The sequence below is a fragment of the Babylonia areolata genome, chromosome 18 (assembly GCF_041734735.1).
Source record: "Babylonia areolata isolate BAREFJ2019XMU chromosome 18, ASM4173473v1, whole genome shotgun sequence".
NCBI classification, from domain to species: Eukaryota; Metazoa; Mollusca; class Gastropoda; order Neogastropoda; family Buccinidae; genus Babylonia; species Babylonia areolata.
Window position 1 is genome coordinate 25465642 of NC_134893.1, and position 58226 is coordinate 25523867.

Consider the following 58226-nt stretch of genomic DNA (forward strand, 5'->3'; position numbering starts at 1 on the left):
TAAAAGAAAAACGGTTTGAGTCAGCAATGTCATACCAGTTCAAGTTAAGTGTTTGGTTGTGTAGAATTAATTGTTTTGTAATGAATCAAACGCCACACACAGCCTTCAGTCAACAACGTAATCAAATCAAAGAGCACATAGGGTCTTTGATTAAATCTCAGACTAACTTTCAGTTCCGATTTATGACTTCGCGATTAACTGACCTCATTAAACTTGACAGTTTCATTATTTTTATTGTGCTGTTTACTCTGTACCACTTTCAATGAGTGAGCACAAAAAGAAAGAAAAAAAACTACAAAATTAACGTACTAGTGTTGTGAACTCATTCCGCACTATTTACAAATGGTGTTCGTTGACGTGTTCTGTGGGGATAACATACATTACATGTGAACACAGCCGAAAAACAAAAAGAAATAGCTCGCACGTGTGATCTTTTTGTTTGTTTGTTTGTTTTTATGTGGAATGCATAGGCTATGTCCTTGTGTACCCGTGTACCCTGTGTGTGTGTGTGTGTGTGTGTGTGTGTGTGTGTGTGTGTGTGTGTGTGCGTGTGTGTGCGTGTGTGTCTGTGTTCTTGCGCATATACAGGTTTTGTGCTGCAAACGAGAATCATCCGCCTTCTCATCAGTCAAGTGTTACCGAAAGATGCTGGTGTCGAAGACAAAGCCCAGACAGCGGATGACCTTGTCGTAGGGTTCCCTGAAGGCGGAGTTGTCTTTGGCATCCTGGTCCTGACCCTGATCCTGACCTTGGCCTTGACCCTGTTCGTGCTGCACAGGCCGTATCCTGACCGTCACCTTGTCCCCCTCCTGCCTGATCTCTAGCCTGGATGTATCTTGTCCTGCTAGTATGCCGTCTAGGGACTTCAGCTGGTAGGTGTCCAGTAAAGCCACGTTCACAGCTCTGCCAGATCAGAAGAGACAACGATGGAAAGGAGGGGAGATGGAGGGATTGAGAGAAGGGTGAGGGAGCTTCAGAGGGAGGAATGAAAAGGGGATGAGAGAGAGAGAGAGAAAGAGAGAGAGAGGCTGATCTTGACGCTTATACTGACACTGACATTAAATCATTTTAATGACTTAGGCCAACAGTACTGATCATGAAAAGTGCACACAGAGAGAGGGTGGTGGGAGGGGGGTGGAGGGCGGGAAAGACAGTGAGGAAGGAGTGGTGAGTGAATGAGGGGGAGAGAGAGAGAAGAGGTGAAAGGGATCTGGGAAGGAATAGATAGAGCGACTGGCCGATTGTTTGATCGACCGACTGATAATTAATGCGCTAACAGAATGGAGATTTTAGGCCAAAGCCTAGACTAATAATCTGTCGCGTTTGTTGTTTTTTTCCACGCGCACGTAGCAAACAATTCAGTACAATAACCGAAAAGCGAAACCAAAAAGGCATAATCAGATTGGAAAATAGTTAAGAAAGAGAGGGTGGGGGAAGGTTTGATATCAATATTGGCAAAGACGGTGATGATTCTGTTTCTATGAAAGAAGCAGACTAACTGCAACAACAAAATACAGCTTTTCAGTTTCAGTTTCAAGGAGGTGTCAAAGCGTGCCGATTAATCCATAAAAGCAACACCACATCTGCCATAAAAAGAAGAAGAAAGAAAAGAAGAAGAAGCGGAATCCTTATCTTCGAATAAACCCAACGCACTGTTCAGGTCTTGAGAGCCCAACGCAGGTTTGTTTAAAACATTCACGTAAAACTGAATAAGATAATTAAACAAAATAAACAAATACGTAAATAAATCAAAATATAAAACATTCAGGGATACGTACAAGGTACATGACTGAAATGAAACAAGAAAAAAAGGCCACGTTAAGCAAACCCGCGTGCACCAACACACGCGTGCATACACACACAAGCGTGCAAATGCACGCGCACACACACACACACACACACACACACACACACACACACACACACACACACACACACACAAGTTTCAAGTTTCAAGTTTTAATTATCCTTTCACTCCTATTGGAGTATGGAGGATTACTGCAAAATACTCTTTTCGTGCCCATAACAAACATTTCCAAATACACAACAATGGCACATAAAAGTTGAGAAAACACAAATTTCTTTTAACTCCAAAAGTATAACTAGGCAACATTTGCAAATCTAATCATCTTACTTACAGCTAAAATGACTTTTTTGCCTCCTTTGAGCATATTACAAAAATTAAAAACCGATTTCGGAGACAAATATTTTTTAGGAACATATCTATTTCGTAACTGATCATAATTGGGACATTCCATTATAAAATGAAACTCATCACCAATCACAGACATGTTACAAACCTTACAAAACCGTAACTCTCGTGGTATGCCTTTGTGTCTCCCTGTTTCTATTTCCAGCTTATGATTACTACTTCGAAATCTGAAGAAGCTGATAACATAATTATCAGGCATTTGACTTATATATTTTTCTCTACCAAATCCACTTTTGAAATTTCTATAAAACAAACATTTACTACTCGCTTCTAGAGCATGTCTCCATAGATTTTGAAAACTATCTCTCAAGGCAATGTTGACATTCTTGCAGAAAGATTCCCTCTCCAAGAAGAATTGAGCATCCCAAACACAGTCATACCCTGCTTCTATTAAAATTTGTCTGATACAACTCATCCATTTTGAAGAATAAATACCATTTCGATATAAGTCAAGTAATATCAAATATATTTTCCCAGAATATTTTTCTGTGTTTGATATTACTAAGCTGGTCTAAAATCGAACTAATCTCATTTTCACTAACACACTAATTGGATAAATACCAGTTTCTCCATAAACAATTTGGGTCATAGTATTTCTGTTCAGTTTGAACAAGCGTTTCAAAAATTTCAATTCTAATTTTTCAAGTATATCTACATTTTCATAACCCCATATTTCTGCACCATACGTTGAATTAAAGAACACACACAAAGAGCTCACACACACACACACACACACACACACACACACACACACACACACACACACACACACACACACACACACACACAATACAGCAACCAATAGAAAGAAAAATGAGAATATTCAAAGCTCTGAGATAGAGGACACTAAATGTATGATGGTGATAATGACTACAAGCACCAGGGTTATGAGGAAGGACAACCGCTAGAACAAGAAAAAGAAGAGGAAAATAAACAGAATGATGCTGTGCTTACAATGAGGTTGCTCATTTCTACTCTAGCTATGGTGGATCGACGATAATAATTACCAGAATACCCGATACCTTATTTATGTAGCATATAGTACCCATTCTGAAAACACCATCCAAGAAATGTACTTTACGTAGACTATCCCTAACTTTGAATGAATAAGGATAAGCAGATAACACACACACACACACACACACACACACACACACATATATATATATATATATATATATATATATATATATATATATATATATATATATATATATATATATATATGAGTAAAAGACGACACGAATAAAAGGATGCGACAAGTAGTATACTTAATATTCCAAGCAGGTGCATTTTTACATGCGTTTGATAATTCACTGAGCTGGTCGAAACCTTTCTCTTTGGAGAAAAGGTATCAAAACGTTTACATAAGTTTAATAATGAATAAGGGAGTAAGACTAACAGTAATGAAGAAATAAGACACCCAAAAAATCATACAAGCAAACGATTGAAGACGAAAGCAATGTCACAACATCTAAAAAATGTTCCACATTCTTTGCTCTTTCGTGCCTTGTTCTCATCGTGACCAGTTTCCGACTTAAACACCTTTTCCAAATCATATGATGAAATGACTTCCTTAAAAGGTGTTCGGCACCTGCAGATTCATGGGGACTGTCATTTGAGGAAAGTGGTGGCGGCCTCTACTCAGGAAGACACACTCTGACTCTGCCACTAAGTAAATACTGTCGCCCGTAGGAACTGCCCTGTGTACGCCAAACCAGAACAGGCACAACTCCACATCACCGAAGTGAGTCGGCAGCAGTGGGGAGTCTCTTCTGGTGTTTGGCGTCATAGTGAACTGACACTGGATAGAAATCTGAGGATTGCTGGTGCTGGTATTGCTTGTCTGTACGATTTTTCAGAATGAGCAGCGTGGGAGGAATACTACTGAAATACCTCGGACAATGGGGCAACTAAAAGATTTTTTTTTTTAAAGAAAGGAAGTGTCACATCAGCTGGCTGGTATTCTGTGACACAAGTGTATAGTCCATGACACAGGTGATGGACTGTACACATACAGACCCATACTTACCGCAGGTCGCCTACGTAGTGTGTCTGCCAGGCCAGTCTAACCCGTGATCTGCTGAGTATGTGAATCAGGCTGGTCATTCCGTACATCCCTTGGGCGACTTCAAACGCCGTGTTCCCGTTACCTGGGGGTAAAAAAAAAAAAGCACACTTTGTTCAAGAGTTCACAGCCTTCAACAATCAGCAGTCATGACTCACATGGCTTGGTACGTACTGGGAAGGAAAAATTCACTTTACTGAAGATTAATAACGTTTGTAAGAGTATGCTAGAGCCTAGACCTCACAGAAAACAACAAAACGTCTACCAGACATAGTCGTTTAGCACCCTCATCTGTGGCTGGGGTGCGTGGACAACCTACCCTAGAGCAAAACAGCATGCTGAAGTCCTTGCATCGTTAATGTTTTCTGAGTACACCATGGCGATACAAGCTGGCTCCAGAGCACTGAGGCACCGAAAAGGGGCCAGGTCCACACGTCTGATGCCAATCCTCAGCCAGCAACAGCAGACCGTATCAGGAAGATGGAGAAGGGAAGGAACCCTAAAGTGTTTATTTACAGTTCACAAGACTGGGTTTCATGCTGTCGGGCGTCAATATCTCCGCTACAGAGGTGTGAGCAGAAGAGATCTGATCTCTGCTTTCCTGTCACGAACATAAGCAAGCTGGAATGCATCGCCGAGGGTTGTGTTTGTTGTGAAAGAAGGGGTCAAGCGAGCCGAACAGAAGCAGATCACACAGCTTGCCGAGCAAAGACGGCGTAGGATGACATATGTTAATGCCAAAAGTTCACAAGGCAATTTTTTGTTGTTGTTGTTGTTGTTGTTATTCAGTGTTCAGATAAACCACAAACAAAACTAGACAGAGGATAATGATTTTTTTTAAAGAAAAAGAAAAACGTGCTCTTTGCAGACGACGTTCAACGTTCTTTGAAACATGGCCTCCTGAAAATACAGTAGTGCACTTGAAACCTGTGTCACAACGTTTGAGTTTATTGTAAGGAGAGATCACAGAAGAAAGAGCACACCAGTCATAAACCTCAAGCAATGGGCCCCAGAAACTGCAACTGCAATGGACTTTTTGTTGTCCCATCAAGACCTGCTAAAACTCTGTCCAGGTAGGTCATGAGATCCCTATTACTTTAGATCATGCATAACAAGTTCTACCTGGACCCCTAGAAACCAAAGCTATAAGATCCTCATGTACCCTGTCATTTCAGTTTACTTTTAAATTTCCAAAGGGACCTACAATCAATTCAGAAAACCCCTACAACCCTAGTAGTTTCAGCAGATTTTTAAAAATTGAACATGGAGGCCATAGAAAATCAAGACAAAGGATTCCTGGGACTATTATTTAGATTTCAGTGGACACCTTAAAGTTCTACCGGTGTCCTAATATTCATGCCATGCGATCCTGGAACATCTGTACTTTGGTAGACCATGTAGAGTCAAACTTGGACACTGAGGTACAAGATCCATGTAATTTTATTAGACCCTTTACAGTCTAAACGGAACCCTAAAACTGAAACCAACTGAGTGGTGTCTGTCGGTAACTAGAAATATTTACTTGCCATCTGAAATTCAGTACAAATAGATATATCTACTGGGCGAATATTATTCATGAATAATTTTTCACGTTTTCGATCTGAAGGTGATCAGTTAAGAGCCTAAGTTAAGAGGTGTTTTTGAATATCTCGATAATGAATGTTACATGTTTTTATGTCTAAACTAATATACAGGAACAGACGGGTTTGTTGGTGTTCTGATTGTTGTGAAGTGTTCGGGCGTTGTCTCCCATCATTAGCCCTGAAACTGGCAGTACAAACAGATGGCATTTAAGCAATAGATAAAATAACGAAATGCAGATCCTGGGAATCTCTACGATCTTCATACTTCATTGGGACGCAAGACTTACCCAGGATCAGAACTGATTTGCCTTCATAGTCGCTGGGGTCAACGCTCATGTTTTCATAGCCGACAGCGTGTTCTATTCCGTCTATGTTGTCTGGAATGTTGGGCTTCCATCTGCCTGTTGCCAGCACCAATGCTCTGCAACAAGAGGATGTACACGAGCTGCAACAACAGCAAGAACGCGACAAGCGACATTGTTACTTCCAACAACATTGACAGCCATTAGCAGTTGTATTTCTCAAGTATTTATGAAATTAATCAATAACAGTTATGATGATATGAAGCCGTTGCTTCGTCCGCTACAACTTCTGTCACAACCGATGCTGTCAGGTTCTGAACCTGGTTTCGTCGTGGGGGCGCTGCACTGCTGAACGCATCACCAACATTCTCCATTTCTGGCGGTCGAAGGATATGACCCGAGTTACGGCATGGATCCTCTCTATCTACTCGGTGATGTTGTTAATCCACTTCTTTCGCTGTCTGCCTCGTTCCCTTTTCCCCTCACTGTTCCCTGAAGGATGGCCCTGGACAGCATCCAGATCCTGTCACGTGGCATTGACTTCTCATTTTCCTTTTTTTTCACTGTGGTCAGTGGGTCTTCATACCGACCAATATGCTGTCTAATAGTTTTTTTTTTTACTTCATCATTTGTTATGTGTTCCTTGTCGAAGATGTCGAGGAGTCTCCTGAAGCATCTCATTTTCGCTGCATGGATCCTTCTCTCGAGTCCTGCTGTAAGAGTCCAGGACATGTATGCACACAAGAAAATAGGGAGAACAAGAGCATGAAGGAGCTTCAGCTTTGTTCTGAGATTGATGTTCTTGTCTTTCCATATGATCCAACCGATTCTGTTTTTACTCTCTTTTTTTCACTACTATGACTTATTAGTAGTAGTAGCAGCAGTAGCAATGTAAACACACACACACACACATACACGCACGCACGCACACACGCACGCACGCACACACACACACACACACACACACACACACACACACACACACACACAAACACAAACACACTGACCTGCACGTGTGCATGTTCCCATGCTGATCGTGGAACGCATGCAGAAGGCCATCAGGAGCCGAGTGGTTGCGGACAGTGTGGATGTCGCTCACTTCGGTGTTGAACTGGACCTTGATGCCCAGCTTCTGATGGTAGTCATGCATGTAGTCCACAAGGCGGTCTGCATGAGGGAACATCTCTTGAGAATACTTTCTGCAATAGGAAATGGACAAATCTGACACCTTAGAAGGCGGGCATTATCAATGAAGACAGGTAAGGTGGTACCTTTGTGCTGTACAAATGGCAGAATCGGTGACGATGCAAAGCGTAAAGATACACGATATGGAGAAGTAACCACCAGCAAAAGATCCCCCGTGGACCTCCATGGCCCCCTTCAATGATGTCTGCCAGGATGAGCTTACGAATCCGGCACCAGCTACGAGAAGACAATGTTTCACACAGGTTGCCAGTAGAAGAGGAGATTGGTACTCTTACAAATACATGAAGTTTCTCCTTAAGACGGGTTAATCTCATTTCATATTGTTTATGGCACAGCTGACTGCGAAGGTCATATCAGGATTGACAGCGGGGTAGATTGGAAATATCCTAAGAAAGATCCGTATGGATGTTCGATTCATGAATTTTGAGATGAAACGTTGTTGTCTTCAGGTTAACGTCTTTCCACTTGAAGTGATATTACAGAGATGAAACGTACTTAATGAATTAGTTAGTCACTGGCATGTAGGGCAGCAACGAAGAATCGCCAAGCCAATCCTGCAAAGCGCTTCCTATCAGCTAGCACACAGGTAAATTAAGAGAAATGTAGCATGAAAATTTATCAAAGGGGAAGTTCCCAATCCGCTCGTGTGGGTTACATTCATTTAACATATTCATACAACAATAGCAGAGGAAACCTCCAAATACAAAGCAAGACTTATGAACTCTTCTGCCCTAATTCTGGTTTCAGTTTGATTTGTATAGGTAGGTTTTCATAACCACCGCACCCTAGCACACACACACACACACACACACACACACACACACACACACACACACACACTTCTTTTTTTTAATTTACAATAAACTAATCCATACTCACGTAAATAGCAATGACTCATCATCAGACAAGAGAGAGTTCCAGTCATGGCGCATATTGAATTCCTTATTTGTCTGGCCAGTATGACGTTTGTTAATGCTGATCAGTGTTCGGTGGCGAGGGTAGTCCTTGAAAAAATGACCTGAGGACAATACAGAAAGAGAGCACACACACACGCGCATATACACACACGCGCGCACGCGCAAGCGTTTCGGTAGTTATTTCTATAACTACTCTCAGGTATGCTTACACAACAGAATGACAGGGGTGAGAAAGTGAAAGGGGTCACATGGAGAGAGAAAAAAGATGAACGTGGTGAAAATAAAATGAAAACTAAACCGTTCCATAATAGGTGCATAATATATAGGCAACCCAGTTCATATGAATTCTGACGTTGGATGCATTAGTGATTAGCTGCTGTGTGACTTAGGCATAAGGAATAGGTGTGAATTGTACGAAAAAGTTATCTGAACATGGGTTTGGGCGTGCATTGAAGTATCATGATCTAGTGACGAAGACATTTTGTGAACAAATTTCCATCAGCGATTGACAGACTGTGGTGACAAAGAAGAGTGGGAAAGGTAAATCCAATTAAGTTAAAAGTTGATATACATTATAAGAATGAACATTTCAACCAAACCCTGAACAGTAAAACAACACCTTATTGTTTGATAAGAACAGACAATGTGATGGGGGTAAAAGAATAAGAGAACTTTCGTTTCCAAAGAGACTTACCGGGAATATTGGAACGTTCGAAAATCATGTAATCCCTGTTGGCTTTCTGCAAGAAGTGCCCCAGTTGCAATCCCGACGGCCCAGCCCCTATGATACAGTAGTCATGGTAGCGGCCCGGGTTCAGGGCAGAAGTCGTGGAGGTCAAGGTTAGTGCAAATAGAAGGGCGCAGATCATGGGCATGGTCAAGGTTAAGCGAGAGCTGTTGGTTCGTGTCATCGTTGTTGTTTTTAGCCTGCAAATGTTAAGAAAGAAAGAAAGATACAAAGAAAAGGGGAAAAAAGAATTCGAAAGGAGAAATGAAAATAAAGAATCGATCTGCTCCGTTACAAATGTGAGTCAATGAAATCTGAAAAAAAAATGTTGCGGGGTGACCATATATATTTCAGCATATCTGCTGGTAAAAAAGGAGCAGACGCCTGATCTTCGAATATACCCAACGCCCCGAGAGTCTGACATAGATTTGTGTAAAACATTAGCATGAAATGTTGGTGAAAACAATTACAATAAAACAGGTATAGCATAGGGCACATCGACTGAAAACAAGAACCCGCCCGCACCTACACACGCGCTCACGCTGATATCATGACGTTGACATCATGCCAGAGGCAGACAGACCGAAAGACAGAAAGAAAGAACCTTCCCTGTAATTTGTTTAGTCATTGCTCATCATCATGGAAAAACCACGACTGAAAATATTTCAAAAACATGTAGGGAAGAGGACAGAATTTTTTTATGAATTATTTTATGAAAGAAAATGATAAAATACAATACAGGAAAATGCAATACAATACAAAACATGCACTGCAGTGGCTCAAAACATGAAAAAAATATTAAAGACGTCATACTAACGGAAGCAGCATGATTTTATCTGGTGCCCTAATACTCTTTTTGTTTATACACGTACAAAAGATCAAATCCGCACGTTAAAGATCCTGCACAAAACTGAGCAAACCACGCATGCACACCTCTGAAAAAAGAAGTATGGCTGTCTAATAAGTGGGATAAAAATGGTCATATGTAAAATCTCACTTGTATATGTGATATGTGTAAAAGTGGTGGATGTAACCCATTAGTGTAGAAGAAAAGTATGACATACTCAACAACGGCAAAGTTCCTTCGATTGTCAAACCCTTCCAGTGTCGATCCTTTTATAGGCACCATGTCAACTTTACTGCGCATGTCGCTCATTGTGGGCGGAACCAAACTGTCGTCACATATTTTCCACAAGCACTCTCATTACCAAGTGACTGTGTGACCCCCTAACCCCTCACCTCCTCACCTCCTCACGCCCTCTCTCTCTCTCTCTCTCTCTCTCTCTCTCTCTGTCCCCATAAACCTTTCCCAGTTCGCTTCCTTGTGCATAGGTGGGTCCGACATTTTCTTCAGTTTCAGTTTCAGTAGCTCAAGGAGGCGTCACTGCGTTCGGACAAATCCATATACGCTACACCACATCTGCCAAGCAGATGCCATTTTCTTCGTGTTGCTGGCATTTAATGTCTGGAATGAGTTAAGTGTTGGACTTCGTTGGACTGAAGTTGTGGTTCAATGGATATGTTTTGTTATCATATCTTCCACACCCTAAAAGGAGCAAAAACATTACATTTCTTTTCTTCTTTTTTTTATCTTTGTGTTATCTTACATACTTTGGTGTACACGGAAGTGTATGTGATTGGATGGAATGAAAAAAGTGGGATTTGTTACAGTGTAGTGACATTTGTGTAATGTAGTATATGATGTTGTCTTGTTGACGTGTGTGTGTGTGCGTGTGTGTGTGTGTGTGTGTGTGTGTGTGTGTGTGTGCCTGTCTGTCTGTGTGTCTGTCTGTGTGAAGTTCAGTACTGACAAATTTACATTTCTGATAGCAATCTACATAACTTATTTCAGATTGCTGAACTTCATGAGCGCAGACCCTGGCTCGACTGACTAATTGTGTTGTGGTTGTCATTCTTGCTAATGCTTGTTGCAGTTGGGAAGCAAACATTGTAATTCTTAATATCCATGTTGATTTTAGTGCGATTTTCTTTCTTTCTTTGTTTATATGGTTTGTTGTTGGTTTGGGGGGTTTTTTGCACATTTTGCATTCCCATATGCCTGGTGTTCGCTGCCGAATGAAGTGAGAACCTGAGCTGGCTACTAACAAGTACCTCACTCCACTCAGTTCTTTGTTTATTTCTTCTTCTTCTTCTTCTTCTTCTTCTTCTTCTTCTTTCTTATATATATATATATATATATATATATATATATATATATATATAACACTGGACATTGTGACGCATGTATGCCAAAGAACCAATGACTATGCCAAGGCCCGCTCCACCTCCACCTCCCCAACCCCCTCCGAGTCATCTGCTTATGTTCTTATCCAAACTCATGCCGAAAAACCCAAAAGCTGTAATATCATTTGCAAAGCAATTCAAGCTGGAAAAAGAAAATATTTGTAATACTTCTGCTTCGTTACAAAAAGAAAATGTCTGCTGAAAACCTGCCATTGATTAAGCTGGCCTTTCACAAGTGTTGATATCATTGTGGCCAAATAATCTATCAGCTGCTGCCAAAATGTACAAAACACTTTAATTAACTCTCTCCATACGAACGGCGAAAGAGACGACGTTAACAGCGTTTCAGCCCAATTACCATCATCAAAATATTGCAAGCGGAAGGCTCTTATACTGAAGAGGTGAATGTTGACAAAGAATACCACAATTCTGACGACGGAAGCTAAAGGATGGGTCATTCAGACACCCACTGGACATCCGAGGGGTCTGTGTAGAGGAGAAGAGGACTGGCCGTACTGAGTGAGTTAAGTGTATTATGTATCATTAATGTTGCACAACCGTCGCAAGAGGACAAGACTACATTCATCTCTTTCATTCTTTCTTTCCTCTTTTTAATAATTTTTTTTTTTAATCTTTACCTAATTGGTTCATCGGTCCTTTACTAGTTCACGTTTTAGTTTTCAGTTGTATGTACATGCTTGCAGTTTTATGCATTCCTATGCTAGCGGCATGCAGGGATTCACATCTCTCTGTCTGTGCCTGTCTCTGTCTCTATCTCTGTCTCTCTCCATAAGAATTGATTTTGGAACACCACTCAGGTCAAAAAACTAGAAACACTACCAGAATTTGTAGAACTTTATTTTTCATGCAGTGAACAGAAGGAAACGTCTTACTGATGGCATTTGATATGTTTATGATTCAAATATTGCTGCTACGTCCATCCCATTTCCCGACCTCCTACCCCACCCCCCCAGGCCCCCTACCCCCGGCAAACCTTCTACGCTGCCTTCCTCAGGCAGAAATGAATCACCCCCCAATGAGAAATGACTCCCACATGTAGGGGTCGAGGTCTGTTGTTTACAATGGCAGACTATGTCGGGGTTTCATTCGTTCCAGTATGTATGAAACATATTTTTTCAAGCTAATTATTTCGTAAGTTTCATGAACAACAGAAACAGTGTCTTTCTGACTTCATCAGTCATTACACTCTTTCAAGAACTCACCGCTCTTTCTCTAATTTTTACCTCCTGAAATCCCTCGTGTCAATACAAGAACGTATGGTGAACGCTCTTTCGTCTTTGCTGCTCGTTTGTCCGTTCAACTGGCTCTGTCTCTACTTTTCGCTCTTCACCGAGTGAACTCATCTTTTCACACAACCTTTCATTCTTGGTTTCCTACTTTTCCAAATCCGCCCCATGCCTCCCAACTCACTTAGCATGTACAAGGAGAGAGAGAGAGAGAGAGAGAGAGAGAGAGAGAGAGATGTCATGAGTGGCTTATGTGATTTGTACCCTTTTCTTTCATGTATTCATGTAAAGCGCCATGAGTTCTAAACGCGCTAGACGAATATACACGATAATAATAATTATTATTATTTTCGCTGTTGTTGTTGTTGCTGTTGCTGCTGTTGTTGTTATTTGTCTTTTTTCAGTGAACAAAAATCTTCGCCAGCCGCAAAACATTAGACATGTGACATATGGAGAGGTGTAGTCCACTCTGAAATTTAGCCTGTTTAAAAGTTAATCATTGCTGTGTTTCATTTTCCTTTCATCTGCGATTTTACGTTTTCTTTTGATATTCAATCAGCAAACCCCATGTTGAATAGTCGCAACCGCTTGTAGGTATGTATACCACTGCGTGTTTGATGTTGTTTAAAGTTTCCTTCAAAGAGGGTCAAATAAAAGAGCCACTCGCTCGCGCACATGTAGGCTTATGTGCAGTGTGTGTGTGTGTGTGTGTGTGTGTGTGTGTGTGTGTGTTTTGGTGTGTTTCGGTGTGTTAGTGTGTTGTGTTGTATGTGCATTGGTGTGAATTGGTGTTTAGAAAGGCAAAGTTTGTCGGAGTTTCATGCATTCCATTTCAAAGTGACAAGGGGAACGGATTGTTTATGTTTTTGCCACATATGCCGGCTTTGACCCGGCAATTATTTTCGCAACAATCACGGTCTTAGCAAAGACAGTAATAATATCAATATTAATATGATTTTTTTATGATATTGATAATGATAATAGATTGTCATGGCGCAAACTCCCCAAACAATGGGATATAAGCACCTCATAGAAAACTATACACATACAATAGTGCATAATAACATACCTCTACACATGTAGGACCTACGTGTTTGTGCGTGCGTGCGTGTGTGTGTGTGTGTGTGTGTGTGTGTTACTTTGTTACTGAACTCGGAACATGATTCAGCAAATGTGATGATGTTGCTGTCAAGTCATGTGTACTCAACGTGTTCTTGATTTGTATTTGAACGCCAATTCATATCAGAAGCGCATTCCAGAGGTTTCTGGTTCTTTCGCAAAGCTTTCATATTTTATTTTCCGTCTTATAAGTTAAGCTTTTTGCATTTCTATTAATGTAGGCCTAACCTATGTAAAAGACATTTGTTGTCGCTTTTATCAACACATGTGTAAGGTTCCGCAGCACTTCATCAACCCTCTTCCTGTAATTTCATAAGATCCAGGAACAATATATACCTTCCTACCTACCACCATTGCCATGTTTTACATAACCGGTTCAGTGGAAACACAATGTAATAATAATAATAATAATATAGTAGCCTATTTACATGGCACAAACTCATGATATAGGCCTATAGGTGTAATGGGCTCAAAGCGCCTCACATGAAACTACAGATAAGCCTACAATAGTGCATAATAACATACCTCTGCAAATGAAAAAAACCACGTGTATAAATTATGTGTATCTGTACACCAGGAACAATACTACAAATTGCAGATACGCACGCACGTACGCATATATATATATATATATATATATATATATATATATTTCTGGAGAAAAAAAAACGGAAATAAATCTAAGTTAACATTCTACAATAATGTTTCTAAAAAATACAGACTTGAACCGTATCTGATCTACTCAGTCAAAAAAAACTGGGCATAGAACCGCCATGTGCAGACTTCGCAAAAACGCACATGATCTCCAAATAGAAAGAGACAGATACACAAGTACTGAAAAAACATGCAAGAAAATACAAAACATGTGGTGTATTAGTATTAGAAGAGAATATCATTTTCTAAACAAATGCATAAGATATGAACACTTGTCTGAAGTTTCTTAACAGATATAAAGTCTGAATTTACAAATTTTAATGATACTGATACAGTCAGTCAATGGTGTAATTACGACCCCGTACAACCCCGACTAGCAAAATTCCTATCTGAATGTTTCAAAGAACATGTCACGTTTTAATTAGAACACTAACACCTTACATTTAATTTAGTTCTTTCTTTTTTCCTTTTTTTTTTTTTTTTTTTTTTTTTAAATAAATATGATTCTGATTCTGATACTGATTCACACACATGCAGACACGCGCGAGCGCGGCTAATATCACCTATAGTGAAAAGATGTTAAACTAAAAAACGAATGAACATTTGACTACAAGTTTCCAGAAAAAACCATTTTACTAATGATGTCATCAGACGTAATCACATAATCTATGACGTGTCTGCTGAATGATTCCAGACTTCAGACGGGGGCAGGATAACTGATTTCATATCAGGATTTAGAAAAAAAAAATCTTGTGAACAGTTTTCCTGCCACCGTCATAGGCATACAAATCGAGTTTTAAGTAGAAGGTAAGCAGTACTTTAAAACATATCCTTTGCACATACCCAGCTCAGTACTTTAAAACATATCCATTGCACATACCCAGCTCAGTTCTCTCTCTCTCTCTTCTTCTTCTTCTTTCCCTTGACTACCGCCTTCATCATTGTGAAGATTCTGTAGACTATAAGGGGGGGTTGCGTGTTTTTGAGGTTTCCTGAGGCAGAGGTGGATGGGGGGGGGGAGGTATGGGGGTGGGGGGGAGGTGATCAGATTCGGGATTTGAAGCCTTCCAGGGTTGGGCTGAGGGCAATCTCAGCAGGAAGACTGTTCCAGTTTGTTACGGTTCGGGGAAAGAAAGATTTTTGTATGTACAGCGTCCTGCAGTTGGAGAGATGGTACGCTGCTGGATGCGATCCTCGGGTCCCCGTGGATGCTGAAGGATTTTGAGAATGCTTGTGGCATGTGTTGATGATAAGACTGCCGCTGTGGAACTTATAAAAGTTAACCAGTCTTGCCTTTCTCCTTCGCTCTTTGAGAGGGGACCACTGAAGAATCTCCATCATGTCTTGCACACTGGATGTTTTCCTGTGTCGATGGGTCGCCCAGCGAGCAGCCCGACGTTGTACTGCCTCAAGTTTCTTATTGCCCTTCTCTGTATAGGGGTCCCACACAGAGCTGGCATACTCCAGGGTTGGGCGGACCAGTGTTCGGAAGGCTTGCTGTTTGATGCGCTGGGAGCCTACTTTCAGGTTCCGTCTGAGTAGGCCTAAGGTCTTGTTGGCTCGGTTGGAGACATTGGAGATGTGGGGGGCCCATCTAAGATCAGAAGTGATGGTGATGCCGAGGTATTTTGATTTGCTGACTACATCAAGGGTGTGGCCATGAAAGGTGTACTCTGATGGTAGGGGGTCTCTCTTCCGGCTCACTCGCAGTGTCTGACATTTGTCTGGGTGGTAGCTCTCTCTCTCTCTCTCTCTCTCTCTCTCCCTCCGAGGTGGATAGTTACTTTTTTTCTGCAAAGTCATGGCGCATATGTATCGTCAAAGTTGAATGTTAATCAGGTAATTAGTTACTGTCATCCTTTGTTCTGAGATTTCTTTTCTGATTTTTTTTTATTTTACGGTTTTCTTGATCTTGGAATGATGAATGTGAAATATGTAATTTGGTACTGTCATCCTTTGTTCCGATATTTCTTTTCTGCTTCGTTTTTTACGGTTTTGTTGATATTTGATAAGATGTGTTGTTGCACACGCAAAATTGCTGACGCACTTACAAAGTCATAGGGTTCTTTCTGTCGCGCGTGCGCGCGTTCTCTTGCAAATTAAATCTTACACATTATGAACATCACTGTATCCAAAGATAATCATATTGATGATGAATCAGTATTAATCAAACCGTTATGCTCTCTCTCTCTCTCTCTCTCTCTCTCTCTGTATATGTATATATATATATATATATATATTGTGTGTGTGTGTGTGTGTGTGTGTGTGTGTGTGTGTGTGTGTGTGTGTGATATGACTTATGCATGACATGGGTTTTTTTGGTTTTGTGTGTACGTGCGTGTGCTCTTATTTTCTGATTTTCTTGATTTTATTGTTTTGCTTTGTTTTGTTTTTCCTTTTTACCCAGAAGGCTGGATGTAAAACATAGTAATGCTTATTCCACTACGCTCTTGAAACAAGATTTGTTTCGTTTCCTCCCTCTCTTTCTGTCTGTGTGTGTGTGTGTGTGTGTGTGTGTGTGTGTGTGTGCAATAAAACGTTTTCGTACTTAAGAACTTTTGTGAAATGTATCAAAGATAGAAACATGTGCATATGTATATATACGTATGTGTGTGTGTGTGTGTAATTATGTTTGTGTGTGTGTGTGTGTGTGTGTATGTATACCTATCTTTCTTCCTACATACCTATCTAAGTATCTACGTGTTTTGGGGTGTGTTTCTTTTCTCTTTTCATTCTCTCCAAGGCACACACGTGCCCAACCCTGATGTACGAAACAGGCCGAAGAGCGCGTCTGTCATACGTGCTGCGCACGAAGAGGTTGGACTGGTACGGACGGTTGCCTGACAGCAGGGAGGGCTTTGAGGAGCCCCCCACCTTGCCCGACGACACTTGGGAGCCAGCATGGTTCCAGGTCCAAAACCTCCTCCTCTGCTCTCAGCCTCCCTCCAACGTTTTGGTGGAAAAAGTCGTTCGCAGAGATGACGTGGATGTGAACAACTATCAAAGCAAAGGGAATGTTTATACAGCCGTCAGAAAGAAGTCGAGGCTTGAAGACAAAGGTGGAAACACTACCATTAACGATGATTGTGGTCGGGACCGGGAAATTACGATCGGTGGTGACAGTGTCTGCAACCAAAGCATGCGGAAGGAGAGGGAGACGAGAAAGTTATCTGTATGTAGGCCTAAAAACGAAGAGGTCAAGGCGGAATGGACTCACAGCAGTGCAGTCAAGTATGAAATCGATGCCATAACCATTGATCAGGGATGTCCAAGTGATGGACTTGGTCGTGTGCCCCAGGTAGCAACTTCTATGGCGGTGATCAGAAGAATGGAACTCGACATTGGTAAGTTTGATCAGGCTCGGGGGGAAGCTTTCCGGTTAAGTGTACGAAATCTGTTACGTTCTCGGTGCCATTTATCATTATGGTATTGAATTATTCAAAATATTGAGACATGTGTTTGGGCTAATATAAAAAATTAAAAAAAATTAAAAAATAGCGCCACTGAATCTGATCGTGGGATTTTTTGTGCATTTGACAGTGTGTGTGATATAGAACCAATTGAAAACCATTTAACTTGAAGAAGAATAGATCTGCATGCTAGAGTGTATCACTGTCTGCAGCGACCGTTGTGATTAATGATAGTGTGTGTGTGTGTGTGTGCGTGTGTGTGTGTGTGCGTGCATCTCTAGATACAACGACCTGAAAATGCAACATAATTCATTGTACTTGACACATATCCCCATTTGGGGAAGCAACAGCCGTTCAACGTATAAAAACAGAAAATAACTGATCCCTGCCTGCTTCATGGGATTCGTGTTTTACTTTCGGTCATTGTTTCATTTCAGAGCCTTGAAATTGAAACCCAGTCTGGGTGAACACGTGAGTTTTCTAACATAAACTTTCTGTGAAAAGTACATTTCTTATGTTACAACTCCCTATGAAAAGTACATTTTTATCAAAACACACAAACACACTTGAGTAGTGCATATTTGTGTGTGTGTGTGCGTGTGTGTGTTTGTTCATTTTGATTCTGTTTCAGCTTCAACATTGTGATTTAAATGCCCCCCTCCTGGTCTTTCAGATGGATTCTTCACATTTTTATTTTCCAATCGTTGGAAAGAAGGGTATCTCCTACGGGTGCTGAAAGGAAATCTTTTGGATACACTGATGGACGTTTTGACTCAAATGGAGAAATATCAGGATGTCGTCTGCTATTCCACAATGGCCTACATCTACCAGCACAGACCTCTGGTGCCTTGCAACAAGATGTCTTCACACGCAGTAAGAGAGGGTAGAAGTTATTGCGAGAGTTAAATTTCCCATCCACAGCGTGCGTTCTCAATATTTTACACCTACTTTTATGAAGTTTAAAAGTAAAACAGAAGAATTTGCAAAGGTTTCTGACGTCATATATTGTTTATTACCTGCCTTGACGTTACAATTAGGATCGATAATGAAACACTGTTTGAAAAGAAATGTTTTAGCAAGTTTGTAATTTTTTTTTAAGTTATGTAAGAGGAATTTATATGATGGATGGGAGTGAGTTCGAAAACTGGAGAATTTAGTATTGAAAACAAAGGCAGATGATGCTTTGGAGTTTAAAATATTTTTTGTTTGTGTATCCTCATGTTCTGTTGTGTTTGCAGGGCAGAACTGAGATGGTTCAGGACAAAGTCCTTGTGGAGCTGGACTACTTTCATCCACAACAACGGCCTGAGAGTATCGAACTGCAGTTAGAAGCAGTGGATTCTTTAGAAGCACTATCGCAAGGTCAAGATATGGTGGATCCATCCGTGCCACAAACAGAATGTCAGTCTCCAGGGGATTCATCAGAACCACCACTGGAAGATCAGAACACGGGGGATTCATTAGAGCCACCACTGCCTTGTCAGAACGCGGGGGATTCATCAGAACCACCATTGGAAGATCAGAACACAGGGAATTCATCAGAACCACCACTGGAAGATCAGAACACGGGGGATTCATTAGAGCCACCACTGCCAGGTCAGAACGCGGGGGATTCATCAGAACCACCATTGGAAGATCAGAACACAGGGAATTCATCAGAACCACCACTGCAAGGTCAAAACACAGGGGATTTATCAGAACCACCACTGCAAGATGAGAATACAGGGGATTCATCAGAACCACCACTGAAAAGTCAAAGCGCGGATTCATCAGTCCCATCACTGCAAAGTCAAAACATGGGGGATTCATCACAGGAAGGTCAAAACATGGTGGAGTCATCAAAACCATCACTGCAAGGACAATGTAGTGCAGGTATGTGTTTTTGCTGGAGAGTCGAAGTTTACCAACGCTCAAATCTTACATTACTGCAAAGTCAACGTTGTTCTTGTACGTGGTATTGCTGGAAAGGGTCAGTTCACTGATGCTCAACTCATATATTACTGCACAGTCAACGTAGTTCAGGTACGTGTTTTGGCTGGAGAGTCAAAGTTCACTGATGCTCAAATCTTACATCACTGCAAGGCAAGGTCATCGTAGTTCAGGTATGCGTTTTTGCCATTTGTTATTTCTGTTTACACATAACTGATCCGAAAATAATGGCATCATATCGAATTCTACGAATGCCACTATTTTCTCCCCCTCCACTAGATCTTGAGTGGTGGTCTGGACGCTGGTCATTTGGATGAGACAATAAAATGACGTCCCATTTGTAGCATGCGTTTACGCATGTTAAAACACACGCACATACACATACACACACACAAAAAAAAACAAAAGTTGTCCCTGGCAAATTTCTGAAGGAAAATACATTTTGATAGAAAAACAAATACACTTGCAGGCAGAAAAGAAGAAAAATTGGTGGGCGCTGCACTGTATCAACACGCTCTCCCTGTTGAGAACAGCCAAAATTTCACACAGCGAAATCTGTTTTGACAAAAAAAATAATACAATACATACCTAAAATTGTATGACTGTATTATTCATGCACATAATAAATTTGTACATGTGTTTGTGTGCATACATATGTTTATCTTATGCCAGCTGATACTATGCCTTCATTCCAATTGAAAAGATCATGCAAATAACCTGGAGACACTGTATGTTCTCTAACACCAGATGCTGAAGCAGCTCCCGACAAAACTGCAACAACTGATATCCGATGTAACATTCGTGGACGTCTTAAACCCCCACCTCACAACAACTGTTTCACCCCCTACCACATGCAGCGTGAACCATACTACTTGCGACACTGTCATCAGCAGTCCGCTTTCCCACCACTCACCCTTCCTGAGCTACCTCCAGTACAGGATGTTTCGTAAGCAGATTTATGTGAGCCCTTTTGTGTTCTGGAGATTTTTTTCATGAAAAGAAGGGAAATTATAACTGATTTATTGGATTTAATGAAATAATACAAACCCAGTTTAGTTTCTGTGTATGTTTGTGTTCTAGTTACAGCATCCTGATGATATTTGATAAAGCAATAGAAAGGAAACAGTAATTGAAAGAATTAATTGATGCAAGCTGTCACAGATGACACATTTATATTTTGAGCAGTTAACATGCGATGGTGTGTACTTGGGTTGGCCATCAGTCTTTCGTGGTTTGAATATTATTATTAAAATTAGAAATGGGTTTAAATGATGTCAAGAGAATATTACCCAACTTTTGATGATTTGGTGCTTAGTGATGTTGAACTTGTTTTCAGTGGTTATCTTTGTTTAATATGATTTCCTTTCAAAGAAGACACCATTTTGTTTTCTTTTGAGAAAGCAACAACTGGCGGAACGCTTGCACCACTGCTAGTACTTGATTATAATGCTGAAGTGCTGACTTCTACCTTCAACACAGTAATGACTGAAGCACCCAAAGAACTGCTTGGAAAACACTGCTGGAAAACTCAACCCTGGGTCACAGAGGAGCTTATACATGCCAACAAAACATCTACCATGACATCGACTATCAGAAAGCATTTGACCGAGTGTGGCATAATGCACTGTGGACAACCATTAAGAAATACAAGGTGGGTCAAAAGCTGATCAACACCATCAGCCGTACACGAAAGCCAACTGTGCAGTCCTCATTCAAGGAACTGTCAACAACTGGTTCCACATGTAAGTTGGGGTCCGTCAGGGCTGTCTTCAGTCTCCTACACTATTCAACATCTTCCTGGAATATATAATTACTGATGCGCTGGAAGGACACCCTGGCATTATCAACACCAGATGACATACCTTCACAAATCTCTGATACGCTGGTGATGTTGATAAGCTGGCAAGTAGTGAGGAAGAGCTAGCAAAACTGGTGAACCACTTGGACGAAACATCGATCAACTATGAAATTGAGATCAGCACCAAGAAGACAGAACTCTTGACAAACAGCAACGACAAAATCAAGACCAAAATTAATGTCAGAGGTCAACAGCTGGAAACAGTGAAGCAGGTTTAAGTACCTTCATGCCATCATCAGTGAAGAAAGGTCCAAGACCGAAATACTGGCAAGACTTGCACAGACTACAACAGCACAAGCAATACTGAAGCCCAAATGGAAAGGCATAAACATCAGTCTCAGAACATAGCTGAAGCTCTTTCATGCACTGGCTCTCTCTATTTTCTTGTATGCATGCAAGCAGAGCTTCAGAGAAGGATCCAAGTAGTGGAAATTAGATGCTTCAGGAGACTCCTTGGCATCACCTACAAAGACTACATAACAAATGAAAAAGAAAGAAAAACCACCAGAAAACACATTGGTCGGTATGAAGATCAACTGACCACAGTGAAAAGAAAGGAAAATGTGATGGTGGCCATGTGAGAAGATGCGACCAGCTGTCCGAGACCATCCTTCAGAGCAGTGCAGGGGAAAAGGAGATGGGGCAGACAGCAAAAGAAGTAGGCAGACAACATCGCTAAATGGGCAGAGAGGAACCTTTCCGAAACTCAGGCCCTGTCCCACAACTGCCAGAAATGGAAAATGTTGGTGATGCATTCAGCAGTACATCATAGTTTCTGGCATCATCTTTGTTTTGAGATGGAGTTTAGTCAACACAAGTTAGCCATTATTGATATACAATTTGTGTGTGTGTGTGCCTGTGTGTTTTGTGATAACTTTAATTATACATGTTTTCTTTGGTTTTTATATGTCTCTGGTGAGAATGAGACTGAATTGAAATATTAAGCATGACAGTTCAATCACCTGTAGTTAAGCAGAAAGCAGTGAATGTGACACAAGCCCAGTTTACCTTTTATCTGTATTGTGTTATCACCATTTCATTATGAAAAGTAAAAGAAATAAAATGATAATTGAAAGAATGAACTGATTCAAGCCTAGTTTACTTTCCACCTGTATTTGTTACCGATGTTGCATGCTTTGAAATTGAAAGGATAACCGAAAGATTGAATTTATACAAACCTGTTTACATCTTATCTTCTTTCTTTAATTCTTTTACATATTTATTCATCAATTTGCTTGAAAATGAAATTGCAAATATCTATGGCCTGTAGTCTGTGTGTTGGCACTTTCTATGTATCTATGCATTGATTTATTCACTTATTTTTGTATTGTTTGGATAGCCTCAATTAGCCGTACATTTATGACAGAATCATAATGGCATGCAATTATATGTTTACATTACCAGCAGAGTTGAATGTCAGCACACTGTAACAATGTAGCAAGGAAACAAACCATCCCAATTCTGATAACATAACAATTTGAATAATACAAGTAAAGTAGTCTGTGTCACATCTTTTCTTTTCTTTCTTTTTTTTTCCAATAATAAACCATTGGTTTTCTCCTCTCAACACTTCCATTCCTCCTGAAGTTGGTTCTCTCATTTTTCGCTTGCACAGACGACATGGTGATTAAACAGGAAAGGGAAGCAATCTAGCAAAGGAAGAAGATACTATTGTATGGGCAGTGAAAAGTGTATTTTTCACAGTTCTTTTAAAAGATGACAAGGATACAGAAAGTAAAAGATCAGGGCGGTAAATCTGAATATGCTCATAATACAGTTGGTTCTGTGAACATGTCTGAGAAAAACCCGAGATGGGTGCAACAGCCGAATGGTTAAAGCACTGGACTTTCAATCTGAAGGTTCTGGGTTCAAATCTCGGTGCACCTGGTGGGTAAAGGGTGGAGATTTTTCCGATCTCCCAGGTCAACATATGTGCAGACCTGCTAGTGCCTAAACTCCCTTCGTGTGCATGCGCACGCAGAAGATCAAATATGCACGTTAAAGATCCTGTAATCCATGTCAGCATTCGGTGGGTTATGGAAACAAGAATATACCCAGCATGCACACCCCCGAAAATGGTGTATGGCTGCCTACATGGCGGGGTAAATGAATAAAAACGGTCATACACGTAAAATGTTACATGTCTGTCTGAGTGTGTACGCGTGTGCGTCTGAAACCTGAATGAATGACACAGGAAACGAATGATGAGCGCCCCGTGGCAGCCGTCAGTCGGCTCTACCCAGGTAGGCAGCCTGTGGTGCAAATGTCTCCATGTATGTAAAGCACTTATAGCTTGGTCTCTGACCGAGGATAGGTGCTATATAAGTATCCACATCAATCAATCAATCAATCAAAAACACCTTGCGCAATGACAGTTTTCTGTAAGTTCACCAGGCAGCTGTGAGTGTGGGCAGTTTGTGCACACACAGAGGAAATAAAAATACCTTGACTTTAACAACTGAAGCCTATCAACCTGCCTGATGAGTTGGGTTTTTTTGTTTGTTTGTTTTTTGTTGTTGTTTTTTTCTGGTTTTGTTGTTGTTGTTGTTGGTTAGATATGTTCTCAAGCATCACTTACAATGGAGTAAAATAGTAAATCATTGTTGAGTTTGCTTACCATCTTTTCTTTATATTTCTTTCAAACACATTTTTCTATACTATCATATCAGTGCCATTTTCTTGAATTGTCCCATAAACTGACATTTCAACTCTTCTGTTCCAGTACAAACAGTTCCTTGGGCCTTTTCCTTTTATTTTCTTTTCTTCCACGTATTGCTATCACTGTTCTACAAATATGGTGGTGGTGATGTTTATAGCTGTATGCTGAATATTACTGTTGTATAATTACTGTTGTTACAATGATCACTGATTATGTTTAAGATAATGAAGATCATGATGATTATTTGTCTACTTCAGTCTCATTCTTGAAAATATCATTGCTTTTTTCAACTTTTCAATAATTAGTAATACCTTAAGGTGTTTATTAGTATTCTGAACTAGTATGTATGAATATGCACATACACATGAGCATGCATGTATGAATGTGCAAGCACACATTCATGTGTATATGGATGCGTGATGCATGTCATCTGAGCTACTAACCTATTACATTTCTGCCAGGTCTGGCAACATGCAACCTGAAGATACTCAAGACAATGATTTTCTCGGCCCCAAATATGATGACACCACTGAACCTGTAGCCTGTGATGTTTTTCTCACTCCCATCCCCGTATCTAGCAAAACACAAATCAAGAAAGAACAATCAGAAAAAGTGAAACCTGCACAGAAGCGGAAGAAAAAGATTTCAAAACAGAATACTACTGCTGATGAAGACAGTGACATTGACGACATAGAAGACACAGAAATCAAGCCACGTATAGATCCCCTGAGAGAAGACAGACTGAAAAAAGATCTTCATATAATGAGCTCAGAGCTTGTGGCAATGCAACCAGAGCCCAGAACAGAGAAAGACAAAATACAGATTAGGCTCCAGAGGCAGCTGAGCATCAAATACAAGACAAGACATGAAAAAGACAAAAGACCTGAAGACACTGTGAAACAGGTTGCCTTTAATCAGACAGAGCTCGAGGAACCTGTACAGCCACCACCACAGGAGTCCTCAATGAAGCCAAAGTTACCTGCTGATCTTCCCAGCACATATGTCAAACAATGGCACCCTTATCCAAGCTTTGCAGAATTTTACAATTACTTAAAGGCGGAAAAGTCCCGTGCAAAAAAAGCACAGAAAGCAATGAAGTCTGGATCAAAATCACAGAAACCAAAAAGGCCTTGGATCAAAAGCAACCAAAGAAGATGATGTTTCAGGATCAGAAGCAATCAAAGAAGAGGTTGTTTCCCCTTCTGAGAAAGCAAAAAAATCGTCAAAAAGAAAAAAAATAAAGAAAGGGCAAACAGCAGAGGAGAATGAAAATGCTGACCAGCTGAAGAATGATTCCAAGGAGAGAAAAAAGAAACCAAGCGGTGAAAAAGTAGCAAAAAAACCCGACAAATCACAAGCAAAAGAAACAAAGGCAAAAAAAAAAAAAAAAAATGAACCAGCATCAAAACAGACAAAGAAAACTCCAGAAAATGTCACAGAAGAGCCTCCATATGTTTACATTAGTGATTCTGAAGTTCCTGATGACATTACTCCTGAAGACTTGTTCACTCTCATGCAGGTAGAGAGGAACTTCATGCCACAAAAATTGACAAGCTCTTACAGCTTTGAAAAAATGTTTGCACACCGTCCAAATGCCATCCGAGATTATTCAAAACTCTTAAAAAAGTTTTCAAAACCTTTTAAAAAGAAGAAACCAAAACCCCAAAAGAGATCAGCTGTTAAAAAAAACAAAGTGAGTCACCCACAACCCACTCAAATTCCAGTGACTGAGCAGTCCCCTGTGGAACCAAGTCCTCCACCAATGGTCATTGGTAAAATGAAAGATTTTAAATTTCTACAGTTCAAGAACTTCATTCCAGATCCAGCTAGTGCTTCCAACATATCAGTGCCACAAAATGAAAAAAGTTTCACAGATATCTCTCAACGTCTTATCGTAGCCATGCAGGTAAGCAGTTTGCATGGATCTTTCTTTTCCTGTTTCTTAGAGATTATGTGGTGGAAACAAATTAGTAATATTTCTTTAAATGACTATTACAGAAGTTTAATAAGCATACATTACACAATATTGATACCTGAGAGAAAATTAGTCAAAAATTTCTTGCATGGAGACTTTCTAAAGCAGAGCATTTTCAGGAATGTTGTCTTACAGCAAATTCAGGATTTAAAAAAAAAGGTCACATCGTTTTTTTGATTTATTAATAGGAACATAATGCAAGAAACTTGGACTGAATAAAAATGTTTAATGACGCTCCTCACAACTTTCTTGTATCTGACTGTGTATATATTTTCTAAGTGGACTAATATTTTTTGTTGACCATTGTATATATTTTCTTACTGAACTAATATTTTTGCTGACCTTTTATATATTTGCTTGGTGAACCAAACAACTGCTCACTTAATATCCATTACAGAAGTTTGTGGTGCGGAAGGAACGGACCACCACCTACAGCCCCACTACCTACTGCAATAGCAGGGTCAGCCTGACCTTCAGTAAACGAGCCCCGCAGGACTTCTGGTTTGGAGTTCCACCAATATCAAACAACATACGCATAAACAGCTCAACTGAATGCTCATGTGGCACTCAGTAAAGGGTGCAGTTAGAGTGAAAGAAAACTACAACTAGTAAACTTATATTAAACTTATATTCAACAAATACAGATAGCAATGAAAAACATGAAAATGCTTTACTGACATTTTTTTCTGATTTAGCAAAACTGATACAAGATAAACACAATACAAAAAAAACCTCTGTTGGTCCAAATAAAGGACATTTCCACACGAAAAGGGTTCTGAATTCAGGACATTACAAAACACTGAAACATACACTGCCATTTTTGTATCTTCAGTGATACATTTCAAACAAGAATACAACACAACCTGTCAATCTAAAAGGTTTAAAATTTGTATATTCAACTGACAACACAATGCAGAATGACTCAGAAGCATAAGCAAAACCCATTACGAATCATTTATCACATATTCTGCACAATTTATCACAAACAGATTTTTTTTAAACATTACAATATATACAATTAAAGAACAAAGCAAATCTGCATTAAAAACAACCAAAGATATCTTCTAATGGCCACAAAAGTAGAAAAGAAAATGCACAATATCAATCCAAACATAAAAAACATCAGCCTACAACACTGTTCTCTTTCCAATGAATAAATAAAACAGTGTAAAACAGGACAGTCAAGTCCTCTTCCACCCAATCTGAACATGTAGTACAAATGCATATGACAAGGATGAACAGTAACTTTTGCTCCTTAACAGTATACAGCTTCATGCTTCTCATCTGCTACCATACATGTAAATAATAATAATGGTATTTATATAGCGCTGAATCTTGTGCACAGACAAATCTAAGCGCTTTCGCACCAGTCATTCTCAGGCACGCATAAATAAAAGGAACAAAGAAACAAAACGAGAAATATCCCTATGGTATTCTACATTTTATGACATATATCTTTACACATAGCAGACACTTTGTGTAAAAATAATTTCATATTAGAATTTATAGTACTATATTTTACAATGGGTATTAACTGTTAGAGTAGCAGATGCAGAAAAAAGAGGGTCAAATTGAATTTTTTTTCCTGAACAGATCCCTGTTAACTGGACAATTAAGAGTAGTGTCTGTGTTTGTAAGCATGTGTATGTCTGTACATGAATGCATATGTGTGTGTGTGTGTGTGTGTTTATCAATGATCCAAGATTGTGTACATTAGTTTGCATATAAAAAAAACACAGAGATGAACACACACTCCATAAACCATCACACCACACAGCCATTCCTTCAATAAAACACTCCATACCTTTTTTGCTAGGGTAGCCTTTGAAGATTATGAACACATGTTTATTGGACATATCACAAGTTACTTCTTTAGTGTTGCCAAGAGTACACTTCTTATCTCTATGGGTATTGGAAGAAAGTCCTCAGGTTCCATTATCAATCACTACATTTCAAACTTTTATAAAGACTTTTATCTAATTTGGTGTTTGTACTTGTAGTTTTCTATGCATGCGTACATATCTGCATCAGTGAAAAAAATAATTTATTGCTAGTGCACATAATGTGTCATGATGCATGTAACATGTATGCAGATACGCAAATATGCATACATGTTTGCAATGATTTAATCTGTATTCTGTGCTAGTCTGCTTTTGATATTTGGCATTTACAACTGTATCTATTGGTACAAAAATATAACTGGTATACAACTGCTACATGTTTGTGCATGTGTATGTGTGTGTCTGCATGTATGAGTGTATGTGTGTGGAATAATGAAAAACCAAATTCTTCCAGTAGCTGTTTGGCAGTTTGAATCATTAACTGAACCAGCCCAACCTTGGCAGCACTGGTCTCACTGTGTCTCCTGTCTATTCAAACTAGTGATTTTCAAGTCACAGATAAACTGGCTCGAAGACTCAGCACTGTTTCTGCCTGCTCTGGGGTGAGAGCAAAGACCCCCACCTCATGCAAGGCAGCCCGGGGATCAGTCTTTTTCACATTGGGGTCTCTACTGGGCTCATGCAGAGCAGAGTACAGTACTTCTTTAAGCAGGATTGCAGATCCAGTCTTCAGAGTGAGCAGGATGCATGCTTCTTTCACCCTGTTGCAGACAACAGATCTTGTTAAACTGGTGACCAAAACAATCTACAGTGTTTTCTGGAAAGGTAAGTGTCAGTCAGTCAGTTTTAATATCAGTCAGTTTAAAAATCAATGTCCAGCAAAAAAAATAAACTGCAAATCATGTTACTCCTTTTAATGAGTAAATAAGTGACTGTCTTGTACTAAACTTCCTCATTTTTCAACCAGAAGTATTGGCTAAAATCAATGAGAATGTTAAATCACTAAAAAAAATAATAAATATTGGATTACTTGTACTTTACAGGAAGGGGCAGCAAGTTCTGTTTGAAATAGTTTGTTTTTTTTAAAATATATATATATATAAAGGAACTACTTCTTCTTCTGAGTTCCTGGGCTGCAACTCCCACGTTCACTCGCATGTACACGAGTGGGCTTTTACATGTATGACTGCTTTTACCCCGCCATGTTGGCAGCCATACTCCGTTTTCGGGGGCAAAAGGAACAAAACACACACAATTTAAACTTTAATTTCGTCCATGTGTTCAAGGCGATTTCTTCCAAAATAATAAGTCTCCAGTTTTACAATAATTAGGTATATGTTTTGTCAAATGACCTCTTTGCAATTTGGCTTTTTTTCCAGTTTTAGGAATGGTCCAGAACATTTGAAAATTGTCACAGCCAAACCTTATTTCTCAGAAAAACTGAAAAGATCTTTGTCAAACTTTGTTGCATAGTTTGACAATGGCAATATCACTCAAGTGAAACCTTCCAATGTGACTTTGTGGAATAATTAAGATCACTGGGAGACATGCCCGACAGTTATGCACTGTGTACAGAAGAAACATTTGTTTGACTTGTTTATCTTATATTAATTAAACAGTTCAACAAAGACAGACCTGAAAACTTGATAAAATGAATATGCTTTGGCTGTATCTTTGGCATGTCTCATAATAGGCACTGGAGAACATGGAGTCACATTCCCTGCTTTTTTTTTCCCAATAAAAGTGTAATTGCATGAAAGAATGTACAGCTCGTAGTGAATGTACAAAGGATGAAATAGCATGAGCAGTAAAAGAAGTCACACTCACTCTCTAAAGTAGGCCTCTGGCTTCTGTGTGAACTCTCCAAACAGGGGCAAAAGGTTGCGTGTCATGTCAAACTGCAGCTGAATGGCACCCCCCTCACTGAAGTGATTGGTCAGAATCACCTGCGTCACACACGTATGCCATGAAGGTACATATTTTCAAATGTGTGAATGGCTAATACGACCTTAAAACTAAGTAACTACAACAGTCACAAACAATGAATTGGGCAGCTGTATTTCTTTTCTAAATTAGATTCAAAATCAGTTATGTAACCCCCCTCACCCCTTCCCCCCCTCCCACAGAAAGAGCACATCAAGCCCAAAGGCAGTTTCAAACCATTGTTCAACCCTTTCTTATAATGCACAGTCACTTCATACCAACAAGGTTAAGAGGTGCTACTGACTTTCCACTTCCCCAAAACCCTTTCTTGTTGCTGCACACCATTCTGTGTTGGGGAAAAAGAGTGTGCTCAATACTTCAACACATATGGATTATTGAGGGGTTCATGCCCTCTGTAAGCTGCTACATCTGGGATAGAAATATTATATTCTGTTGGAAATGAAACAATGGTGTTTTGTTGGAATGATCTGGCACAAGTCATGTGACTTTTTTTCTTTCTTTTTTTTAACTTGATTTCTTTCATCTGGGAAGATATTTACTTCTCAGTGGGCTTGGTTACAAATAAATAGAAAAGGAGGAGTTTGTATTATACTCCATGTTTGGTGTTTACATATACTTACCATGTCAAACTGATGCAAACTAGGCCTATGGTTTGCTCTGTCTGGCCAAATTTCGCGCGGCTAACAGTGAAAAGACGCCCCTCTTAGTCTGGCCCGCTCTTAGCCAATCAAACGCCTCTAAAATGCTTTACTGTATTGACAGTTGCCATCAAACAAGTGTGTTAAGAATTTGAAATCCAATTATTAACTTTTCTGTACTTATCAGTTGTGTAATTGATTTTGTTGAACAAAATAAATAATGCAACCCAGGAGGAAGAAGTCCAAATACAGAGTGGAGACAAGCATCCTGACATGTCAGCTCTGTCTTATCTCAGTGAGGTGACAGTCCTTCATTGATGAACATACCGGTACTCATCAGCAACAGTCAAGGGGCTAACAAACTTCTGGAGATATGGACTTAAAAAGTTCAGGCTACAGTATTGTTTGGTTCCATGAACTTAAAACCGAGCCACATAATTATTCATTAGATAGCAGCTAAAAAAACATCATTCAACAGGAATGACAAAATCCTATATACTTCATTCAATATGAAGAAGTAAGAAAAAAGATCTGTGCACTTCATTCAATTAGACCTAAGTATGAAAAAGCCAACATACTTCATTCAAAATGAATGTGTTGAGTCGAGCAGCCAGACGCTCCCAGAACTTGGTGAAAAGTGGGCGACTCAGCAGCTGTTCAACGAGCGCTAAGTGATCCTTCAACACCAGCAGCATTTCACAGGCTGACGGTGACAGGCCCAATGTTGGGGCTATGTCCTTCTGTGAAGGATGAGCCAACCATCTGCAAAACAAGCCATCGTTACACTTTGTGTTACATAACAGCCTAAAGTAATCATCATGCAGAGCTTTCTTCCTTCCTGATGTGCACTTCAAAATTACAAATGACATTTGTCACTAGTAATGTGGAGCGGTTTGGTTTGCTTTTGCTTGTTTTTTGTTGTTGTTTTTTTGCATTTTGAACACAACTGCATCTCTTTTCCTATATGCAATGTATGTATCTCTCAACAGAAAAAGACAACAGAAAGATAGCAGTGGTGGGATCAACTAAAGACATCCTGATAATTTCCCTTCATTACTAATGTCTACACTATATGGCTCACTCTTATCTCAAAATATAGAACTTATATATATATATATATATATATATATAAGTTTAACGTGCAAAAGCAAAAATACTACAACAATGGGAACATTGTAAGGAAAGTGAAAATGTGTCCTGCTGTAATTTCACAATTCTATTTCTTAATTTCCAACCTACAAGGTGATACAGCACATAAAGTGCATCTTCTAACTTCAAAGAGAAAAGTTATTTTCAACACATACAAGGCACACACATCCAAGAAGCCACATCTGCTGAAAATCTTGAAAAATAACAAGTCCTTCAAATTGACTGGTGCAGAATCGCTCTGTGGACTCTGTATGTTGTTTTCTAAGTAACATCCTTGGAAACTAAATAAGAATCCAAGTTGTTTTCATCTGCTTGTTGACTCAGATTTGTTATTCTATTCATCAGTTCTCATATCTGCAGAGGAAGGTGGCAGAACGGTTATGACACTTATCTGCCAATACAGTGTCGATGAAGGTCTGGGTTTGATTCCCACTCTTGCCCTTTCTCCCTAGATTGACTGGAAAATCAAACTGAGCATCTAGTCATTCAGAAGATACGATAAACCATGGTCCCGTATGCAGCATTCACTTTGTGCACTGAAAAATAACCCATGGCAATAAGAGTGTTGTTCTCTGGCAAAATTCTGCAGAACTAGAAGACAAATATTCATGCTTGCACCCAAGGCCTGATTAGCATGTTGGGTTATGCTGCTGTCAGGCATCTGCCTAGCTGATGTGGAGTAGCATATATGAATTTGTCTAAATACAGTGTGCCTTCTTGATGAACTAAAACTGAAATCTTCTTCTTCATCAGCTGGTACAATTTCTACCATTCTGGAGACAAAAGCTGAATTTATATTGCTGTCAAGTCCTCGAGCATTACTTTATCAAATCAGAACTGAGTCTGCAAACCTTGCTTTTAATCATGGCCACCAACTTGCCTTGCATATTCAAAAAGATTTGAAAGCAATCAGTTCACTTTTCCAACTTCATTATCTATGTTCAACTCAATTCCTGTTTTTTTTTTCACACCTCAAATGCGAATCACAGTCACATTCATTTTGAATCTGGCATCATATATGATTTCATTTCACTATTCGGTACAATGGTGAACATCAAACAACGTCAAATCAAACAGCAGTATGACAAGCATGTGTTGCCACTCAGTGCGATTGTCTATATTTATGGTTATCAAATATGTAATTAAATATTGAGTTCCCTTTGATAGGTGGCACAATGGGGAAGTCTAAATTTAGTTTTCAGGCATAAATAGGGCCTTTACAGCTGATAAAACACGTTTAAAGATTTGAGTTTTAAAAATGGCCAGAAATTACAATAATTCATACAAAACTCATGAATAACTTACTTGTCTCTGCGATATGGTTGACTACGGGCCTGAACATCAGTAAACACATAGTTGACTGTGTTTTTCAGCATGTCGTTCATAATGCTTTCAAACAAATCTATGATGTCTTCAAACACTGTGCTGTCAAGCACAGGTAGATCTTCGATCTCTGGACTCTGGCAAAAAGACAGAAAAAACACCATGATAGATATCTTTTGAAGGAACGATTGACAGCTTTTATCCACTTTCACACCTCAAGAATAGCATGCACATGCTGTATACCCTTCCTCTGTCATTCACATATGCAAATTTTATCCCTTTATCCTCTCCCCAAGTATGAAACCCATTACATGAATTCTAAGTACATGTCTGTAAATAAGCTGAAGAAGCCACCTGATCTGACCAACTACCAATAAGGTTTGATGAATAATGTAGGAAGAATACATCGTGAACATGACTCATTAAAAATATTACAATGCCCTTCACTTACTTTTACCACAGAAAAAAATTCAAAACATCCACTAATTTTACGACTGTGTTGTTATTGGGTTAAAAATAACTATTAAAGTATCAATAAAACATCACACAATATGACTGCCAAAATGCTCCATGAATTATGATTCAATATATTATCTATCAATCCCATACCTCAGTCCAGCAAACCACCAGAGGTTGGCAACTTACCAGAGTGTCTGAGGACTGGCTAATACTGCAAGAAGTGCTGAGCATCTTTTGAAGGCCACTTGTATCAGAACTGCTGACAGATTTAATGTCATTGTCCTGCAGGAGACGAGGGTGGTTGGTGCGATAGTATTGGATCTGGAGGAAAAACTGATCACAAAAGAGAAAATTTTAATAACACATTTATCTCGGAGAAAAACTGATAAAAAAAAACAGAAAATTTTAATAACATATCTATAGCTGGTTTCATTCCTGTCACAGTGTATTATCTAGGCTGCCTGTATGATGAGAAAACTCGTCAGCACAGCCATGTACGCTTCACTGCCATAGTGACAAGATAACTCAACACTGAAATATTCAGACTTTTCCCTAGTTTGTATTGAGTTCATAGACAAAAACACTAGTAGTTTTAGCTTGGGAAATCTTTCTAGACTCTATTGATTGCTAGAAACCCCATCTACGTCATGAGGTAATCCTTTATTAAAACGATTTGGTTTGGTTACTGGCTGTGTTTTGACTTGCTCAACACATGCTCAGCAAAATAGCGACACCCGGCTAAAGCTCTGCAATCAAGGTGCACCAAAAAGAACAAAATTGCTTTCTTTAACTGATGTTCAGAAAGAATTGAAGCGTCAACTAGAAGAAGACAGTGATACACTTTTATTGGACAATTCAACAGAATATAGACAAGTGATGAAGAGACAGGCAAGATCAGCAAGAGATGTTGCATATTGCACACACTACCCACATGACTGACAAGGTCACTAACTGAAAGAAGAGTAGTGGGAGCGACATTCTTGGCACTGAGCCAACGCAGGGGAAGTGTAGAGGTAGGAATAGGGTGAGGGGAATTGGACAGTGTTGCAGGTCAGAGAGGGGGAATTGCCTTACTGTGTTTGAGGGGATAAATGTAGGGCCAACAAACAACATTCAGCCTGTTATTCATGCCTTTACTGGTGACAGTGGACTGAAAAAAGACCCACAAAACACAGATTTCACTGATTTTTTCTTTCTTTTTGTGGATGACAATCTGTATCAGAAATCTGTTGAGGAAACCAATTTGTATGCACAGCAGACAAATCCAGGCAGGCAGAAAAAAGTACTCCAGACTATCAGCATGGACAGATACAAATGTGTTTGAAATCAAACAGTTCTTGGGTCTGACTTCACTAATTGGCATGATGATTTTTTTCAAGAAAACCAATTTGGCTGAATGGATTGGACAATCACATCTATGTTGTTACCACTTGGAGTAGTCACAATGAATCATCTACATGTCTCTTTTTTTTTTTTATTGTGGTTCTTCTCATATGATTTGTGTGTACAGTTATTATCAATTTGTCCAGAAAATATCATATTACTACACAAATGACCAGACTTAAGTTCATAACGAACAAGTTGAAAACCTGACAAAAATCAAAACACTGATTTCAAAACAATAGCATGCCTTTGGAAAAATACAAAATTGGAAAACATCATGTGTTTTATATTCTTTATTCATTTACCTTTCAGAAATACATACTTTTATAAGACTCTCTCCAATAACAAAGCACACAGATTTTTTTGAAAACATATACAAACTTTTATGTGAAAAATCTCAAGCAAACAGACATCTTATTTCCCAGGCAGCAAAACGGTTACTACACATACTTGTGACCTGCAGGAGACTCGAGATGATTGGCAAAGGAGTATAGCCACTGAAATGGTGCACATGGTGGTGCAGCAAAAAACAACAAACGAACAAAAATAAAATAACCCCCAAAAATTATATATGTGACCATGAACTACTAATAAGGCCCCACATATACATTGCTTGATATACGTCTGAGGATAACATCAATACTCTATAATTATGATAAAAAGACAAGACTTTCAGTAACTATGATAAAAAGACTTCTAAGACGAAACAGTAAATATGCCTCTCTCTCTCTCTCTCTCTCTCTCTCTCTCTTTGGAAAAAGTAAACAGAATAAAAGTAAAGTGTGGATGATGGGGAAAAAAAAGTAAGTGTGCCTCTTAAATCCACTTTTAGATGTCTTAATTAAGAAGTGTCTGAACCATTAAAGAAACGGGTGAAAAGGAAAAAGAAGAGGAACCGAGAGACAGAAGCACTAGCCTTTTTCAACCTCAAGTAGAAAATATCCACTGTGGCATTTGGCTTTATCACTGACTCATGACAGGGATATGCAGGTTTGAATCTCATCAAACATCGCAACATAATTCTGGGATTTTTCAAGTCACCTCAGAGATACTATTTTATTATCTATTGAATTCAGCAGAAATGCATAATAATAATATTGTCCCTCCCCTAACACTGCTTTAGCTTTTCAAAATAAATAACAAAATACTACATGTAATATGAAAGATATGTGGAACTCTTCAACCAATATAGAGCATTCAGGCAGAGAGAAGCTGAAAAGTAAATTTCTTTCTGGGATGAAAAAGGAAAAAAACAGTATTCCAATTTTAAGCTGGGAAATGTTATTGACAACAAGAAGCAGTCTTTGCTGTCCTTTATTCACTGGAACAACAGATTCTCTGACATTTAATTTTCACTTACAACAAGTTCATTCCATTCTTTAAGGACTTGCGCAATGTAGTGAATGGCATTCAGCACGGCAGTGTGTGCATGGCTGGTGGGCGTGTGAGCCGCCTCCTTCATCACCTGAACCAGACGAATACGGAAGTCCTCCAACAGTTCCAACTGCAGCCCTACAAACTGTACCTTGGCCACTGGGTCTGGCAGTGGCTTGTAGCGATCTGCAGCAAAACATACAGTATTAGTATCACCATTTCCACCATTCCCATCAAAAAGGCTTTGGATGATTCCCACTTTACATTTACAGTATATTTCCTGTCTTTATTGTCTAAACCATTTTGATTTCTATATTGTTCAGGAAACATCTCCTGTGAACGTTTTTCTGGTTTTTTAAAAAAAACTGTTGCACAACATGGCAATATGGAAATCACTTTCAATGTTTACAACTGATAGGCATCAGTGACATGATCTGGTCAATTTTACATTTGTTTCTCAAACACATGGCCTACATTGTTTATCTTTAAGACCAAATGTTTGCCATTTCCACTATATAAACCAGTTTGCCATAGCAGTAGTGCAGAGGCAGTTAATATATTCGAAACAGTCAGCAACTAGATTATTGTCCCATTTGGAAATGGGTCTCATTTTATATGGTGGTATCATCAAGAGAAACCTACAATGCAAGTGATCTAAAATACAGATCAGTGAGGTGGTTAAATGAAAATCTTGTTTGGCTCTATACTACCAGTCATAAGCCTCCACCTGGATAGTACTTTGATGCATTCATGTAATCATGACCACTTTGAGTTGTCCACATTCCATGAGAGTGTTTTCAAAACTCAGTCCAGCAGCATGTACCTTTTTGAAACTGGACAAACTGTCCACGACTTCGTGTCTGCTAAAAAGAAAACCTTTAACAAAGAGTTCAAGGGTAGTAAAAAAAAAAAATATATATATATATATATAAAATGGAGAAATATTTCCAATGACCTTGAAAATGATTTCTATTATAAATGTTGTACAACCAGGTAAACAATGAGAGCAACAAAATAGTGGACTTTCCAAAATGATGGACAATTCTGAAATCAATAAGAATCAAAACAGAATTACATAAACATGTTTTCACTATACATCAAAACAACCCAATATAATCCAATTTTTTTTAAATGTCCACCTGATCATGGCCAATATTATCAAATCATTCACTTTTAATATCACATTCCAAACTACTGGTATATTCACAACAATGAAAGTGACAAACATGTGCATGAAGGAAGTGTAAAAGTGTAAATCTGGTGTATAAGTGTAGTTTGGTCTAAACAGTTTCTAAGTGAAGATACCAGCATGTGTGTGTGTGTGTGTGTGTGTGTGTGCGTGCGCGCAATTAATGCCAGCAAGCCAGTATACAATGTTCAAATGACCTGTAATGGTGTACAACAGAGTCATGAAGCTCTCAGTACACTCAGGGACTTGAACTTCATCCACATCTGCAATGTCTTTGTACTGAGATTCCCATGCTGTGGCAGACTCCAACATTCCTTCCACTTTTTCCACAGCAACTGCACAAACATTTGCACATGCATGTATATGCTTGCAAAATGTCTATTTTTATTACAGTATTGCCAAAAAACAGTCCAGCAAAGCAGACACACACCAACACACACACCTGCATCACATTCACACACACATACACACAAAAAGATGCTCACATTCAGTCACGATCTGTTTATTAGATGCATAAACACAAGAAAGTACACAAACATAATGCATACACACCTGCACAAAAATCTACCTCCATCAATACTCATTCTCTTTTTTTAAAATGACACTCAGGAATTCTAAACAAGATGCTTTCTGCCCTCAAATGTAAGACAGGTGAAAAAAGAAAAGGAAACACGACCCATGAAACATACAAATCCTTCACTCACACTTCTTCTCCACAGCCAGCCACTTGCTCAGGGGTTCCGGCGTGGTCAGTAGATCCAGACAACCTGGCAGTGTTGGGGGATACCCGTGTGTTGAACGCAGCTCCCTCTCAAACAGCAGCACTTCATCCACCGTGTGGGAAAAGATGACGTCATCATACAGCAGCTGTGGCAAGTCATGGGCCAGTTTCTCCATGACCAACATCACCATGCCACGCATGAACTCCGTCTGAAAGCCACCCATAGTTAAGCACATGTTCCATCAGCAAATTATGCACCTTAAGCAGAAGTGGTTAGATATATATGTGTATGCATGTACGGATGTGCGTGTGTGTATGTGCGTGTGTGTGTGCACGCATGTATATCTGAGTATGTGTGTGTGTTATTCATTTTATCACAACAGATTTCTCTGTGTGAAATTCAGGCTGCTCTCCCCAGGGAGAGTGCGCCACAACACTACAGCGCCACCCATTTTTTTGTATTTTTTCCTGTGTGCAGTTTTATTTGTTTTTCCTATCAAAGTGGATTTTTCTACAGAATTTTGCCAGGAACAACCCTTTTGTTGCCGTGGGTTCTTTTACATGCGCTAAGTGCATGCTGCACTTGGGACCTCGGTTTATCGTCTCATCCGAATGACTAGCATCCAGGCCACCACTCAAGGCCTAGTGGAGGGGGAGAAAATATCGGCGGCTGAGCCATGATTCGAACCAGCGCACTCAGATTCTCTCGCTTCCTAGGCGGACGTGTTACCTCTAGGCCATCTCTCCACAATGCTGAACTAAATACCCATACATAACAGTCACTTATTTTGCACTGTAAACAAAAGCATATATTATGCACATTTATAAATTACATAATACTGTGAGTCCCTGAAAGCATACAGGCATGTACTGCAGAAATTTGAGGACCAGTACAGTGAATAATAGCTTACTTTAGCACAGATGTCAGTGCGGCCTGCTTCATCCAGCAATGGCTGAATATTTCTGTCCAGGAAATCCCAGTGGTCCCGTATCCAACTAAGAACTTGAGTTAAATACCATTCTGGCTGAAAGATAAAACATTAATTGAACTGTAGGAAGTATGGCAAGCTGATCTGGAAAAATAAAATCACATCAAACATACCAAGAAAGACAACAAAAGCATTTGTTTCACTGGATGAAGAAAAATACAGAAATCATTATTCACATGCACACCTGCACACTCTCACTCACTCTTTCTTTCACACACACACAAACACACACACACACACACACACACACACACACACACACACACACACACACACACACACACACACACACACACACACACACACTCACACACAAATTTCATCTAAAATCATAGAATGAAAACAGATGTTAAAGAAAACACACACAGTTTTAGACCAGATTTTTAACTATTCTATTTCTCAACAATAAACTTTCTAACATCTAAAAAATGGATAAGATTTTGAGCTATTCACAAGACTTGTGCGAAAGCTAAAATCAATAAATACCTAGCAATTTCTTTTACTTTGGTTCAAGCCTTCCAGGCTTTTAAAACCAATACCAAGCAACCACATTCTTTGGTACAGTATCTGTATACCTTTTCCAAGGAGTTAGTTTGCCTCTTGCCATAGAAATGGTACTTGAAGCGTTTTTTTAAAGGCTTCACCATGAGCTGCAGAGGCAACAAAAGAGGTCTCAAGCCAGGGATACTCCGCAGTAATGGGTGGCTGGGCTGAGTTTCTAAGGATATGGAATCACTGATACCAAATTAAGGAAACCATCGACACTTTGAAAGATAAAACACAGAAACTGAACAGAAAACTCTCAAAATGGCTGAGAACAGAAACCATCGACACTTTAAAAGATAAAACAGAGAAATGGAACAGAAAACTCTCAAAATGGCTGCGAACTAAAGGACATCAAGAAATTCTTTACCAACCTTTAGAAATGTGATGATGAACAGTGTTATGGTGATAGACAACAGGGTATCAAATATGAATTTGTGCAGTCCATCTGTACATTCCACTCTCACTCTTATCTGTATTTCTCAGTGGTGCTCTTTCTCATGACTAATTTCCAGTTACCTGTTCATTCTGTCTCAATTGAAGGAAGTGTTAACTACATGTGTTTTTTGAAAATTGACACCACAGCGTAATATAATCCATTGCAAGAACAACTTGACAACTAAAGTATCTTTTGAATCTGACTCAATCCAACAACAGCAAAAACGTAAAGCATTTAAGCTAGGTACTGACATTAGGAAAAAAGGAAATTTTCTATCTAAAATTACGTTTAAATAACATACTTACCGTGACCCAACTAGTGCAGACTCCGGCAGGGGTCTGACATTCCTGTCCTGTGCAAACTACTATCCGCCTATGCGGAGCAGACGAAACTACGGCCGATAACCTCCCGGAAGTAGGTAACCTCCCCTTTGTCCCGCTGGTTATCGCCCTCTTTTGACGGCAATATGCCATCACCAGCGCAGCAAGCAGGGAGAACAGGAAGCGGGGAGGACGGGAGGGTCTTAAATTTGGGTCACGGTAAGTATGTTATTTAAACGTAATTTTAGATAGAAAATTTCCTTTTAATTACACATACTTAACCGTGACCCAACTAGTGCAGAATAGCGCGACAAGGTGGAGGGCTCACCTGTTCTACTGTCTGTGTGCTGTGATGGTCTGTTGTGCAGCTACCACAGAAGCGATGGCTCTTGCGCCATCAACCCGCAGGCGTGCGACATCTCTCTGGTAGAAGTCGATGAGTCATTATCCCTAAGGCGATAGGTGTCCCTCAAGTAGAATTTGATGAAAGTAGAGTGTACTGTGTCGCCTAAGGACATTAGTGCGGGTAAAGAAGACAGAGGTCCACAGCTGTATTGTGGGGGAGGTCTGTGGACCACAGCTGAGCGGATGAGCGCGGATGAGCGTCAATGCAAGGAGGTGCGCATGTGGTTTGATCTGATGATTCCACAACGGATTTGTGGGCCGATAGTGGAAGTGGTTTTTGTGTTTGAAGGAAACTGTGGCATGAGACAGAGGTAGGTCACCGTGTTGGGCCTGCCTCAGGCATGACAGCCAGATCTGTGGAGCTCCTCCATGCGAGCTGATAGGCGATGGGCACTCCCCCCCTTCTGCCCCTCCCCCCTTTTTTGACGTTGTCAAAAAATGACAGCACTGGTATGTTGCCTCTGCATAGAATGGCAGACATTTGGCAACAAAAGACTTGATGTCCCTGGTGTCTCTGGGACAGGGTTGTGTAATTTCCCAGGTAGGTACCATCACGAAGGGATATACGGAAGGCTTGGTGGCTTCTCTGCCTGAGTGTGGCATGTTGGAGTAACCTGCAGAAAGTTGTCGGCAGTCAATGGCTGGGTTGGATCAGGCTGTGGAAGTGCATTTCATGTGCCCACAGGCCACTGAGTCTCATTCTGTGGTGGAATTCCCAAATGGAAGAGGGCTTCCATGGGGAAAATTTTTGCTGAAGGTTCTTTAGTGAGAAAGGGGACCGGATCCATGACAGGCCTCTGGCTGTGAGTGGTGCGCACTGAGTCTGGGATGGAGCAGGGCGGGGCAGGGAGGTAAGTGGCTCAAGATGTGTTGTACTGGCTATTGACATCAAGGCACTGATCTGACATACGTTTTTAGTATGGCCAACTGCAAGGTGAGAGCTGTATTATCAGTGGTTTCTTAATTGCAAAGGGAAATCATTTGCAGCTTAGTCTTTCATGAATGACTATGTCTCTCAGACTAGAAGTCAAATTGCACTGGGACTTAGTGCTGTAGCCTTAGGCCTAGGTAGCCTTTTGGAACCGTCCCAATGATGAGTCCTAAGGCCCTCTTGATTGAGGGACCGGGGATGCAACTTGGGCAAAACACTCTCTACTATAAAATGTATAATCGAATTCCAGCCCGAATAGACTGGACAGCAGATGCCTCCTTTGCTGTTCTGATGGAGACTGTCGTACACGACTGATTATCATATACTGTTCCTAGAAGGACACCAATCAGCATGGGTAAATCAGGAAACAGCTGCTGTGTGCTTCAGGGACGAAGGTGTTCACCATGCAGATTATGTTGCAATGTAAGGAAGCCGGAAAGAGTTGACGGGGTCTTGTGGTGCAACCGTGTGTCAGAAAGACATGGTGCTTGCTTCCGAAGTGACAACAAAGTCATCCTCTGACAGGCCCTTGACCGAAGGCTGGGGCTCCATGATGGGATAGTCTGCCTAGGCTAGAAACCTCTGGAAGTGTCTCATTGGAAAGACAGTGCTTGAGGAGGAATGGCCATCTGTAACCACAGCAGTGGTTGTGTGTAGAGGCCGAAAGGATCGGGCAGGGGAGACTAAGTGCAGAAAGTGCTTTCAAATGCCAATTGTTTGAGACGTTGATGCTGGATTTGTGTTCAAGCAAGGTGATGGGGTGAACTGATGTGCTTGAATGCGGCATCTGCCGTGCTGGTATGAGTGGGCAGAAAGGTACACCCCTGTGGCTAATGGACGGTTCGTTGTGCTTTGTGGGACGCATCCGTCCTCGTCAATATGCCTTTCTCCCAAATGTAGAGTAAAACAATTATGACCCAGGCCTTCTGCTACTAGAGAGGAGTAGAAGAGATGGGCTGAGGGTGATTGTCTCCTGCCCAGTGGGCAGTTTTTGGGTCCGCTAAAACTTGTAAGGCAGGATAGACACCTCTTCATGGGAAGGCTGGCTAGGATGTAGGGCCTGTGTGGAGCTTTTGTCACAATCACAGTGGTGCAACCAAGGGTTGTTTTAGGCAAGGGGAGAAAGAAGGGATGCCTTACAAACTTGGAAGGAATGAAAGGCATGTGTGTCCAGAGTGGCACCTCTAAGTTGGACTGCCTCATCCTTCCTTGTGCAACTCCAGCCTTATGGGTGATTGTTGCAGGCAAATGAGTTGGGTTGCCTTGTCCGTCCTTGCACCAAGAGAGGCATTCTTAGCCCTGTGGGTGTGAAGGGGGTGTGTGTGGATCCCAAAGGACCAACCCCTACTGAAATGTGAAGGAGCATACATTCAGGCGTGAATGAGGCTATTATTATTTTATTTTATTTTTGTGAGTGCAGTCGTCCTCCAAAAGCAAGGTAGGGATGAATTTATGACAATGAATACATATATGTGCCGAGGGAATAAAAACTTCCATCAGCTCAAGTGATGATGTCAGAAGTATGCCAATGACAAGAGATCGAAACACAAGAAATAAGCGGCTGTATAAGCATACATGTAGCGTGCACAGATATACCCAAGTAAGTGGGTAAGTGTGCATAATCATCAATGGAAAGGAATCTGTCCATGCACCTACATATGAGATGTACATACGCATATGAATAAAGTGCCAGTACGTAGAGGCAGAGAGTTCTGGGCATTTTGAACAGAAGGCCGCAAATGCAAGTGTGCCTATATTGCTATGTAGGGAATCTGAATGAATAGATGTCAATGAATAGAGATAGAAATATAATTGTACATGTTAATATGAAAGTCGTCTGAACTTATCCCATAAGCACATACACATGTGTATACTGATGGATAAGTACGCATCTATAAGTGAAAGCAGAATGTGTCTGAATGTAGCAATATATCTCGTATATATGTATATATGTGTGTGTGTATATATATATATATATATATATATATATATATATATATATATATGTATATATATACATATATATGGATTTTTTTTTTTTTTTTTTTTTTTTTTTTTTTTTTTTTTTTTATATGTATATATATATATATTTCGTGATTGTTGCTTGTGATAATAAATCAAATGGATAGAAGGGGAAATATTGTGATGCATTTCCTGTGGCCAATAGCCTGAGAAACAGCAAGAAAAGTGCAGTTGCTATGCAAAGATGTGTAAAGTCCCTGACTGGGCATGAGGACCCAATGAGAAACCGAAAGAAAACATCGTTGGTGGACAGCACGGGGGGCAGGAGTGATGTGCTGTGTCGGCGAAACTAACCACAGCTTCAAGCGCCTAGGTTACAAATGTGGAGTTGCCTCCCTTGGCGCCGAAAATCGTCGAAAAGGAAGGTGTCTTTGGAGCACATATCCCCCTTGTGCGACGTGTCCTCGCTGAACAGGGAGGAGTGTCATGTTGTGTGTGAGAGTCCGTGGTTCGATGCCACCGTAACCGACACAGGTGAAAACGAGCGCAAGGGGAATAATTATAATGTCCCTTTGTGCCGTGGGCATCCCAACCCGAATCGGTCGCCATCGGACGCGAGACGGTCGGGGCATGTAGCATGACGGCGCCGTAATCCAGTGTTATGGGCGTCGTGGACGAGGGGGTGACAAGTCCGTCGGCTTGCCGTGGGATGTGCATCCCCCTGTTGCTGAACGGCGGTCCAATCTCGCGAATAGCTCCTGCGAGAGGACCGACGTTCGGTTGTGTGTTGACGGATAAAGTGATAGACAAGATCGGCCCGAGCACTGCCGAGAGGCAGGATCGAGGTATTAATACGTTTAAGAATTATCTTGATATTCATTGTGAAAACTTAAAAACAAAACTCATTTACATATTTTCTGATTTTTCAGGCACTGCGCACTCAATGTTCAAAAATGCAACAGACATACGTGGGGACTCTCTTTTTCTTCCCCACTTCAAGCGGGTAAAAGGCCTTGTCAGGCTTGCACGCCTTGATATTGATATATGATATGATATAAGAGGTACTTCAACGTGGAAGTGCCAATATCAGTCTGGGAAACAGCAGAGTTAGGCAATGGGGCAGAAGAATCCAACACTGCCAAAGTTCCAATGGGCGTGCACGTACCTGCTCTGTGGGCGCAAGGCGCCGCACCAGAAGGCAGAGTGGTGCATAATTGCTGCAGCAAGTTTAGCGATGAGTTGCTGATTGTTTAGTTGAGTAGCTTGCTGAGACACCATTAGTGGATGGGAAACAGCAGCACTCGGCGGTGTGGCAAATGGGGTCATCACCGCATAGCTTGGTAGGACCGTGCACACGCTCGCACTGAAGGCGAGGAGCAGTGCCGGTTCAAGGGAAATAACTGCGGCAGTCACCGGCAAGGGTGCCGAAGCAGGGGTTGCCTCCCTTGGATCGGGTGATCCGGACAAGGAGGGGGGTGCACGCGTATGGGCAAGCGTGTCCCCTAGTGGTCCACCTTCCTCCCTACACCAGGGGAGGGCATCCCTACACGCCTCGGTCGCTATTGGATCCGAGACGGTCGAGGCAAGCCGCGTGGGGGGTCGCGTGATCCGATGTCACGGCCGCCACCACGGACGCATCGCACATAGGGCCCAGTCTAACGTGCGGATCCAAGACAAGCTGCCTTTTTTTTTTTTTTTTTTTTTTTTTTTTTTTTTTGTCCCCAAGGGATTGTGGCCATTCCATTGGTGCAACTGTGGGTATGGTAAAGAGATAGAGGAGATCGACTCGTACACTGCCGACTGGCAGGGCCGAGAAAACGCGGATCGCGTCGAGTGAGTTCGCGGATCGATAAAAATGACATGAAAGGTAACACTGACCTGAGTGTGTGACCACAAACCTCTAGAAGTCACCAGAGGAGGTGGCGGAGGTCTGGAGTCGACCGGAGGGAGCGGAGGAAGTGGAGAAGGCGGCGGGTTGGCGTTGTTTAGAGGGCCAGTAGTAGAGGGCCCAGAGTGTCAGCGAATCGATTGCGATCGCGCCTTAATTTTAGCACGATTCCCCAATCGAGCTACATAATTATGTGACCTGGTTGGAGACATAATTTGACCACAAACAAGAACGCCAGAGGATCGACAGACAGACAGAAAATACGAAAAAACTTAGCCGTATGAAGAGCACAGGTACAGGAGTCATGATGGCTGCCGGAAAAAGAGGGCGATAACCAGCGGGACAAAGGGGAGGTTACCTACTTCCGGGAGGTTATCGGCCGTAGTTTCGTCTGCTCCGCATAGGCGGATAGTAGTTTGCACAGGACAGGAATGTCAGACCCCTGCCGGAGTCTGCACTAGTTGGGTCACGGTTAAGTATGTGTAATTAAATATATATTTCACTGATCATTAAATGCACGCGCGCACACACACACACACACACACCAAGACATATTAGTAAACTGTTTCAACACCACTAAAACAAGGATACGGCAACTGCAGATGCAAAAGTCGTTTGAACAACTTTCCCAGTCGGATCTTAAGCTCTGTAGTGTTGGTAATGGGTGGTGCCTTCATAGTCGTTGCCACCATAGGCCATCGCATGGCCTTCAGCACCTCTTCAAACTCGCTGTAATCACACAATCCGATGAGTTTGTCACTGATTTCAAGTAATTTCTATTGACTGACAAGCTGATAGAGAGCGTGAGAAGGCTGGCATGTACATAGATGAAAATACACATACACAGTGTCATAAATGCACACATGCACCCAACATAAACACACACACACACACACACACACACACAGGTTATCACAATATGCCTCTTTTCACATTTGTTATGGATGCCTGAGCATTTGATGTTTTCACAAGCATGACACCAGCATACATCATCAATGCATGTAAGAGAGAAAAACAGAACTGTCGGCTACTGACTAAGAAATGCCAATCACAGACTATAATTCTGCTTACAGGTTGAGATCTGTTCATCACCAAGCACACACATACTCAGCCACTCGGTCTCGCAGAATCTGGTTCCAGAAGAGGATGGTTTCTGTCATGAAGGACATGAGGTGTCGGCACTGGGAGTCCTGAAGCTGGGCATACAAAGCGGTCAGGGCATGAAAGCTCTCCAAAGCAGGCTGCAGAGATTCTGTCAGCAGACAGCTCTGCATTTCTGAACTGCAAAGGGAAAGTTAAATTCAAACAGATAAGAAAATTTTCTCTTCTTTATTCTGTTTTTCCCCACTCCCCACTATTCCCACTCCTTTCCTTGTCTTAAAAAGAATCCTTATCTTATTCATCCCCTCCCAACCCACATATTCTCCCCACCCACCAAAAATAAGAGAAATATATAAATTAATAAAAAAACAAAACTAGTGTTATGTGGCTTCTTGCCAGCAGACTTGACACTCCACTAACAACAAATCCTCTGTATTGTACATATATCCTCTTGCTTTTTTCATGTTACCACTGATTTTAACCCCATAGCAACACAAAAAACTAATACTAACTTCAAAAGTGCATGTCTATATATTTGTGTACCTATCAAAGTGGCATGTCTATATATTTGTGTACCTATCAAAGTGGATTTCTTTAACAGAATTTTACCAGAGGGTAAACCTTCTGTTGCCGGGGGTTCTTTTTCAGTGCGCCAAGTGTGTGCTGCACACAGGACCTTGGTTTATCAACTCATCCATTTGACTAGCTCAGTTTTATTTTTCCAGCCAAACTTGGGAGAAATGGCAAGAGTGGAAACCAAACCCAGACCCTCACGGACACAGTATTGGCAGATGAGCGTCTTAACCATTCTGCCACCATCATCATACCTTTCCATTTGTTTGTTCCATCATTTATTAATCATTTATTTACCTAAACACTCAGCAGTACTGAGTTTGTGTTTGTGCTTTATGAGGAAGTGAAATGAATGTAAGGCAGATGAAACAGCTTCTTTGATGTACCTCAACTCCTCCACTCTGGCCACAAAGGCCAGATACTTGGAATGTTTCTCTAGCTGCTGCAGCTGCTGGGTCAGATTTCCCAGCTGGTCTGTCATGGGCTGCAGGTCCCGCACATGGTCCAGCACAGCATGACGCAAGCTCTCTCGATCTTCCCCCAGTCGATGGATCTGATCAGTCACTGACTGGGCTGTGGCTATGGCCTTTTGGATCTCGGAGGGAACTTCTTCATTCACTGTACAGAGCTGTGATCAATAGAGACAGATGTTTTCTTTTGTCTGACACTGAAATTCAGATCTGATGCCTTGGACAAACAAACAGTTTCTTTTTTAAGTGCTCTCCTCACCCAGCCCCCAATTTCCCTCGCCCCCACCCCCAACCCTCTCATCCCCAATGTCCCTTGCCAGCCCCTCCCCCCTCCCCCAGCTCCAAAAGGGGAAACTACTTCATTAACATTTCAAACATACCAGTGACATCTGTTAACGAAAAAAAAAATTGCTTTCTTCCTTAACAATAACATCCTACATATCTTATCAATATAATGTGTAATTGTATAGCAGAATCTAGGTTTCATGTCGCTCATTGGTCATTGATGTACACAATTTTGTAATGACCCATCCATGTGGCGGCCAGTCACTTGATGCATCAATTTTTCATAAAAATGGACATGCTTAAAGGGCTTTTATAGATTTCTCTGATCATCCAGCAAAACAATCGTGACTGCAGTTTCAAGCTCTGAAAAAAAAGAATCTAATGGTTACTGTTGTTTCTCTGCAGTCCGTCATCCAGCAGTCAAAAGAAAAAAGAAAAACAAAGTGTATCAAGCTGGGAAACGAAACAAGGTACGTTTACACAATGGCATCATCACTTTGAACTGCTGTGAAATGCAATGCCAATATAGCTTCTTTCTTTTCGGCCAGTCTCATCGATTCAAACTGAGGAAAGCTTTAGTCTTTGAGACATGTATTTATAATATATCGTCATAAGAAATCATCATCTACATCATAGAGCATGCTGCCAAAAGAAGCTGCTTATAAGAAATCATCTACATCATACAGCATGCTGCCAAAAGAAGCTGCTTAATGTTGAGAAAATTTGAATCAGTGTTCTGAAGTTGAGCCTGAACCTGAGAGATTTCTTCAGTTTTCATGGGCAACTTATGCGTTTACTTCATTGATATTACGTATGAAAGTGATTCTTTAAAGTAAAATCAAGATCCAACTCAAGATACATACAAGTGCATTTGTACGTTCATGATCATTTTTATTCATCATTTGAGTAGCCATACTTTGTAATGTGTTTTTATAACCCAACTTACACATACTGACATGCATAACATTATCTTCAATGTCAATTTGATCTTTCACCCTGTGTATATACAAGAACAGAATTAAACCGGTCCGCTGGCATGGTACTTCTGGAAATTTTTGACATTTTGCAACTGTGAAGAAAAAGGATCTCAAACGGTTCATACAACAGAGTCATCAATGAAACTTAGATGAAAAAAAGAAATATGTTGAGGAGTTAAACCAAAACCTTATGCGGACTGGACCTGAAGATGACTTGACAATAGATTATCTAAACGAAGCAATAGCTAAATGCAAGAAAGAATTAGCTCCTGGTCCAGACAAAGTTCACTTCTCGGACATCAAGGAGCTATCAGAAAAAGACAGAAGGAAATTTTTCAATCTATATCAAAACAGTTTCCACAATGGACATGTGCCGGAGGACTGGACACACAGCTTCTTAAAACCCATACCAAAACCAGGAAAGGACCATCATCAGGTAAGCAGCTACCGAATCCTAACCATGCAAAACATTGCTGGAATTAATGGAAAGCTCATGGAACGCATAATAACCAGGAAACTTGCAAGGAATCTTGAACAGCAGGCACATTCTCCCTTCAAATCAAGGTGATTACAGAACAAGTAAGTCTACATGGGAAAACACGGCTGCTTTCGCATATGAGGTATATGAAGGATTTCACAGAAAAGAAGAAACACTAGCGGTACTAATCGACCTTGAAGATGCCTACAATAGAGTCCAGTTTGCGCACCTCATGGAGCTGCTACTAAGGTATGAAGTAAGTCTGACACTGACAAGATGGATAGCAGCAGCGCTTCAGGAAAGAACCGTTGTCCTACACCTCAGAGATTGGATGTCTGCACCTTCTAAACTATCCATGGGACTGCCACAAGGGTTTCCGCTCTCTCCTGTCCTCAACGTCCACACAAAAGGCCTTGCAGACTTAAACAACAATGGAATAGCTCAGGTGCTTACTCTTGCGGATGATGGCCTGGTCTTCAAAACTTAGAAAGATGCTCAAGAAAGAAAGCCATCCAGAAATAACTGAACAATATCGCTCAATGGTGCAAGGACACAGGATCTTCCATCAATCCAGCAAAAGCCCAAACGTTGCTGTGCACCCTCAACAACAAAACCCGCAAGCAAATCACTACCACCTGTATCATTCAACGGAATTCAAATCAGGCCAGAGGGCAAAACTGATGCAGAAGTGAAGCTACTCATAGAAGAAAACAGTAAAGAAGAGGACATCATCATATACACACATGGCTCAGTCCCAAAGACCAATCCAGTTGGGGATTCACTGTGCAACAAAAGGGATAAACAATTAGGGAAGAGAATGCTGCCTACAAAGTCACAACCTCCAGCCTAACAATGGAAGTTGAAGCTATGACACATGCTCTCCAGTGGCTATCATCTATCCATATGCATGGAAACCAACATGCCATGATTCTAACGGACTCAATAAACCTCATACAGAAAACTGAAAGTGGAATGGGAAGCCCAGAGTGGCATGAGGCAATGCGCAACTTTCAGATTCAAAAACTTACATGGTCATACTGCCCCGGACATGCAGGTGTTAAGGGAAATGAGCGAGCTGACAGACTTGCTGGTAATGCAGTAACAACGAGCAGCCTACATCTAGGAAAATCGGAAATCCTAAGAAAAGTCAAAGAATACCAAAAAGAACAGGTACAAGGCCATCACACCATCAATCGCCTCAAAGAAAGAAAGTTGGAGAGATTAAGCCTAGCATGAAAGGTAGAGCACTATGCTTTGCAAATAAAAAGAATATTGGCATTATTTCCAAACCACACTGCGCAAATTTCTTCAAAACGGAACAGAGTCTCTGTGGGCTTTTCCAAATACAACAGACTGAGCAACACGCTCATGCCATTCTTGACATCAGAGATCTTTTCCCACCCCTCTTGCGGCCAGTCAGTGGCAGCCTCTGTGTGTGTGTGTGTTTGTGTGTGTGTGCATGTTTGTGTGTGTGTGTGTGTATGTGTGTCTGTCTGTCTGTCTGTTATTGTGCATGTGTGCGTGCGCGAGAGTGTAAGTGTACAGTGTCAGGAGAGCTCTGTGCATGTGCGTGTATGTGTGTGTGTTTGTGTGTGTTTGTGTGTGTGTGTGTGTGTGTGTGTAGAGGATGAGGTATGTGTGTGTATGCATGTCTGTACTGTGGGAGCAACGGAATATTGGAATGTGCAGGTGTGCATATATACATTTGTATATGTGTGTGGGGTGTGGGGGTGGGGGTGGGGGATATGGACGTATGTGTGTGTGCTTGTGTAAGTAAGCATGCATGCATGCATGCGTGTGTGTGTGCATGTGTGTGTGTGTGTGCCATGCAAGCTGTGATACATAACCTAGGAATGAGTGTGTGGAGGAGGAGGGGTTTTGGGGGGGAGTGCAGGGTAATTTGGGAGATGGAGATGGTGTGTGTGTGTGTGTGTGTATGTGTGTGTGTGTGTGTCGGGGCTTGTGTACAATTGTGTATTTGTTTTTATCTTATAAGTTTTTTATTTTATAAGTTTGTCTTTATTGGTTCCAACAGTTTCAGTTTCAATTTCAGTTTCTTAAGAAGACATCCTGGCCCAGACAAAGTTCGCTACTCGGACATCAAGGAGCTATCGGAAGAAGACAGAAGCAAACTTTTCAATCTATATCAAAACAGTTTCCACAATGGACATGTGCCGGAGGACTGGACACACAGCTTCTTAAAACTCATACCAAAACCAGGAAAGGACCATCGTCAGGTAAGCGGCTACCGGATCCTAACCATACAAAACATTGCCGGAAAGCTCATGGAACGCATGATAGCCAGGAAACTTGCAAGGGATCTTGAACACAGGCACATTCTCCTTTCAAATCAAGGTGGTTACAGAACAGGCAAGTCTACATGGGAAAACGCAGCTGCTTTTGCATATGAGGTGTATGAAGGATTTCAAAGAAAAGAAGAAACACTAGCAGTAGCAATCGATCTTGAAGATGCCTACAATAAGGTCCAGTTTGCGCACCTCATGGAGCTGCTACTAAGGTATGGAGTAAGTTTGACACTGACAAGATGGATAGCAGCAGCGCTTCAGGAAAGAACCGTCGTCCTACGCCTCGGAGATTGGATGTCTGCACCTTCTAAACTATCCATGGGACTGCCACAAGGGTCTCCGCTCTCTCCTGTCCTTTACAATGTCTACACGAAGGGCCTTGCAGACTTAAACAACAATGGAATAGCTCGGGTGCTTATTCTTGATGGCCTGGTCTTCAAAACTTCGAAAGATGCTCAGGAAAGAACTAAAGCCGTCCAGAAACAACTAAACAATATTGCTCAATGGTGCAAAGACACAGGATCTTCCATCAATCCAGCGAAAGCCCAAACGTTGCTGTGCACCCTCAACAACAGAACCGCGAGCAAATCACCACCTTCTGTGTCACTTGATGGGATTCAGATCGAGAAAACTGAATGCCTACGCTACCTAGGAATACACTTCAACAGGATGCTGACCTTCAGAAAACATACGGAAAATACTGTTCTCAAATGCAAAAAGGGCCTTTCAGTCTTAAAAGCAATGGCAACCAAAGGTATTGAACAACGCCACTTCTTCCTGCTATACCAATCACTCGTCCTCAGTGTGATCGACTACGGACTTGGGCTAACAACACCATCTCAAAGCAACCTCCTAAAATTAGAAAGAGTTCAAAATGAAGCTATGAGGCTGATCCTTCGAACAACAAAAGACACGCCCACAGAAACCATGCGATACCTGCTTGACCTTCCTTCAGTGCAGGCCAGAAACAAGTTAGAACAGGTTAAGACCTACTTCAAAGCATTAGAAAACCCTCAAAACCCACTGCATGACGCAGTCATAGAACCAAAAGGCAGCCGTCTAGGACAAGGAAGATCATGGATGGGGCAAACAGAAGACACAATCCAGCTAGTATGCCGACTACAAGACCTGAAAGAAACAAAAGAATGGGAGAAAAACCCCGAAAACCTCAACCATCTATTCAACACAGCCATTTCACCCACTCTAGGAAGACATTGTCGGGAATGGCCAGAGGACAAAACTGATGCGGAAGTGAAGCTACTCATAGAAGAAAACAGTCAAGAAGAGGACATCATCATATACACACATGGCTCAGTCACTAAAGACCAATCCGGTTGGGGATTCACTGCGAAACAAAATGGAAAAACAATTAGGGAAGAGAATGCTGCCTACAAAGTCACAACCTCCAGCCTTACGATGGAAGTTGAAGCTGTGACACATGCCCTCCAGTGGCTATCATCCATCCATATGCCTGGAAACCAACATGCCATGATTCTAACTGACATAATGAACCTCATACAGAAAACTGAAAACGGAATGGGAAGCCCAGAGTGGCATAAGGCAATGCGCAACTTTCAGATTCAAAAAACTCACATGGTCATACTGCCCAGGACATGCAGGTGTTAAGGGAAATGAGCGAGCTGACAGACTTGCTGGTAATGCAACACCAACCAGCGGCCTACATCTAGGAAAATCAGAAATCCTCAGAAAAGTCAAAGAATATCAAAAAGAACAGATACAAGGCCATCACACCATCGATCGCCTCAAAGAAATAAAACCAGAGAGAGGGAGTGGCCATAAGTCTAACATGAAAGGTAGAGCACAATGCTTTACAAATCAAACAAATATCGGCATCATTTCCAAACCAACATTGCGCAAATTTCTTCAAAACGGAAAAGAGTCTCTGTGGACTTTTCCAAATACAACAGACTGAGCAACACACTAGACGCCACGTTCTTGGCATCAGAGATCTTTTCCCATCCCTCTTCCGGCCAATCAGTGGCAGCCTCTGTGCATGTGTGTATGTGTGTGTTTGTGTGTATGTGTGGGTCTGTGTGTTTGAGTGTGTTTGTGCATGCGCAAGGGTTTAAGCGTACACAAGTGTCAGGAGAGTTCTGTGCACGTGCGTATGTTTGTGTGTGTGTGTGTGAGGGGGAGGTGGGGGTGCCGGGGGGAGGTGGGGGTGCCGTGGGGAGGGGGGGTAGAGAATGAGGTATGTGGGTGTATGCATGCCTACACCGTTGGAACAACGGGATATTGGAACGTGCGGGTGTGTATATATATATCTTTGTATATATGTGTGTGGGGTTGGGGGTGGGGGATATGGGCGTATGTGTGTGTGCTTGTACAACTAAGTGTTCATCTGTGTGTGTGTGTGTGTGTGTGTGTGCCGTGGAAGCTGCGATAGGTAGCCTAGAAATGAGTGTGTGGAGGAGGGGGTAGAGGAGGTGCAGGGTAATGTGTGTGTGTGCGTGTGTGTGTGTGTTGTTGTGTTGGGGCTCATGTACCTTTATGTGTATTTGACTGTGCTTTCATATCTGTGAAACTGCATGTTTGGTGCATATCTGTTATGCATGTGTGGGTGTATGTGTGAATGTGTGATTTCATGTTTTACATTTATTTGCTTATTTATCATCATTGTTGTCTTATTTATTTATTTATTATTATTATTATTATTACTACCTTTTTTACTTTTTTTTCATATTATATTATTTATTTATTTATCTACTTATGTATTTATTTACTTATTTATGTACGCTTATCTATTATTTATTCACCTTTTTTTCTTTTATTTTTTTCTCAAGGCATGACTAAGCGTGTTGGGCTACGCCGCTGGTCAGGCATCTGCTTGGCAGATGTGGTGTAGCATATATGGATTTGTCCGAACGAAGTGACACCTCCTTGAGCTACTGAAACTGAAACTGAAACTAAGAAGGCATCACTGCATTTTGACAATGCAACACCACATCTGCTAGGCAGATTCCTGACAGCAGAATAACCCAACATGCTCATCCGGCCTTGAGTGCATACATATACATTTGTGTTCCCATTAGAGTGAATTTTTTTTTTTTTTAACAGAATTTTGCCAGAGGACAACACTTTTGTTGCCATGGGTTCTTTATCAGTGCACCAAGTGCGTGCTGCACAAAGGACCTTGTTTTATGGTCTCATCCAAATGACTAGATGCTCAGTTTGATTTTCCTGTCAAACTTGGGAGAAAAGGTGAGAGTGAGCTTTGAACCCAGACCCTCACAGACAGCATTTATGTTTCTGCTGAGGTAAGTGATTATCAGTATCAGTATCAGTAGCTCAAGGAGGTATCATTGTGTTCAGACAAATCCATATACACTACGCCACATCTGCCAAGCAGATGCCTGACCAGCAGCATAACCCAATGCGCTTAGTCAGGCCTTGAGAAGAAAGAAAAGAAAGATAATTAAACAAATAAAAAAGTGAATGAATATTCAAATATGAGGCACCAAAAAAAAGATACTACTTCTACTACTACTACTACTACTACTACTAATAATAATAAATAAATGATAATAAATTGATAATAAATAAACAAATAAGCAAATAAATGTATAACACACACACACACCCTGCAATCCCCTCCCACGCCACCCCTTTCCCCCACTCTCATTCCTAGGCTAAGTATCGCAGCTTCAACAGGTCACTAACATGCACACACACTCATTTATACAAGCACCCACACATATGCCCCCCTCCCCCCGTCCCCTCCACACACATACACAAATATATCTATGCACACCCGCACGTTCCAATATTCAACACACACACACACACACACACACACACACACGAGCGTGCACACACGCGCACACACACAAACACACACACACAGGCTGTCAGTGATTGGCCGCAAGAGGGGTGGGAAAGGTCTTCCAAATACAACAGACTGAGCAACACGCTCATGCCATTCTTGACATCAAAGATCTGAGAGTCAAAATCTGTCACTTTAGACTACACACGGAAGCTCATGTGGGTCATCCACGACCCATACCTTTAAAGAGACAAAAACCTGTATATTCCTCCAAAGCTTGTGTGGGTCGTGCACGACCCATACTTTGTAAAGAGACAAAAACCTGTATATTCCTCCAAAGCTTATAACAAAATATGGAAAAGGAAAACATATCGTAACAACCGATTACACACACATGCGCTCGCACACGCACACACAGACTCACACAAACACATACACTCAGAAGAAACATGCTCACGCATTCACACACACGCACATACACACACACACACACTCACACACACGCACACTCAACTGATCACACACACACACGCATAACACCACATGCACATCAGTACATACAAACCCAACTTATGCACACAGAGATAGAGAGAGAGAGAGACTGAGACAGAGAGAGTGACAGACAGACAAAGAGACAAGAGAGAGAGAGAGAGATGACTCATAGCATCCTATACACGCATAATCAAAGATATTCAGTCACACAGGTACATGCTGTTAGAGAAAGGGATGGAAGGGGGTTATAGCTGAAGACAGGCAAAAGGGATGGGGCGGGGAGGGGGGGTGGTAGCAGGAGAGTAGTGGGGTAGTGAGGCTATTGAAAGTAAAACTTCTTTATTTTCCTTCACTAATTGCAAATGAAACCTTCTAAAATCACTATCAAAAATGTATGAGTCGTGCATGACCCACACGAGCTTTCAAGGGGTGACCACGTTTTTTCCTCTTTAAAAAGCATGGGTCATACACGACCCACACAAGCGTCCGTGTGTAGTTAAAACGCCACCTTTAATTACTCATTAACTAATTACTGAACTTTTTTCATTTTTTTGGCACAAGTTAGCCTTTTAGGTGTAGGAAGCATTTCTGAAATTTTGTAGAAAAATATTAAGAATTGGCTGAGATATTTGCGTTTTTGTACCCGTCCGGGTCATGTACGACCCACGATAGCCAGCGAAGGTTAAGACTGAAAGACCCTTTTTGCATTTGAGAGCAGAATTTCTCGTATGTTTTCTGAAGGTCAGCATCCTGTCAAACTGTATTCCAAGATATGGTTTTCTCAATCTGAATTCCATCGACTGACACAGGTGGTGGTGATTTGCTCGCAGTCTTGTTGTTCAGGGTACACAGCAACATTTGGGCTTTCGCTGATGTAAGTGAATTTGCAGAAGGCAAGGAAATGGATGTCTATTATTAAAACAAAATGAGAAACAGACATACATGTCCTTTTTTTTCTAACATGAAATTATGTCTGGGTCCATAGCCAATGAACACAGTCAGGTAAACTATTTTAGTATTTACTCATTTTGCTGTAGTGTGACAAAAAATGACATCAATTTGGCATAATTCTTATTATTGAGATATGATGCCAAGTGACATTATCAATGGAATTCTCTTTCTACTATGCTGCACTTAACAGTGTGTTCAAGTGTATTTTCATTTTATAAATGGAAGGGGGTGAGGGGTGGGGGAATGTATACATCAAGAAAGTGAGGTAGAAAGCGACAGTTTGTGTGACGGTAATGATGATGGTGGTGAATGTGTTGTTTAGATAATGTCCATTTTCAAGGCTTCGCGTAGGAATAACAGAGTTCTGTTTGCTGGGTAAAAACAAAAGTTTAAAAAATAAAATACAATTTTGAAACAAATCTGCAGATATCCAGCTGGTTTCTTTACCCTCGATTCAACGGACGCTCTGTGGCTTTTGACCGTTTTACAGATGTCCTGAAGCTTGGTTAGTGACCGGACATTGTCATCAAAGTGAGTATTCAGGAACAAAATCGTGAATTCTGCTGGCGACAGGTTTTGCACATCCCCACACTCAAGTGAAGCTGCCATGTTGGCACCTAAACTTCCTCTGTGCTACACTCCATTGTTACACAATATGGTGCGCATTAGTTGACACTTCAGTGTTTTCACCGACAGTCACACAAAAAAGTAATTCATTTGTAGGCTACCCCATCGGCAAAGTCTTTCGACATCAGTATATATATACTTTTAATCTGTATTTTCGGAGTATTTTCCGAACCAGTACACCAAACCTGGAGTTCTTTTTCGGCCTGTTCATCACGATGTGCAGTTCGCTTCCGAAACATGTCATAACTTATCTAAATGAATGTCCCTGTCACCGTCACTGGAACAGAAACCTGTTTTGGTCGTGCAGGCGCTGGATCTGGATCTGGATCAATACGTCGCTTTACATCCATTTACTGGCATAGACGCGACGGTGGGGGGTGCGCAACGCGTTGGTGTTACTGGCTTCTGGCTTTTGCCAGAGCCGATTTGAAGCTATCCACTGACTTTTTGTGGACGATGGTATCGTCTTGATGGTTCCACTCAATTATTGTCTTTGGGAAGTATGAGTATCGATACTGGTCGGTGTTTGTTTCAGGGACACAGTAGCATCTATCGTTGTTTCGAATATAGTTCT

At 41.0% G+C, this 58226-nt stretch overlaps 2 protein-coding genes across 2 annotated transcripts in view; both read right to left on the reverse strand.

Moving 5' to 3' along the window:
• LOC143292204 (FAD-dependent oxidoreductase domain-containing protein 2-like) overlaps positions 1-9163 on the reverse strand; it is a 12925-nt gene extending 3762 nt beyond the window's left edge. Inside the window, exons 1-7 of the mRNA XM_076602388.1 lie at positions 8983-9163; positions 8251-8389; positions 7173-7364; positions 6151-6284; positions 4245-4365; positions 777-903; positions 640-743 (exon numbers count right to left, since the gene is read on the reverse strand). Of these exons, the coding sequence (XP_076458503.1) occupies positions 640-743; positions 777-903; positions 4245-4365; positions 6151-6284; positions 7173-7364; positions 8251-8389; positions 8983-9163 (998 nt within the window). The remainder of the gene's footprint in view (positions 1-639; positions 744-776; positions 904-4244; positions 4366-6150; positions 6285-7172; positions 7365-8250; positions 8390-8982) is intronic.
• Positions 9164-26761: 17598 nt separating this feature from the next.
• Positions 26762-57772, reverse strand: LOC143292603 (RAD50-interacting protein 1-like). The gene is made up of 14 exons (XM_076603058.1): positions 57473-57772; positions 47669-47910; positions 46716-46889; positions 46200-46337; positions 39696-39855; positions 39043-39156; positions 38115-38340; positions 37608-37745; positions 36208-36407; positions 33651-33797; positions 32988-33142; positions 31112-31295; positions 29779-29897; positions 26762-28712 (listed from the first exon to the last, which is right to left on the reverse strand). Exons 1-14 carry the CDS (start codon positions 57632-57634, stop codon positions 28499-28501), a joined length of 2373 nt encoding a protein of 790 aa, XP_076459173.1. The 5' UTR covers positions 57635-57772; the 3' UTR covers positions 26762-28498.
• Positions 57773-58226: the final 454 nt, after the last annotated feature.

What these genes read in the sequence shown, in the direction of transcription:
- LOC143292603 (XM_076603058.1), bottom strand. Translation starts at nt 57,634, where the DNA reads ATGGCAGCTTCACTTGAGTGTGGGGATGTGCAAAACCTGTCGCCAGCA. An exon ending in CTTTTGCATCTGCAGTTGCC is followed by an intron (nt 39,856 to 46,199) that starts GTATCCTTGTTT and finishes ATTTGGTATCAG; the next exon opens with TGATTCCATATCCTTAGAAA. An exon ending in GCCAGTCCTCAGACACTCTG is followed by an intron (nt 33,143 to 33,650) that starts GTAAGTTGCCAA and finishes TCTTTTTGCCAG; the next exon opens with AGTCCAGAGATCGAAGATCT.